Here is a 70,136-nt window from a genome sequence, read left to right as displayed (position 1 = left end):
GCACACGGCTCGGAGGACTCCTCTTGGCCCTTTATATATATCAGTCCGGAGAGCAGGACTCTGTGGTCCAGTGCATCCCTGTGCTTTCCAGCTAGGAGCACCTCCACGCCCGGACACTGACGGGGTAATTGCAATATTGTCATGACATGCAGAAGATCAAAGGCTGGGTGCAGGGGAGGTGGCAGTAGTGGTAAGAATGACATGCAGTTTGCATTTAGAAAGCACTTAAGAAGCAATTATCCAGTGCTGGGAACCCTGGCCAGAGAGTGTGGCTCATGTATTTTAATGTGTATTTCAAAGAGATGAAGATTGGTGCCCAGCGGGAGGCCCGGCAGTCGGCAGCAGCTGTGTGCAGCTTGCTCTGGGCCAGGCTGCGCTGCAGTGGCCTCACGCGAGGCTGCGGGCTGCCTGCACAGGGGCAGCCGTACAGGCACCTTGTCCTCATCCCCGGGCCCTTGCCGCTCTGCTGCATCCAGCCAGCTCTCCTCCCTGCAGTGCTGGTGGACCGATAAGGGGTGAGGAGGAGAAGGGAGTCTTGGTGTTGCCCTTGGACTTTACCGCTCCAGGGCAGCTCCTTGTTCCTGCAGAGGAAGGTAGGTGCTGTTTTGGATGGGACACCGGGCTCAGCTCTGGTTGCAGCAGCCCATGCAGCAGTGCCAGCTTTGCTGCTCTGTCACGGGGCTGAGGACCTCCCTGGCGTACTTGTGCCAGCTGACAACCATGTCGGTGATGGACTGGGCCTGTCTCAGCCTCTCCTGTTTGCAAATCCCAGCGCAGCTGCATATATCTCTGCAATGAAATTCAGTACCTCCTGTGCACCCCTCTGATTCAGTGCGCAGTCCTGCTGGGGGCTTCCCTGGACCAGCCAGACCCCCCCCGGGCCCCACCTGCCCAGCTGTGCTGCTGGGCTGTGGGAAGGCCGTGGTCCGGCCAGCTCCGTCCTGGGAGCAGTGGATATTGCTGATGAAAAGCCTCTTTAGGGAAAGAGGCCCCCTAGGACCGGCAGCCTAGTCCTTGTTTTCTAATTAGAAGCAGGCTTAGACAGACTAAACGGGTTAACCAGTAATGAATAATCAGTTGTAATTATCTTAATTGCTAGCTGGAGCAGCAAAGAGCACAAGGCATAACCTCCTAACCTGAGCTGGAGCCCTGACATCTTTGAGGGACCATCCCATGAAGACCTCCCAGCTCCTGGGCAGCCAGAAATGCCCTGGGGCAAACCCATTGGTGGGTGGATGCTGAACTGGACTTTCAACATCTGTGTGTGAGGAGGTGAAGGACAGCGAGAGGGTGCAGCGGCCTCGCGCCATGGATGGGGCTGAGAGCACCCTCGGTGCTCAGGCACCCCTGCGCAAGACACCTCATTGCCTGTGCAGGACCAGATGGAGCTTGTCTTGCAGTGAGGGCAGCTTGTCGGGACAGGGTTGGCAGCATCACCCCCCAGCCTGTGCTACGGCTTGATGGGCTGCTGACAGCCCTGGGTGGGCGTTCCCTGGCCATGGGGCTGGCAAGGGCAGCCTTGCAGTCCCAGCATGATTCTGGCGCACACCCCGAGAGGTCTGCCCCCCGCATCCACCAGCATCTGTCTGTCAGCCCATCCCTGGGGACTTCACTGCCCTGACCTGCTGCAGAGCCTTTGACAAGTCTCTGCAGTGGAGGTCTGACAGCCCGTTTCAGGGGAAGGGGGCAGGGGGGTGGGGGTGGGCACGACATCTCACTAAGGTGCGTGAAACACTTGTCCACATCTCATGTGGGACCCCAATCCCCCACCTTGCTGAGTCTGTGGAGATGTTGTGAGCTGAGCTCAGCACCCACAGCACAACTTGACAGACCCCGAGCAAACCCTCAATGAGGCCCAGCCTGCCTGATGTGCTGCTTTCTTCTACCATCATCACCTCCTCAGCTTTGCAGGGTCCTTGGGTTTCTGGAAACAGTTTGCTCTGAGCTGTGGGGGTGCTGCTTTGCTTCCACAGGGGCTCAGAAAAGATGGGGGGGTGTCTCCAAAGAGCCCCAGCAACCCGTGTCCTTGCTCTCCTCTGCCTGTTGGAGCAGGGAATACCTTTGTGGGAAGGTCAATGGATTTGTGCCAAAGTGGGACAGGCTGAAGATAATCCCAGAGCTACAGGGATATTCATACTAATTCCAAATCACAACTCTGACCTCAGCCTAAAGCTGTTTGCTTTCTGTTGCTGTTCCCACACACAGTAACACCTGCTGCAGTGCCTTCATGCTGCCCCAGGATGATAACGGCGGGGTTGCTGGCATCAGCTCTGCTGGAGGGAAGATGTGACCAGTGCATCCATCAGGCCAATGCAGGCTGTTCCTAGCCCAGTCCTTGACTTCACTCATGGATTTCTGAGCCTTTTCCTTGATGATGTGTACATCTTATCCACATTCACTAAATGATTTAGCCAAGAGAAGTGTTCCTGCTTAGGTTTAGGACCTTTCTCCTCAAGCGTGGCCATTCAGGATGTTGTTCCTGGGTGGGACACCCTGGTGCAATTCCCCCTGTGCCAGGCTGGAGACCAGGCTTTAGGAAATCTGCCACACTTGGATATGGGTTGTTCTCAGGTCCTCTATTCTGCTATATGTAAAGTACTTGCAAAGTCCTTGGGAGCATATAAGCATGTCAGATGATTTTCCAAGCCCATGGGTCAGACCTTACACAAAGGGCAAGACAAGGGCATTACATTTAATGTGCATGTGGAAGAACTTGAGAGATGGTAGCCTGGCCAGGACATCTGCCTGTCTGGATTTCAAGGCAAGGCAAGCTTTGGTGCATAAACCTGCAAGCAAAGGAGAGAACAGGGCCCAGGTCTCCATCTGCTGGCGAAGGCAGTCCTGTCCTCTTTGTTCTGTTTCCTCTTCAGTACACTTGGATCTTCAATCACCTTATTTAATAGCTTTTGGAGCAGCAGCATTTTCTTCTGGGTAGAGGAGAAAAATGGTCTGGAAATCCTCAGCCTTGGTCATGTTATGGATGTTCTGCTGTGAAAGGCTGAGCTTCCCAAATAAGCAGGGAGATGTAATTTTTACTTGGTCGGTTAGAGCCTGTTACACTTCACTTCAAAGCACCTCAGCCATATAGGCAACATCTTTAGTGGGATTTGGGGACCACAAAAGCAGCCTGGTTGGTGCAGTCCACCTTCCCAGTGCAAGGCACCTAATATAACACTGAGACTGACTGGAGTCTTCTAGAGCTTGGGAAAAGATGAGGAGCCAAAATTTCCACTGTCTCTAAGGCTGGGGCACACCTCTCAGGTATGATCCCAACTCCAGACACATCTTCTGAGTTTGGTCTCCATGCCTGACCTCTCAGGGACCTCACCGAGACAAAATCTGTCTCTCCAAGCCCTTCAGAAGGCTCATCTGCTGCAAGAGGCTCTGTATGCAGGGTCCACATCTGTATGTGCAAGCACTGACCAAGGGCTGCCCAGTCGTGTACCCTGGGATAAACATCTCCTGCCAATGTTTGGGGCACACTCTGGAGAGGCAGAAGGTGGGGTTTTGATCCTCTTGGGAAGAGGGAGGTGTGGTGCTTCTGTCCCATACCACAGGTGAGTTTGCTGGTTGCTCTGTAACAGGAGTGTTTCTCCTCTTGCCCTGGTCCTCAGCTGCTCGGGTTCAGACTGGTCCATGGGAGGATTCTAGAGCTCCTCTGGACCTGGACTCCCCTGGCACAGTGAAGGAGCTTTAGGCAGCTTTTCTCACAGTCACTGTAAGCAGTAGGTTGCAATAAAAAGCAAGGTGTCAAGGCCTTATTTTTGACACTGGCTGGTTTTGAAGCATTTGATTTCTCTGATAGCTTTCAGCTGACTGAGGCTGAGGAAGTTAATTACGGAAGTGAGGCACAGAAATCCAAGGCATGTGGGAACACCATGGCAAAAAATGGAACATATAAAAGACATGGTTTAATCAGAGAGGAGTGAAAGAGAAATCTCAGAAGAGCTAGTGACTGATCTGTGGCTGGTGAACAGGCAACTGCGAGAGAGACAGAGAGAGGTCTGGCTGCAGAGCTAACTCTAGGCTGTGCAATTAGAATCTTCCAGGCAGCAGAAGTCACCCTGTCCGGAGTGACAACTTTGAAGGGTGAGTAGCACGTAGCCTTCATAGACATTGTTGAAAACACTTGACACCACCAGACTGACCCATGGCAAAGAGGAGAGCAGATCTGAAAGCAGGAATGAATCCAGCACAGCACCTGGATGCTGCATGTACTGTGATAAGAGGTGAAAGCAAAGCGCCCTGCGTATTGGGGAGAGGCAGCAAATGCAGGAGTCTGCGAGCACCAGCAGATGCACAGGAAGGATAAAGAAGAAAGTGACCATGCTATTAGCTCAGAGGATTTCTTCAAAGGAGTGAAGGACACTGCTGCAGGAGGATGCAAACAGACTCTAAATCTCCAGGTCAAGGCAACTTGCTTTACTTTGACTACATAAATTTGAGAGCAAGCTAGGAAGTATCTCTACAAAAGGAGCCACCTCCTGAGAGAAGACACTTCTTTCTGCTACTCATAGACATCACCTGAGTGTGCCACTGACCAGATAAGAACTTATTTCTGCTAACATCATCACCCGGTCAAGTGTCCCAAGACTTGAGTACTGTAACTGGAGACCAAAGGAGTGGAAGATGTTAGGGGATGTCCTCCTGCATGGCCACATGAGAGGAACAAGAGGCATGGAGTCTATCACAAAGCTTTCAGTGGCTAGACTGGGATGGGAGGGTCTCAGGGCATGGCATAGTCAGGACAATTGCAACTAGCAGCAGAACTGCCTTCAAAGGGAGCCCATTGCCTAAATACTCTCTTAGGGCACCTTGAGACCTAAGCCACACTGTTATGAAAGAGAATTAATAGCTTGTTGAGAAGTATTTCTAAAGATAACTTGGAAAGATGATATGGTTCTAGGGGTGGTGCTTTGGCGGGCTGAGATGCTCAAGCAGGAGACTGTCTTGCCTTGCCAGCAATCCAAAGCCCCCCTGGATGGTCTCTTGCCAGTCCCTGGTGCCCCATGGGACCTCAGACAACACAACAGGGCCCATGAGGGGGCTGTTAGCAATGGGTGAGGAGTTTTGCTGCAATGTCCTCAGAATGGGGTACTGGAGAGGAGAACAATCCATGGGGAAGCTGGAATGATTAAATCAGCTTTGCTTGGGGCTCTTTTTACTTTGCCTTATTGAGAGACTGTTTTCAAAGACAAAATGGGAAAAACTATGTATATTTTAAAATTAGAGACAGCTTGTTGTCAGTTGAAGCAAGAAGATGACTGTTGGTGGCTGTCCTGCCAGTTCCTGGGAACTTGTCTCAGGCCCTGTTATATCTGGGCTTTGATGAAGCTCCTTTCTGAAGCTGCTTGACTTCAATTTAGCCCAAATTCCCTAAACCAGAAGACAAATAAACTTCATCCATGCTGGGGGCTAGATGAATCTCATGATGTTTGACAACATGGCATGAGGAAAAGTGATGCCAGCATCTGGCAACATGACCTCTTGTTCCTTCCTTGCCTGCTGATGTCATTGTCTTCATACCAATAGGCAGTAGCATAACACATTTTGGGCAAGCCTTTGGAGACTGCCCAGGGGCAAAGCTGAGATCTAAACCTGGAGCTGTGAGATGACGCAGCAACATCGTGGCTGGTTTAGCTGTAAAAAGTTTGTGGGTTAGCAGCCAGAGCCACCTGGTGATGCTGCATGCTGCCAGCCTTGGCTTCTCCAAAGCATAGCAACTATGTTAAACAGTTCCTTGCTCCTCTGTGCAGCTTGGACTTGCTCACACTGACCTTCAGGAGAAGCAAAGAGCCTCCTGCTGATCCTGAGCAAGCAAGGCTCTTGAAGAGAGATGTGGCTTCTCTGTCTCCAGACGCAGCGACCACATGGTCACTTGGTCCTTGCTGCAGTGATGCGTCAGCTCCCGGCCAAGGCCTGGGTTTTGACTACATCTGATTCCTGGATCTGAGTCCTTCTCTCCATGTGAAATACATAATGTGTCCTCCCTGACCCTTTGACACCTACCCTTGAAACATAGATTATATACCTGACAATTTCTAAGTGAGTCTATTAATTAGTTCCTGAGACAGTATTAATTAAATACACACTCTTTACAAAATTTCAATTTGTTTGTTCATCTTTGGCTGACCCTTGAACTAAAGAAGGGCTTTTCGCTGACCCCTCACACGCCACAGGGAGTTAAATCTCAGTGAAATAAGGTGGATGTTTGAATAAATTAGGCTGCAATTGTACAAGGTTACCCAAGGAAATCAAGCTATTTATAACTTTGTATAATAGCCGGGGCTGGGTGGGTAGCTCTACTTCTTCCTAAATAGTCCTACATCCAGCAACCCGCACGAAGGAACACGGCTCCTGGGCAGGAGGCAGGCTCCAGACTGCATACACAGAGATCTATGCTGGGTAATAAGTAGTCCCAACTGGTGGCATGGTCCCTCATACAGCTGGACTTCATCATCAGAAAGAGTAAATATTAAACTGAAACTGCAGCTGGGGATTATGGGATGTGCAACTGAAAGTGGAGGGGAGAAGATCTTGGCTTGGGACCATCCTTTGCATTGCCAGCTCCACCTTTGCACACTGGTGGCCTCTTCCCAAATTTCCTAAGGTGATAAATAATAAAGGCAGCGCTCAGCTCTGAGAAAGCAGAGCCCAGGGAAGTGGGACCCAGGTACTGCTGGCCGGGAGCCAATATGTTGGCATCTCGTGCCCGACCAGTGCCCCTCTCTGCAAAGGGGGAACCCTGGCTGAGCTCTGAAGTGGCTGCGTGTGTTCCCATTTGTTTCACTGTTGTTCCCCAGTCACTCTCCCCGTTTTGAATGGAGCTTTGTTTGGTTATTTTTGGAGTGTCAAAATTAATTTTGGAGAGCGTCTCATTGTAAGCCTTCAAAAGGATTAGGCCTGTGTCTGCCCAGCTCTATAATTAAGTCTCTTTGAGACTTCCACTTCCAGCAGAAACAAAGGTCTTGGAATAAAGCAGGCAGTTTAGGCAGCTATCAGTGTATTTTGTAAGCAGTGCAAAGGATGCCTGAGACAGGGCTGGAGGTCTTTTCTGCCCATTTTGTGCCTATGCCCACAGCACAGGTGTTTGGGTCCAAGCAGAGATCTTTTTCTTGGGATGGAAGAGGCTGGGGATGCTGGAGGATGCTAAGATTTGCTGTAATGTGCTTCCAAGAGAGGCTGCAGGACCTGGAGGTGACTGGTATGGGTTGTTCCTTGCTTTCCATCTCATTGACAGTGTCAAGAGACAGGTGTGACTTTTGCTCTGGGAGCCCCAAGAAGAAACAGCCATGGAAGTACCTTCTTTGGTCCTATGGAGGATTTGTATCCCATAGCACAACTAAAGGGGGTTTTGAGTGCCTTGGATAGCACTCGACTCATTGCTATAGAGAAGCCTGATGGTGCAGGCAGGGTAACGACGAAGCTAGTATCAGGGAGAAAAGCGGTGATGGGCTGTGCAAACAGAGGAGGCGGAGGTGGGCGGCAGGGGATGGGGACTGAGGTGGCATTGCCATCTGGCAGACACAGAGCAGTTCCTTTGTCTATGTGGGATAAAGCCCCAGCAACAGGAGGGAACAAGCCATTCACAAGAAAGGAAAGAGCAAGGACAGAGGAGAGTGAAGAAAAAGGTGTGGAATAAATTGGGAGGAAAGGAGCACAATCTGGGCCCAAGAAATGCAAGGAGTGCCTCAGAGCAGGATGATGCCAGGGTCCTGTGTGGTGGAGGGGTGGTGAACTGGGTTGCAGGCTCAGCTGCCCTGCAGGGACCCTGTGTTTTCCTGAAGTCTAAAGCATTTCAAACCACCTGCTTAGCCCACAAAGCCGTTCCCTCTGGCAATATCCGAGCTGCTGTGCTCTGGAGACTGGGATTAAATACACACAGTGCAGCCTGGGCTGGTGGCGGCCCCTGTTTTATTAGCTCCAGCTAATTTCTGTCTGTTTGTACCAGCCTTTCCCGAGAGAGCACGGGGGCTGTCCCTGTGTCCCTTTCTTTTCCAAATGCTTGTACACTGGATGGGGAGAGGGGACTTCAGCTGGCCAGCTGATTGCCTTCCTCCACTGTTGCTGACTCTTATAATACCATGGGCAGCCTTGTGTTGTTTCCAGATGCTTTCAAGCCCCAGCTCCTGGAAGCATTTGGCCTCTGTGACCATGCAGAATGAAGCTACGTGCATGCCAAGGTTAGAAACTGGAAGGCAAAGGAGAGATATGAAGAGCAGTGAGGTATATTTGTGGCTCTTGGGATATTTTAGCACCTGATTTATGGGTTTTGTTTACTGATGTGTCTTTGAAGTGCTTGGACTTGACAGTGTTACATCTCTGCTTCTTCAACTAGCAAAGCACCATTGCTTGGGCTGTCTACAGAGGAACCTAGAGCCTGTCTCAGTCTTGTCTGAGTGTCAGAGTTGTGAGTGTAGGCTGGAACTCCTGCAAGCATTCAGATGGCCACACCAGCCTTGAGACCCTCTGCAGAGCACCCCAAAGCTTCTGCTGTGGAATCTGTGGCCCCAGCTCTGCTGTGTGCTCATGCTGTGGCACTACGTGCTATGATGGCTTTTCCTCCAACTCTCCCCATAGCTATGTCCCCATTTGGGAAGCTGAGGGATGGTCCCTGAGGTCATTACAGCACTGGACGCAGAGCAGGGCAGAGACGTTCCCCAGACCTCCCTTCAGTCAGGACACAGAAGCTTTCTTCTCCATGCCTGGAGAAGCCTGGGGATGTCCAGGATTTACTGCCATCTCCATTTCAAAGGGGCAGCCCAGCTCTCCCCATCCCTCCCGATAAGGGCTGCGCTGTTGCCAGATTTGCAGGTGATGCTTCCAGCCTGGGCCTGGGGATACTGTGGTGATTTCACTTGGGCTAAACTTCTAACTGCTCATCCCCTCTTCTCAGGACCAGACTGCCCAATCAAGGCATGATTTTATATCTCTTTTGGGGCAGCATGGACATGGTGGGGCTTAGAGATGCTGGTACCAAAAAAAATGTCCCTGGGAGTCTATTGCTTTGCATCTCTATACAACCCTGGTCCCTAACAGCTTCATAGCAACTATGCGCCCACCTTAGGGAGCAGAGACTTAGTTCCACTTCAGCAAGACAGAAAATAGGCAAGAAGGCAAGCACAACCCCGGCGCTCTTGGATAAAAGAACATTAATGCTGTTAATATCCAGCAATCAGAATTTCTTAGAGAGAGAACAGTGCTGCATCCCCTTCCCTCCTGCTCATCCCCTGCTTGTTTAATGAAAATCAGAGACAGCCATTAAAGAGCTGCTTAGCATTTCAATACGTTTAATATCCTCACTGATAAGGGAACGATGGATATTACCAAAAGGCCTTTCTTAAACTCTCCCCTTCTGCAGCCAGTGCTCCTGGCTTGTGTTTGTCTCAATTCCAATTCCAAACCATCTTCTTCAATGAGGAAAATTATGATAAGATTATTTTTTTTAATATAAAGGATATTAATACACAGCATTTCTGATAATGACAAGGAGGAAAAGCATGCCAGGCCTCCCCAGCCTTGACCTGAATTAATTGGATGCTGATTGCTCAGCTGGCCAAGGGCCTCCCACAGTCATACCTCATCACAACTGATGCCAAGGGCTGACCCTTTTCGCTGATGTTAATAGAAGGAACCAGGTACCTGCCTGTGGTAACAAGGAGAGAAGCAGCATCCTCCACCTGGCCATGGTGAAGGGCTAGGCGAGATGTTTGGCCATGGCATCTTGTGAAAGATGCTGGCTCGAAGGCTGCTCTGTGGGGGAAGAGGTCAGGTGATGATGGGGATACTGGTGAGCCCCAGGGAGTGCTGGGGTAAGCAAGGAAGGCACCAATCCACCTGCTTCTTGGGGCAGGCACCTTGCTGAAAAGGGGGTCCAACACATTAGGAACAGAAAAACCCCAGGGCAGTGGAGAGGGAAAAGAACCTGGTGCAGACTGACCAGAAGGCAAGGAGGAGGTGAGATGTGGTCCCTGTGGTGCCTGCCCTTGCTGCTGAGCAATCTGTCCCAGCCCCGATACAGCACAAAGAATTACAGTGATACTGATGTAGCATGGGTATTGTTCCAGATGAATTGTTATATCGCTGTAGATAACTTGTTGGCATGTTTATACATTAGATGCCAGTTTAAAGGGCTGTCCACATGCATCATTACATGGGTTATGCTGAAGTTCACTCGGAATTACTGCTAACAGTTTAGCTTGGGCACCAAATGCAAGTTTTCTTCTGGTGGATGCCACAGCCATGTGAAAGTGCAGAGGGGGATGTGCCATCTGGATGGGTCCAGCACACCCCTCTTAACCTGCACCCCGTGGGGCTTTGCTGGGGAGGCCAAGTTGGAGGGCTCAGGGCTGGGGTGGTGAAGGCAGTAGGAACCTGACTTGTTTAATCCCAGTTTTAAAAGGTCCTTGTATTCGGGGCTGTTGCCTGTGCAAGAGATGGAGGGGGCATTGTGCATAGTCATTTGTGTGGGGAAAGCCCCCCCCAGTGCTCCTGTCCCCCGACCCGCAGGGGAACACTGCATTGCCAGGAGGATCTGTGCCATGTAGCCTGTGCTTGGGGACCCACTCAGTTCATCCTCCTCCTCCTCTCGCAGATACCTTGTGAGTGGGACAGGGATGCACACTGGGTTTGGGAGAGGACACCCACGCCCCATCGTCTCTTGGCACTTCTCCTCCTGGGAAAAGGATGTGCAGCAGGGGAGAGATGGATGGATAAGTGTCAGGGGGTTATGGAGACCTGCAACATGATTCTGCTCCCTGACCTGACCATCCCCTTCTCTGCAAGGGTTGGAGTGGGGGTCCTGGGTCTGCTGGTGGACTGTCATGGAGTGGCATGGGTCCTGGAGATGGTGCCATTCCCTTAATGTCTGCTACCCATGCTGCCTGCACCAGTCCTGGCCCAGGAGTGCCTGGCCCTGCAAATGGTACAGGAGAACAGAAGTGCCTGGATGTTGCTTTCCTGACCCAGGAGGAGCAGGGACACTGGAGGCAGGCAGGGCTGCCCTCCCCACTAGCCCAGGCACGGGTTCGCTCTTGCAGGGCTGCAGCAGGCAATCCCTGGGTGCAAAGCTGAGTGAAATGGGCAACAGTCAGGTCTGAGCTGCTGAATTAGCAAGGAGGCTGTGGCCTCCCTGGTAAAAAAAGGCACAATGACTTGTATTGTGCTAAAAGGACGTATAGCCAGACTTGACTTCCCTCAGTTGCTGATCCTCCCTGTCTGAGCTGCACTTTACTCTCTCCGCAGCATCTATAAATATCCTTCCCATCTCTGTGACAGCCAGGTGTGGGACCGTGTCTGAGGGACGTGGTGATGGCAAGAGACTTGCCGAGGATTGGAAGCAGCAGCATGCAGTGAGACGGGGGAGGCAGCTGGTGGTTGTGTGTCATGCCCCATCCAGCTCAGGCCGGGGAGTGGCGATTGGGAGCCTGGGGAGGGATATTGGTGGGGAGGAGGGCCGGGGATCCTGGAATGATGCCTTCCATGTGTCTGGTTCCTGCGCTGTTTGAGGTTCTTGGGATGCCTTGTGACCATGTCTGTGGCTGCAGGTGGATCCTGGTATGTAAAGGGTCTGCAGTTCCAGACAAGAGCATCCCAGGCTCTTTCTCAAGTGTTTGCATCCTTACCAGCTCACACACTTGTGACAGTGCCCAGCCTCCTCCAGGCACATGCACTAATTATGCACACGAGGCACATCCTGACCGCAAAATCAAGTGTCCAGTGAAACTGAGATGCCTGCCCCTACCCCCACACCCCTTTGGTGCTCTGCCTGCATGTGCTGCATTACCGTCCACAGTTCACACTGAGCCAGCATAGTCCTCCACTGAGGCTCAGCACCCTGATACATCCACCACTGCATGCAGGCACCCCAATACACATCACCCTCTCTTCCCAAAGCTGACAGTGTAACTGAGAGGCCTCCCATTCCCTGGGAGGGATTTGGGGCACACTCTTCTGGAGTCACTGTGTCCTGGTTCCTGCAAAGCCACTTTACACTCTGTAACAGTGCCCATGTAACTGCAGCTTCTCTGGGATCCTGGGTCATGACAAAGCCCAAAGCTATGGGGAGGTGCAGTATCTGGTAGCTCTGGGCACTTCTGCGAGACTTGGGGGCCTCACTTTCCTGGGACACATGGGGCTGGGATGGCACCAGGGGAATGCAGAGCCTGTGTGGGTGCCTGGGTTGTGTTGGAGGTCTGCAGAGTTAACCCCCTGCAGTAGAACATCACACTGGAAGTGGGCATCACGCAGTCCTGCAAGGCCAAAGCTGGCTCCTGCGTCCCCACAGCTTCAGTTCCAGAGCTTGTGACTGAGACGGTGGCAGTGTGGATGGTGTCCCTCTGGCACATCTGGCTCTGCTTGGGCACTGGGTGACAAAGAGTTGGATCCACTACAGAGCTGTGACAAGCCCTTTCAGCATGAGGAGACTGCTGGATTGCATTAGCAATGTGATAGTAGCTCTTCCTCCCACCAGCTGCAGGGGTGCAACCCTCATGGCATCAGCACTGCCCTGGGGCTTCACTGGGGCTTGGTCCTATCCAGGAAACCAACAATCCTGACCCCTTGGCCCCAAGGCCCACTGCAAAAAAACAGCACTTAACTGCACCCTTGCCTTGACAGCACTGCTCAGCCTCTGCCAGCTGCCTTGGGAACTGCTGGAGTCCTCCCTGAGCCGCAGATGTGTCTCTGCCTGAGCCGCTCTTCGAGCCCATCCTGTGATACCACTGATGACAGGATCTCTCCAGTGCTGTCTCCAGGTGGATGGCTTCCCAGGCAGGCAGAGCAAAAAACCTGGAGTGACCTGACTCCCTGGGCTGTTCCCAGGTCCTGGTGATGAGTGGTGTAGAAATGTCCCTGCAAACACAATCCTCGAGTGTTCTGAATGGGGAATTGTTGCCACCATGTGCTGTGAGACAGGCAGGGAGCCCCTCTCACCCCAGCATGCAGGAAGCTGCTGGCAGTGCCATGGAGTGTGCCAGCATGGGGTCCAGTATCTCCAGGGAACATGCTGGGATCTAGGGTGGAATGGAGGGTGTGACACTCTCTGCCCTGTCCCGAGCCCACTGAGCAAGTCTGGGGTAGGTTTTATCCAACGGATAGTCTGACAGTCAAGAGAGAGGTGCCCGTCCTCCCTCACGTGCCTTTTTCTGTGGGGAGTTGCTGAGGGTGGGGGAGGGCTGCAATCATACATAAGTCCCCTGGACATGAGTGCATGGAAGAGAGAAAAACCCCACCACACGTGGCATAGGTGGTAGTCAGCATCCGTGGTTACCATGGTCAGGTATTAGTGATGGTTCAGCATTTAGATGGGGAAACAGTCATGGCCACTGCAGGGGGTCTGTTAGACTGTTAGCTGCCAGCAGCTTCCTACATGCTGGGGTGAGAGGGGCTCCCTGCCCGTCTCACAGCACATGGTGGCAACAATTCCCCGTTCAGAACACTCGAGGATTGTGCTTGCGGGGACATTTCTGCACCACTTATCACCAGGGGGTCTGTTAGATGTTAGTGTTTAATGCTGAGCAAGGTACTCACCCAGCTTGGCAATTCTGGCAGCTCCAAGCAAGAGGGATGCAGAGGTTTCCTCAACAGGGTGTGGAGAGGATGCTCTGTGCTCCCAAGGCAGCCCAGAGCCCTGTCACAGGGCACCCTTGCCCAGCGCCTGGCCCTGCCCACCCTGGGACAACTGCTGCATCCTCCCAAACTCTGCTTTTGAAGGGGTTGGCCCTCTCTCAGGTGGCTGGAAACAGGCTGGATGTTGTCAGCCCTGGCCACACTGTCCCCTGCTCCCGCTGTCCCAGCTCAAGGGTGAGTGGAGAGTGTCTGTCCCAGGACAATGTGTCATGAAAAGCATCAAGGGGCGGGGGGGTTCTGCCTGTCTTCCCCATCCCCCGACAAGGAGCACGTGCAAGGGGTTTTAATCTCTGCGCACACCAGGACTAAATGGCAAGCCCGGCTCCGTCACGCCCGACCCCAACCAAGCGCAGAACTCCCCACCGGGCCGCGGCTCAGGCTGCAAGTTTGGCTCTCACAGCAACGGGGTGAGACCAGCGAAGAGGGATGGAGAACGCGAGAAGCAGTGGGGGCTGCCTGAGCATCACGAGGGAGGGAGGATGGATGGCAGCGGGGAGCGGAGTCCGCCGTCCGGATGGTCAGGCTGGGTACAGCGTGCGCGTGTAGCACGGGGAGGGGGGCTCGCTGCAGAGCCCACCCACCCCATTGGCTTGCGAGCGGTGACAGGCAGGCTGCTCCCTCCCTGCCGAGCGCTCGCCTCTGTGGATGCGAGCAATGTGCGCAAAGTGCCTTTGCATTAGCCGGCGTGTGCCGTAGCTCTGGGCGCTCACTCGCAGAGGTGCTGGGACAACTGAGGTGGCCCGGTCCCACTCCTGGTGGCCCCGCTGGACCATGGCATGGGCACAAGGGGTCCTGACATCCTCGCTCTCCATCCTCGTCGCTTTGGCTGCCTGCCTCTCTGCCACCACCAGCGAAGGTAGGAACTGGGGTGGCCCTGGCATGATGGGGCAGTGTTGGGGGGACCTGCAGGATCACTGCGGCTGTTTGGATGCCTCTGCATGGGCTTCCTCACTCTGCTGTGCTTAGCTTCCTCCTCCCAGGGGAGCTCAGCTTCAGGTTCCTGCCTGCCTGAGTTTGCTGATCCTGGAGCTTTTGCACCAGATGCTAAACTTCTGAGCTGGGCAGGAGGACTTGGTTTCTGCAGCAATGCCTGCTACCTCTGCCTGGTCATCCCTGCAAGGGCTCTGCTGCAGCGTGCAGAGGTGGCTGCAGAGGGGACAGGGACACAGGCACCAGCTCAGCCATGGCGATCCCCATCACCAGAGCTGGTGGCAGCCGTGCGTTCTGGCCAGGCAGCATGCGCTGTGATGGAGTGAGCATGTGGACACGGGAAGGTGTGCAGAGTATGCGGGGAGCTGGAAGGGCACTGAGGTGGGAAACTTGGTGTGGGGGAAAGGGCTGGAAACTTCTGAAGTGGAAAGCAGGGATACAGCCAGGGACCCCTCTCCTGACATCAGGCCTGCTCCCTCTGCCCAGCCACTCTACCCTGCTGCCAGCTGCACTCATTCCTGGCCCTTGTTGGCAGTGCAACCCTGCTCCAGCATCTCGGGCCCCCCTCAGCTTCGGCAGCGCCGCTCCCACTGCCTGCCACCCACCCGCTCGCCTGCCTCCGTCTGCACTGGCAGCAGTGGCACGGCTGCTTCCCAGGTCTGCTTATCTTCATCACCCGGAGATCTGCCATTCCCGCTCCCGAGCATGTCCTTGGCACCGGCAGCAGCATCCTTCCTCCCTTCTGCTATGCCTGAGAGCCGCGGCCAGCACGGCACAGCCCTCTGCAGTGAGCCCTGGTGCTGGTGCCCCTACCTGGTGTCGGCAGCGGCATTCCTCCCTTCTCCTGCCCTCACATCCCTGCCCTCCTTCCGGCATGTGGAGGCCCACGGGCTGGCACCACAATACCTCATGCACTTTGTGGCAGCCTGCTGGGCTAGGTCCTTGCTCCTAATGCCATCTTCCAACACCCCCTGAATCTGCCCTCCCACCCAGCCTGTCTTCTTCACCTGTATTACCCATTTCCAGCTATTTGCTAGTCCTAACCCTGTTTTCTGCCAGCTGTCTGCTTCCTGGCACTCCTCCTGCTCCTTTCCCCACTGTCTTTCCTTGCAAGATGATGATTGGGCTCTCACTACTGGGGACAGGCTGTGTGGGTGCAGGATGGGACCCCAGTACCCCAACACCCCCATGGTGCAGGATGCTGCCCGCCGTGCCCCGGACTCAGCGCTGCAGCCCTGCAAAGCCTCCAAACAGCCCTGCCTGAACTCAGCTAACCCTGGGCATGGACAAGTGAGCCTGAGGCCTCTTTTCTTTCCTCTGCGGAGGAGATTGCTGGCTGCTGGGATGGATTTTATGGTGTCTGTATGGAGAGCCAGGCCCTGGACTGCTGTCTGCTTGTCCCTGGCTGTGAAATACCTGGGTTTCCTGTGATACTTTTTTGGAAAGGGAAGCTAGTCTCAGTAACAGCCTTGGTTAGGGGGGACATGTGGGGCTGGAGATGAGCTGGGCTTTGGGGAAGACCAAGCGGGCTGGATCTGGGTTAGGCCAGGCGGAAGGTGCTGGGTTGCATCAGGACAAAGTATGGGACACTGAAGACAGTGGGGCTTCATCTGCTGCCCCCAAGGATTCTGATGCCTCTGCGGGTATTGGGGCACTGCTCTGTGGTGGCATGGGGCAGCTCAGTGCTAGACGGGTGCCGTGATACGGGGAGTGGGGCTGGGGATGTGGCTGCAGGTGCCTGCCAGCACGCGGCATCTCAGGGTGCTGGGATGGGCTGATGGCAGGGTCTGTGCCGACGTGGTTGCGGTGCTGGTCATTGAGCTCCCGGTCATGGTGTTGGGACTAGAAATGTTGAGACATGTTGGAAAGTGCAGCAGAGCCCTGGTGTCTCCTGCACTCTGGTTATGCTGGGTTTTGCTACCCCATTTCTAGAGCGCGTGGCATGTGCGGATACGGTGTGAGGGTGTAGCTGTGGTGCACAAAGGTGCCCCACTGCTGCTGACTGTGACCTCTGCCTGCTGCCGCTGTCACAGTCTGCTTCTTGCCATGCATCCCTGGCCATGCTACCCAGCAAAACCAATGCTTGTTTGAGAGCTGCAGGGTAGAAAATTACAGCCACAAAGCAAATTTAAGGCCGGTGTGTGCTGCATTCTGCGTGCGCACATTGCAAGGCAATTGGTATATAAAGACATGCCTAAAGAAATGGCTTCAGTCTGATTTTCTTCCCCTTCCAAGATCTCCCAGTGCCTTTCACTTTCCTGAACGATATGGTCCAAGAAGTTTTGAGTTTAGATATTTTATTCCTTTCAGTCTTGCATGAAGTGGGTGCCCTGGAAATGGGAGGAAAAGGGATTTGCCGTTCTGTGGGAAATCCCCATATTTCAGCGCGGCAGCCATTGCAAAATACATTGAAAGTCAAAACTCATATTTTTTCTAGATGGGTGAAAATTTGCAGGATGTGGAAGATTTTTCATTTGGAGCACTGAAAAAAAAATGTCTGAAATTGTTAAATTGTTTTAGATCAGGGAAGTAGGAAAGTTACTTTCAATAATATGAAAATAGTGTGATGGGCTAAAATGTTTACACTATTGCACACTGAGTTGCACGGGCAAAAATATTAAAGCGGATATTTTATATGACACCACAAATTGAAGTTTAATAATAAAACATGAAATATCTTTGTTGGATCGAAAGAAAATCAGACAAGCAGAAATTACCACATTTGGATCTTGGGCAGGGGGTGACAAAATTATATTTTTCTGCCAGAAAATGGCACTTCAAATACTGCTGCTGGGGTCTTCTCCCTCCCAGATGGTGCCTCCAGCTCAGCTCTGTCTGCCATCCATGAAGCGGGTGACCTTCTTCCCCATCACAGCATGGACCTCATGGCCCACGAGCGATCTTGGGTGGTACCTCAGCGAGGAACATGGTGCAGCAGGGAAGGGGGACCTGGGGGCATCTCCCCCAGCATTTCAGGGCACATAGGGATGGCCGAGGCAAACAGTGGGTGACAGGGATAGGGCGATGTACAGGGAGCGTACTGGGGAGGATGCAGAGCTGATGACAATGACACAGGCACGCTCACCTTTTTCCCACACCATGGGGTCGATGATAGAGATATTTTGTTCCTCCCCGCAACAAGGATGGGGTGCGGAAGAGCACCAGAGTCCTTGGGAAAATCCAACAGCTCGCTGCGCTGCCGAAACGGGGGCCAGAGGAAGGGTTTGTGGCAATCTCCCCTGCTAATCTCTCGATTGTAATCTCATTAATTGCCCCTCTGCTCAAACAGAAAAAGAGGTAAAAACTAATCTGTGCATTTATTCAACGCTACTTTTCTACACCTTCTACAGCATTGCCGAAGTCAGGGCTGCGGGAGAAGCAAAGCGCTGAAAGGGAGAGGAAATAGCTTTTTCAGCTGTAAAAAGACTGTGAGGATGTTGTGTTCCTCCATAAGAATAGAAAACAAGAGCTTTTAGGTATACAGACTTTTGGCGATAGGGGGATGGAGAAGCATTAGTTTAAAAGAAGGAGTTGATTTGGGCTATATTTGCCAGGGGGAAAAAAAAAAATGGGGATGTGTAATTCTTTGATTGCTCCCAAAATGCTGATATAAAGCTAATACTTTCATGATTTTAGGTAGGCTTATGGGGATATGTTTTTGATCTCATCTTCATTTCCATTCTTCTTGTATTAATAGCTTGTAAAACTTCTGGAAAATCAACCCCCAAATTTGCAGAATAATAACACAACAGTGCACAAAATGCACCTACTCTATGAGCTTTTTTTCATTTTCCTTGAATTCTTGTTTCCTGAAATCGTGAGGGGTTTATTTACAGGGAAAATGAATTGGCACCCATTTTGATGACAGTGAAAATAGATCTGATGAATCTAAATTTAAGTACAACTGAAAATCTGATAAATTACTACAGGGATAAAGGAATTCCCTATGTTTTAGACTGCTGAAAATTATTAGAAAAAATACTTTACCTAAAGTAAAAAAAAGGAAAAAAACAACGAACCCCAGCCCCAAAAGATGCTCAGCAAGAGAGGGAGGGATTGCGGCTCATCCCATGGATCCGGCTGGGATCGGCGCGCAGGTCCCGGCAGCCAAGGCTCCCGGGTGCACGGGTTCCATCAAGACATCCTGACACCTCTGCTCTTTGTTTCGGCCGGGTCCTGTGTTTCACATGTCCCTGCTCGCCTTGCTGGCAGCCCTTGGTGCTGTCTTTATCTCCAGGGGCAAATCCATTCATATGATAACTCTATTCATACCCTGACAGTTTTTGATAGTTCATTCTCCTAACCCCAGCGTGTTTGCATGACCAACACTCAAAATTATTCCTCTGCCACAGAGAAAAGCTTAACCCTTTCGGCCCCAGTAGTTCAAAAGTGACTGGTGAGATCGTGCAGTTGCGCTTCCTTCAAAAAGAAACAAAAAACCCCGATGTCCTGCCTGTGTAGATGTGCAATAGTTAGGATCATAAATAACCACATAAAGGATGTAACTTCTTTATGGATCAGGTCCAGACACACTGAAATAGTCTAATGAACTGTGTTTGGCCCAGGGATACCAGCCGGAAAGGTATTCAACGTTTATCTGAAGACATCGGCAAAGGCAGACTCATCCCTGCCTTTAATAATTTGTTCCAAGGGCTCATCAGCCTCAGCCTTAAAGACATCTCCTTTCCCTAATACAAATTTGCCTGGCCTCACCTACTAGTCATTTGTTCCTGTTAGGCTTTTCTTGCTAGATTAAAGAGCCCATATTTTTCTGTTGTGAAAGTACGCTGATTGCAACCAGGTACCTCGCGCCGGTCATGGGCTCAAGCAGATTTGCCTTTGTAAGTTCCCTTCTCTCATCATTTTTTTCCTCCAGTCCTGGTATCATGGTTTTTCCTGTGGTATCTTCTGCTCTATCTCCAGTTTCTCATATTTAAAATGCCTTAACCATGTGAGTGGCAACAGCACTGGCTGCCACTGGATAAACCAGCTCCATCCCAGCATCACGGGTGTGCACAAGTCACCACATCCTTCCTTGGATGAAATTCATTTTGTGTTATGTACCTCCCATAGAATTTTTAAGGACTCTTGTGGTATTTCATTACCAGTGGCATGAGATATTCAGCCTGTCCCCTGAAACATTTTTAGTATTGGTATTTTTGTCCATGAGAATGTTCCATTTTAGAAATCTATTTTTAAAAGAGCAAAGTAATTGCCTTTAAAATAAATTAACTTGCTTTAAAAATGTCACTGGGGTACAAACAGCTAAGCATGGTTTAGGGTGGCCAACTGGTGTGAGAGCAAAGAGACATCCTCGAGAAATTAGGGAAAAAGCATCCAGCAGCCTGAAAAACTGCCACCCAAAGCCCCTTCAGATAATCCAGATAAGCTAGCACATTTGCAAAAATTTCCCTAGTGAATCCTCCAGGAAGGATAAAACTCAGGACTGCTGGGATGCAGGAGGCAGTGGGAAGGGCAGGGTGTCTTTTTCAGGGTGCTGCAGGGTTTGTCCTGCTGACAGACTCATGGGCTCTGCTACAGACACAGATGTCCAGCACCAGGTCCATCTCAGTGCTGTGAAAATGCTGTGCATGGGAAATGTCTGGAAGTGACACAGGGGAGGCATGATTTTGGTTAAGAAACCTGTAAAATCCTGAACAGGCAGGACATAACCAAGTGGGCATGCAGTTTACAGGTGGAAACGTTGAGATGCTCTGGGATAAAGACCTGGCATGACAGTAGGGGCTTGCCTGGCATGAGCTTTGATTCCCCAAAAAACACAGCAGAAATCAGAAACCTCAGTAGCCAAAGCTGAAAACGCATTTATTTGTGTCTATTTTGCTATCCCAAACAAATGTGAGAAAAGAGAAGAGGGAAGCAGGGCTGGTGTGAGGACACTGGCACAAACCCCTCCAAGGAGGGTTCCCATTTTTTCAAGTCTGTACCACACAGGTTTTGCTTGCCACAAAATACGGTCTGTTTTGTGTTAGAAAACTCTACGGCATAATTTTAAAAGATTGTCACGATATTGCATTATCGTGGTGGCATGAGATATTCAGCCTGTCCCTGAACCGGGGACTGCAGCTTGGTGGGAAGGGCCATACCTGTTCTTTGAGCTTCTGGGTTGGGGCGCTGGTCAGGGATGCAGGAAGCTGTCCTTGGTGTGGGGGTTGAACGGATTAGGTCTTGCAGGGCTTTAGCGAAAGAAAGTGCCAAGGGGTGGCTCTGCAAGGCGCGGGCTCCTCTCTGCTGATGACTGTCTTGCCGTCCCTTACGCTGCGGACATTGTGATGGAAAGGACTTGCATGACTTCCAGATGGCCAAATCCAGACCTGGGGACCCCAGGGCTGCAGAGCCATCCTCCAGGGCTACAGGGACCCTTCAACTGGCGCTCCCCAGTGCCTGCCCCCTCCGCAGCCTTGCCTTAGTCCTGTCCCTTCCCCTGTTTGCATTGGATATTTCCATGGAATTTCTTGCCTCCCTGACCTTTCTCACTCCCCCCATCTGCAAAGCCTTCCCACCTCCTCCTCTGGCTTCTGCCCTGAATTACAACAAGCCAGCCACCCCCTGAGCCTGAAATAGCTCCTTTCCCACTGGCATGAGCTCCTGGACCGGGAACAGGGATACATGCTCACCCCTCCCTCTGAGCCCCCATTCTTGCCCTATATAGCCCATCCTTGAGCCCTGGGACAGCCAGTGTTTTTTTAATATTTCCAGTCAGTTATTTACGTTCAGCTCTGGCCACACACAGTTTGCACTGAAACCTGTGTGTGACACAATGCGGGGATGCACAGTGGTGCTGTAACACCCTGTCTGGCGGTGGGTAGTGTGTGTGCTTTAATTTGGGCAGCCTAAGCCAGCATGCCCCATTTGCCCTGGCTGGTCCCAACGCACACAAGCATCAAGAGTCTCAAACCAAATAGCATTTTACATAAGCATTTTACATCTATATTTTCTCACCTATATTTCTGAGAGGGAACATTTTTTTGTTGTTTGGCTTCTGATGTGTGTGTGGGGTTTTTTGTGGTTTTTTGTTTTTGTTTTTGTTTTTTTTTTCTGGGGGAAAAAAAATTCTACCCTTTAATTTCAAGGATTTTAGCCTTGGAAATACTTTATTCAGGGTGTTTTGTTTTGTTTTGTTTCATTTTTTACATTATTTCATGACACCTCAGTCCTACCACAGGTTATGCTCTTGTGTTGCACATTATCTTACATGATATCATGCAGGGTCTGGAAGGATCAGGTTGATCATTTTATTTTTAAAACCTGAACTGCAGCTTTTTGTTAGCACTGATTGAACAAACAAGCTTTCTTCCTACATCAAAGTATCTTCTGCTCCTGGTATACTGAAAAGGGGTGACCCTCTGGGCAGTCCTTATGGGCATTACCACTCCTGATGCATTACAAAACGATATAAAATTAAATACAGAAAGTTCACAGCAACAATCCAGAGGTCTGAGAAGAAATCCTGAAATGGGAATTAGGGCACATCCGAAAAGCAGCACTGCTTTTTCACGGCAATTGTTTGAAAATATTTCTTTTTAATTTTTTTTTTTTTTCAGCTTCATTCTGGCATTTCCAGAAATGTGGAAAACTCATGTTCCTGCCGGATTTGGTGACATCTTTTATATCTGCTTACAATGCTTTCCTAAATTTCCTCTGTGGGCAGCCAAGGCCAGCGGGTGCCGATGCGAGCACCATCCCCGCTGTGTCCTTAGTACGTGCAGCCTCATGGAGAAGCAGCTGCTTGACAAAGCCTGCCTGGATCCGCCTGCTCGCGCGGCAGAGCACTGGTGTGCAGCACCCCACGGCCGTGGAACGGACCTGGAGCCATGGGGCACATCCCCTGCGCACAGCTCCCGAATGGGAAGAGCTGATCTACCCTCCAGGCTTGCTGCCTTTACCTCGAAGCCCCAGTATCTGGCCTTGAGTGTTGGGGAATAAATTACTATTTTTCTTTCTTTAAAGATAAACTTTGTCCTGGGAGGGGGAAGCTGAAAGCAAAGCTTTCTGTCCTGTCCACCCGCGATGCTCGAAGGCCAGTGAGACACAGCTTTGTTGCTCAGATTTGCCTCCTGAGTTGGAAAGGTCATGCCTGGCTATTCAGCACACCCCTCCATTAAATGGTGGGACACAAATAGCTGACCTGCCCCAGCCCCACCTGTCCCTTCAAAGTCCTGCCTGAGCTTATGGGAAATGAATGTCGCTAGCCCTTGTTCCCCTCCTCTCAGGGACCTTCTCCCTGCCTCTTTCCCATACCCCAACTCTCTCTTCCTGCTGCAAATAACCCTCCCTGTGTTGTTCCCCCACCAAGTGGGGCTGTGGGACCGGTGTGGGGTGTGCAGACCCACATGTGGCTGTGGGGGATGAGCCTGCCAGTCTTTGGGTAGCAGGGAGCAGGAGCACCTAACTGCTGATAAGAGTTTCATTATCAATGCAAAAGGCGTTGTCGCATGGGGGGGAGCCTTGCTGTGAATTGTGGAAGGCTTTTGAAGTTGTGTTGGAGAGGAACTGAAGCCCAAGGGAACAGGGCTGCTCCCACTGACCCTTCCTCCCCACGCCTGCGCTACAAAGCCCCTGCCTGGGAGGGAGACAGTGGAGTAGTTAGAATGAGGACTGTAGTGGGTTAACAATTAGTGAGGAAGCTCAGAGCCCTGTTCGGTCCCCCACTGCTCTTCTAGTGTCTCAGTGCATCCCCCAGCGTGTCAACCCCAGGCTTGTCCTACCACCCCACCATGCACCCCTGCGCAGGCTGAGGGTCCACAGGATCCCTTGGGCTTGGCAGCCGTGGCTCCCACGGCACTATTCCTGAGCCCAGGATGCTTGGATGTGGGACCCCAAGGTGCCACACTTGGAATACACCCCTGCAGGAGCCATGGCCACCAGTGTCAGTGCTGGGAAGGGTTTCTGAGCGTTCACTCTTTATAGATATAGATATAGATATAGATATGTGGCAAGAGATACATGGATGCAGGCAAAACACATCTTCTGGATGCTAGTCCCTGCTTTGGCTTCCTCACTCATCCCAAGTGGTTTACAATTTGGTAGATATGGGTATGGATACAGATATGGATATAGATATAGGTATAGATAGAGCTATAGATAGATATAGAGACAGAGAGATATAGATATAGATATAGAGACAGATATAGATATAGATATATAGATATATAGATATATATAGATAGACATAAAAATAAAGACATCAGTATAAATAAATTATATATCATATACATACATTTGACTCCTGCATAATCTGAATCTATGAGATTGCAATGTGCGCTGCTCACGCAACATGACACAATGCGACTTTATAAAGGAGCAAACAGGTCTGCCTTGCATCAGACTCTGTCTCAAGACCCCAGTTGAGCTGGGGAAGCAACCTGCTTGTTCCTAGGTGCTTCCATTTGAACGGGCAATCAGGCTTGACAGCTTTTCCACCAGTGCGAGAATTTCCCCTGACACCTCCTGGTGTTTTGGCTCAATACGCCGAGTCAAGGCACAGAATAGGGAAAATACAAAATGGTGCTCAGGAAAACAAAATGGAGCTCACAGTTTGAGATTGATACGTGCAGACAGTCCATAACATCAAACAGAATTGCCCAGCTGTAGGACAGAGGTCTCCCAAACTGGCATGTTTTCTGAGACACATTTCAGCTGAAAGGGGTCCTTTGTGGCAGTCTTGCTCGCACTGCGGCATCGAGGGAGGGCTCTTTCTGAGCATCACCCCTGGAGAAGTGACGCATCTGGGAGATCACCTTCAAGGGGCTGGACAGGGCACTTGTCGCAGGCAATGGGCGGGTTCCCTTCAGCTCTGTGTGTAGCCTTTCCCTGAAACGGACAGTTGGGTTTCAGAAAAGTATTGGTCTCGCCATATCCAAGCACAGCATGTAGTAGTGCTGCTAGATGGATGCTCATAGCCACAGACATGTGTGCTATACCATAAGTTAATGCAAGAACTCTTGGACACGCAATGTCTTTGTATTTGTGCAATGCCCACTGCAGTGGGATTAATGCGTAGGACTCCTATGCACTTGGTTGAAACGCTTGCTAAGGATTAAAAGAAATAACTTTTCTCTCTTCTTGCAAAGAGGCATGAGCAATCTGATCCACAGGTGTGTTGCAGGGAGTGCAAGCTTGTGTCGTTATTTGTGCACTGGCACACCAGCAAGGAGACGGCTCTTTCATCTGTATAAGGTTGGGTGACAGCCATACTGTCCGCTTGTTGGGATGGGGTGTAGCATGCTGCTCCAGGTCCCACACACCTCTGTGCAGACAAGCCTGGGGTATGTCCCACCATACCTGCTCCAATCTCAGCATCGTTCCCCATGGCACGGTGCTCTAGGTGGACCCCAGTCTGTGCAGGCTCCTCGTGCTGCCTGGAAAGCAGTGAGAGGCAGCCGTGTCCATCACTGAGCATCTCAGCGTGGGAAAGAGGATGCAGAGACCACGGTAGGGGGGAGAGAGGGTCTGCGAAAGTGGTCCCCTCCCCGCAGCCTGCCTGCTGAGGGTCACCGGGACTGTGCTCCTGCACTGTGAGCAGGGAAACTCCCAAGCCCAGGCTCCTGCTGGGCGAATTACCCAGGGAAAATAGGCAGAAAATCTTCAGATTAACAATAACAAATAAAAATGGATTTGAGATCTCCGAGGTAATTACTCCGTGCTGAGGGCAAGGGGCCTCTTTAGCAGTGGGAGCAGCGCCGTGTCGGGACTAGAGGGGCTCGGCCTGCTGTTGGGCCAATGGAGTCACACAAGAAACCCTGGAAATTCTTTCAAATTGTTCTGCTAACATTAATAAATGCCTCAAAAGCTCCTAATCTGCTCTGTCAGGAGCATGACGTTGGGTATTTCACAGCCAGCTCACGTCTCTGCTCCTCTCTCCCCTCCGTCTCCTTCCCTGCCTGGTAATAGTAAATGAAAGTGGCACCCGTTCCTCCGGCTGCTGGGACCAGCATCACACTGAGCCCAGCCTCTGCTGGGGCTGCAGTCGCTGTCCTGATGTGCCCATCCCCACCGTGACAAGCCGGTGTCTTGCACCAAGACCACTATCCCTCCAGAGCCCCGGGATCAGCCAAGACCTGGTGCTGCAGCGGGGGTGCTGCACCAAGTTGCATTGAGGTCCAGTTGGATGCAGCTCAAGGGTGAGGAAAAGCAACCAGCGTGGACACGGCGTCCAGTCTGGGCTTGACCTTACTGGGTGGTTGCAGGGCAAAGAGTGCTGGGGAAAGCTGAAGGCACTGGCAGTCCCTGAGGGAGTCTGGTGCTGATGAGGGGTGACGAGTCACGGGCTTGCTGATGTAGGTGTCCACTGCATTCACTCCCAAGGGTCAGGGCACCTTGCTGGCACCCCCTCCCTTTGGATCTGTGCTCTGGAGCTGGGGCTTGGGCTCCTTCCCCAGATGCCGAGCAACTCAGGTGGTTATCAGACAGCAGCAAGGCTTTCCTCTGCCTGATGCTGCGGGATCTGGGTGTGGGGCTCACAGGCAGCAGATTACACTCAAGGGAATGTCACCCTGAGCATGCAGCAATGCCATGGCATCCCGCTTTCCCCTCTCCTGTTGACACTGCACAGGTTTCCATGGGAAGCTCCTGCACATGTTAAAAGGCATCCTCGCCTCTCCCCCTGCAGAAGCTGCTCCCCTCTCCTTGCAGATTTGCCTGTGTCTCCTCGTTAAGCTGGGCTCCCGGCAGTGGCAGAGCTTTTGAAGTGCCGTCTTTGATGGGCCTCCTCACGCAACCTGTTCCCCACGGTTTGGCCTCTCCAGTGGGGCGTCAGCCAGGACCACGGGAGGTCACTTTGTGCTCGAGCTGGGCACTGCAGTGCATAATTACAGTGGCTGCTGGAGTGCAGACTTCAAACCAGTGATGCTGGGAGGGCTGTGAGCCTAAAAGGGTCCAGCAGAGCCTCCAGAGGAGAGGTGTTCAAACAAGGAACGATGCTCCAGTTGCATCAGTGTTCACTCAGGGACTGATGGACAACCAAATGCTAGGAGTTTTGTTCCCCAGCTCCCCTTTGTTTTGCATCCCCTCTGACCTGCTGTCTGCAGCCCCTTGTCCTCCAAAACATCATGTTGCTCCCAGTCCTATGTCCAGGACTGATACAGCCCCACCCCAACTCTACCCCAAACAAACAGCTCTGGGGAGCATCATTTGTTGCCATCCCCTTGCTCCATATCTGCCTCAGCTGCAGGGCAGGTCCCTGGCAGCAGCCCCATGGATTGATGGGTGTGGGGAAGAAGTGGGGTGTGAGGAGGGGTCATTTGTGGTGACTTGGTTCCTTGCCCTTTGGGGACGGGGAAAAAGCTTTCTAATGCAGTGTTTTGCTCCTGTGTTTTCCAGTGAACTTGCTAGACACGTCAACAATCCCGGGGGACTGGGGCTGGATGACTTATCCCTCACATGGGGTAAGTATGAAGCAGCTGTTGATACATGGGGGGCCCCAGTGGGATGGGTCACCAGGTGTTCCTGTGGGCAGCGTGGATGGACATCTCAGCCCCGGGCTGGTGCCTAGGTCAGTACTGATGAGGCAAAGAGACCAGGTCTGTTGGGAAAAGGAGAGCCTGAAAGACTAGCAGTGGGATGTGGCGGGTTTGAAAATGCCATTTAAATCTCCATGTTCCCTGGTACAGACCAGGTTGTCACTGGATCCTGAGCTTTGTAGGGACTCAAAAGCTGGGTTACCCCATGGGCACTCACGCTGAGAAGCATCTCATTCCTTGCTGCACTGGGGGACCATCAGGAGGAACAACCCAAAATGACAGGGAAGCTCTCAACCACCTGTAATCAGAGGAGTTTGCTGAGGGAATTGGGCAAGAGGGGCAGGGGAGCATCCCCTGCAGATGGTTTCTTACGGGGAATGGGGATGTAAATGCACAGCCCTGCAGCGTGCCTGGGAGGGATGTAGGGGTGGTGACCCTCATGTGAGCCTGCCATCTCTACTGGTTGGATCCTCTCCCCACATTCCCTTCACTTACATTTCCATGTCCAGGTTTTCCTGCTGCAGCAGCTTTCTGGAAATTGTGAGTTTCAGATGGCAGCGGTGACCTGGCCATAAGGATTTTGCTCATTCATTTAGTGAACAGAAACAAAACCATAAATACACACAGGACCAACTGCAAGGCACAGTGGGGCTTGCTGCATGCACAAAACGTGCAAAATTGGGGTGCTTACCTGGATTTTGCTGCTGTGTTGATTTTTCATGTCCACTCTTTTTCATCCCCTCTCTGAACTAAACGGTCCTAATCTTTTCAATTCTGCCTCCTACAGAAATCTTCCCAGGCCTCTAATCCTTTTCATTGATCTGTTGCTTGAGACTTTCAGTCCCCGTGCTGTCTGAGCAGGAGTGATCAGAACTGTGAATTCATAATAATAACAATGATCAGATTTGTATCAGACATTATCATATATGTAAATATATTAAAACATTAACTCAGCTCTAATTTTAGCAGTGAGCTGTTGCAATGATAACTATCCTGGAAATGTAATAGATTCAGAGGTACAAGGTCAGAGGGGACCACAGAGCTAATGTGATGTGATCTCCTGCATAAATACAGGCCTTCAGACCTGTCAGTTCACTTGCATCTCAGAAAAGCCCAGCTTTTAGAAAAAAAACATCCTTGACTGCAAAATTGCCAGTGGTGGTAAATCCTCCTGTAGTGATGCTGTTAACAGGTCCCTGTTAAAAAAACATCATTATGTGTGTTTGCCAGGCTTCAGTTTCCAGCCACCAGACCTTCTTCTGCCTCCCCTGGGCGAGGGAGAAGCTGTCCTCTTCACGGTCATGCACAGGCTGCCCTCAGTTGTGTGGATCCCAGTCCTGTCACCCTGCTGCTGCCACCTTATCCCAGCTGTGCTGCCAAATCCTGGCATCCTGGAGGGGCTCGATGCACATTCAGGGGGTCGGGGACCAGGGCTTCCTCTGCTCCCCTGGCAGGATGTTTCTGGGATGTTTCTGGGAGTGAGGGCTGTTTTCCTTTGTCCCCTTCCACTGCTCTGCCCTTCACTGCATGCTAAGCATTCCTCCCCATAGCCAGACCCTTCACTGCTCACAGACTGCCCAAGACCCTCCTTCTTCTGGAACCTCCACCATGAGTCCAGCTCTTCCGACACCTGCGTGACCACATCCCCAGGTGCTTTGCTAGCTGTCAGACGTACAGATGGGATGCATCACATCACTTAGGTGACTTGGATGAAGATGAATCGACCTGAGCTGACTGTCTTAGGGACACACAGGCATGACTGGGCAGGGCCTTGCACTCCCAAAGCAGACAAGGGATTGAGTTTACAGGTGCCTCTTTCTCACCATACCTCCATTCTCACCAACTTCCATGTCCGGTTAAGGTGCAGAATCCTGTATCGTACATGTGCAAATCCAGGACTGAATCCTGGATCCTGGCCCATTAGGGCTGTCAGGTGTAATGCATTATGTGACCATAGGGTGCTGAGGCTGGCTCGCAGGGCAGTCACCGCTGTGCTTCTCCCTTGCACTACTGGAGATGCCCAGCAGCCCTTCTCCAGCAGCCCAGCAACTCTTGAACCGTAATACATGTCTCCACCTTATTAGTGATGTTTATTAAGAATAGTTAATACTGGATGCCACATAAGAAAAAGGAAAACAAAAAGACTTGTATAACACCTAACACCAAAGCCACCTCTTGGACATGCTGCTGTGTCCTTCTACAAGACCAAGGTAAGTCATTTACCCTGTGCTTTTGCCCAACTTGCGGCCTTGTTATCAAGAGGATGGCCATGAGCTGTGTGAAAACTGTCTTGAACACCTCCAAGGAGGGTGTTGGGGTTTCGATGTGATGTTCTCGCACAACTTTGCGTATCTTTTTCCATCTGGTTGTTTTAATGGCTCTTCTGAATATTTGTTTGGACTGTGGCTATTCCTCCATGGGCCACTGCATCACATCGTCCTGAAAGAGCATATCATTCCTTCTGGTCCTTCAGCTCCAGGTGCTTTCTGAATAGTAAAGTTGCAGAAATAGAACGGGGGTGGGATAGGGTGCTGGTGTCTCAGAGAAGCTGCTGTAGGATACTTGCTCTCAGTGCTGATGTGGCCCTGAGCAGGTGCCTCCCGAGCAGAACTACAACTGGGTCTAGATTCAGGTGAGAGAGATGCCAGGTGACTCACAGGCTTGGTAGCTGTGATGGGACTTTAGCAGCCCTGGGCTGGGTAGAGCCGAGTTGCAGGTGTAGCATGGAAGTGGTGTACTGGGAAGAGAGATTTTATTTTAGGTCCCTTGTTTTTGCTGCCATTTCCTTAATTCAGATACTCCTGCTGGAAAAACAGTTGCAGTGCCTCCCGGCCCTGCACTATCCTCCCTTGCTGTCTGCTGGCTGTCCTGCCTGAGCCAGGGCTGGAGCATGTGCTGGGCGCTGGAGGGTGCAGCATTTCCCCACAGTGTTTCTGCTCTTTCCATGGACAGACAAATCTGTCACATCATCCTCCCACCAAGGGACAACGGTGCTGATGCTGCCTCCCCATTTGAAGTCACACCTGGTTTTGATTTATCCACATTCCCATTCCCCTGCCCTGTGTGAGCCCAGGGCCACCGCGTGGGTGACGGTGGGGAGGTGGGTAGCTTCGGCTGGGTCTTTGCATGACACTAAACAGCACAGAGCCCCAGTCCCCAGCCTGAGGGGACTTGTGTCCACCAACTCAGTCTCTAGTGTCCTACAGCTTGCTTTCCTAGCACCCGCACTCATGTCCCATCTCTCTGGGGTTCCTGGGAGTGCTAGTGGAAAGGCAACAGTCTCAGATGTTTCATGCACCAGGGAAAGTTCAGACTAGATATTAGGAAGCATTTCTTTACAGAAGGGGTTGTTGGGTGTTGGAATGAGCTGCCCAGGGAGGGGGTCAAGTCCCCATCCCTGGAGGTATTCAAGAGTAGGGTCGATTTAGAGCTTAAGGATACGCTGTAGGTGGGAACTGTGCTAGGGGAACGGTTGGACTAGATGATCTCCAGGGTCCTTTCCAACCTAGATGATTCTGTGATCTCCTGGACTGGGAGATCCAAGAGCTGCCCATACAGTCCAAAGCATCAGCAGACCCAAACTGGAAGAGTACCACTTGCAAGGTCCTGATGTTTTCATCACACCTGTGGACAAGGTGAACTTGCCTCACAGGAAGGTTTTTTTTCCTCTCTGGGTTTGCTGTGACCAGCAAGAGCAGAGGATCAGGGGGTTGGGAGAAATGGGCACAGTGGGGGTCAGCAGCACTGTCAGCCCTGGGGAGTGTCAAGCCATCAGGGAAGCATTCGTGGCTTGTTTTGACATTTCCTCTTGCCAGACAATTAACTGAGGGGTAATTGGCTGTAATTGCGGCTCAGGGGTTTAATTGCATCCCCCCCTCACCTCCACCCTGGAGACACGTGCAGGAAGCGGAAGGGTCACTGGGAGCATCCCTGTCCCGCAGGCTGCGTCTTCTCTCAATTATAACTTCAAAGGGCTCCCAGGAGTTTTGCAGCTCTCTCTAGCCCCAGAACAACTCCCTTTGCATCGAAAATTAAACTCTTATCAGTGCCGTCAAAGAAGCTGCCCCTTCCCCTTCCATGCCTCTGGTTTCCCAGTGCTCCCCAGCAAAATGCCCCACTGCCCCAGTGCCCTGCTCTCCTCTCTCCTTGTGGGGCACGTGATCTGCTGGATCAGAGGGAGCCTGATTGGCCCCTTTGCAAATTGCTTTTCTACTGACTAATTAAAACGCTGATGAGATAAGTCAACATATTATTAATAATTATTGTATCGTCTACTTTGATTTACAAAGTCAAACAGGAAATTATTTTGTTCAGACACAGGGTATCTAAGGAGCTTTGAATGATGCCTTGTAAAGGTAATTATAACGGGAGCACCTTGAGTGCCAGAGAAACGCCCCCCATGCTGCCCACAACCCTCCTGTCTGCCCCCCGCCAGTACCTCCATGGTCTGGCCACACAGCATCCCCCTCCCTGCATGGACATGGAAGCCCAGAGACCTGGTGGACATCTGCCCAATGCCTGGCATGCTTCATGTTGCCTTTGCTGGCGGGAGCACTAGGAAAGTCCTTCAGAAGTGGTTTGCACCTCTGAAACTCTGCCCCTCTGCTCCTGGTACAGGAACATATCCCGAGGCCCCTGGGCACAATTAGCCAAGAGTGCTCTTCCCTCAGTCTGCAGTAGCTCAGAGAGACCTGGCAGAAAGGCATCAAATTTGCTTAAACCACCAGCTGAGAGCACAGAGGACACATTTCTGCCCATAGCATGGTCCTTCAGCAGTGTTTGGACATCAAGTATGGAGATTTCATGCTGGGGCACGGTGCTGCTGTAAACACCCTGGGACTGAACCATTTGCAGAGCAAAGCCTACGCAGCAGGGGACTTTTTTTGCCTGGCTCTGGTCCTACAGCCAACACCAGTGAGCCCATCCTGCAGAAACCCTGTCCCCAGTCCGAGCTGTGCTGTGTGCTTGCTATTTCAATTCCCTTCAGGGTCATGTCTTTCTCTTTGGAGCACGTCTCATCTCCCCAGGCCATGTCTTCTGCCCTCCATCACTTTGATGTCCTTGTGCAATTTCTTGTGTTTCTCTTCCAGTCCTGAGCCTCTGCCTTGACCCAGGAACACCTTAAAGTTACAGGGCAAACTGCGGTGAAACTCATTTTATTTGGGAAAAAAAAAAAAAAAAAAAAAAAAAAAAAAAAAAAAAAAAAAAAAAAAAAATAGGAACAGAACATTGAAAAGTAAAGATTTAGACTAGTAATTGAGATAAAAACTCATCTTCCAGTGCTTGTTCAGTAAATGCTGGGTTATTGCTAATTCCTCAGATGATGGTCACTACCAGGAGTTAATCACCTGCAGTGAAGCTCAGGGTAGTTAACTGCCTGACAAATCCCTCCTTAGCCACAGCAGTGACTGATTTCATGGGGATTATCTCCATTAATGCCTCCCATCTAATGATTTATAGCTGCAATAACGTCCTTCTCTTTTTTTTTTCTCTCAGTGACAGTGGTGCAAGGGACCTGGCAGCTCCTGGGGAGGTGCCATAGCTCAGCGCTTGCTCTCAGGAGAAGGAAAGTTCTGGATACCTCAGTGGCACAAAAAGCTTTGCTATGCCAGGCAGACCTGGCATCCCTCCTGAAAGCCGTCCCAGGGTTGGGGACACCTTGTCACTTGGCTCCCTCCATAGGCACCACAAGGGTGGTGGGAGACTGAGCTGCTGCTCCAGGGGCACGGAGTGTCTCCTTGTGTGTTCGCCCCCTCTGCTCCTCCTCTTCTACCTCCCCACTCTGCTGTGCCACACAGGCCCTGGGAGACTTCTAAGACCTTGCTCAGCCACCCAGATATCTGGTGTTTGCATCTTTCGCCTTTCATAATCTAGCAGATTTTTTTATAACTGGTGTTGACTTTAATTTAAACTATTAGGCAAGCCCCTGAATACTGATGCAATCATGTCCCCCCCACGCAACGGGTGTGCTCACCACGTTAATTATGATGTCCTCATTTCCGTCTCGCTAGGGGATCTTATCGCAATGACGGGGGCCGGATTGAGCTTTGTTTAATAAAAGCCACTTCAAACTGTCAGCTGAGAGCAAGCGATGACAGGAGGCTGGGTGCGTGCACAGTGCCTGTGCTCTTGAACCAATGGTACTCAGCATCAGAGACTCCTCTTCCTGGCCATATGAGCCTGTAATTAAAGTGAAACAGAAAAACCCTTCAAGTCATGGGGATTCCTGAAGCAGATGCCTCCAACCCTAATGCCTGACAGGTCCTGGGACCTGGCAGGGCTAGTGGGATCTGTGTTGCCTTGTGGCAGGATGGGAAGATGCATCTGTGGCATCTGAGCCACCAGTTCAGGTGGCCTGCCTTCCCTCCATGCATTTCCATCAATAGCAAAGGACTTGCCCTGCAGGCCAGTGGTACAGGTGTGGCGGGTTTGGGTTAGTCTCAGACTGGGATCCCAAGGTGCTGCGTACAACTCTGGGAAAGAGCTGACAGTCCAGCCACTGTGCTAAAACCACCAGGTTTGAAAGAGCGATGCTGCAAATGCCAAACTTCCAAGTTCCTCTCGGTGGTTGATGCCGACCATTGCCGGTGCTTGGAGATGGGTATTTGGCACTTGCTCTCTGCCAGCAGTGAGGATGCTGCCCGGTCTGGCAGTGCCACAGGGGTGTGGGGACACCTCAGTCATAATCACCATCTCCTCTGACAAATTCAAGAGAGAAGTGAGTATCTGGAGACCCAAAGCAATCACATGAGCTGGAGGCCAAGGCACTTTGTGCTCAAAATACCTCATGTTTCACTTGCTGGACACTCCTGGAGAGCCCCAAGCCCCATAGAAGGTGCAGAGGAGAGCTGGCTGTGCACTGAGGGGAACGTCCCTGCTGGGGGAACGTCCCTGCTCACCACCCTCAGCTCTGCCCTCGCCCCGCGTGTCTCCTCCTGTGTGCAGCTCTGCCTCGCTTCCCCCCAGGGAACTCAGCAGGGAAAAGACAGGAAACAGATGTTGCGTTAATTTGTGCTCGATTAATTTTGACAACGATTTCCACACCCTCCGCAGTGCTGCAGTGCGTGCGCACATTGATGCAAGATCAGGGAGCTGGCTGGCTCCCTCCGGCCCAGGTGCAGGGTGTGCAGGAAGCTGAGCCGCGGCTGCTGCAGCACACACACTAGGGCACCCCTGTACCCCTTGGCCAAGTGGCAGGAGCGTATCCTGGGCGTCACAGCACTTTCTACAGGATCATCTCTGTGGTTAGGGAAGCTGAGGGGTGCTGCTGCTCACCCCTCCAGCAAAGCACACAGGTAGCCTGGCCCCTTTCCATGTTGTCTACCTGAGTGCTGGGGTACAGAGCAGGTTTTCAGTTACCCTAGGACCTGGGATGACCTGGGCATTTCTGGAATTCAGAAGACAATTTTTTTGAAAGAACCAGAAATATTTTTCTCTTCTGGCAGTGGGTTGACTTTCACACCCTTTGCCATATTCCCCTTTGAATGATTTTTTGTTAAGCTTTGCACTTGGAGCTACTGCCTTTTCCAGGCTGTTTTAAGCTTTTTAGGAGTGAGAAGCAAGAGTTTTCTCCTAAATGCAAGATGCTGGGGGAGTTCTGAAGATGTACATCACTGAAATGACTGCTCTGACCACTGTAGCACTAACAGAAGTTACAGCAACACCTTCCCCAGAGCTGCAGGTTGAGGAGGTTAAATGAGGAAGGACTTTCACACCTGAGAGGGGAGAAGGGAGTTGTCTTACAGGTATCACTGATAACCTCTTTCCAATATCTCTTATGCTCTGGAGGTGATGCCCTCCCCTAGCCATGCCCTGTCCCAGCAGATCTGCATCCTCATCAACTCCCACAGTCACTGGGGTGAAGTTTTCAGGCTCCTCTCTATGCTGCTGTTGGGTTTGTATCTACAATGAAACACGGGTCACCACTTGCATAGGAAAACACCATTTTTGCCCTGTCAGAGCAAACCCAGAGATTTATTTTAATGTGCTTTTAATTCTGCTTAAAAGATTTGTTTTCCTGCTCTGTGCACCACTGCTGGAGCCTTGATTGGGTCCCTCAGCCTCCCAGACAGCACACAGACTGCCAAGGTGGGGAGCTGCTCCCCCCTGCTCGTCTCGAGCAGTGCAGGCAGAGCTGATAGGCCGAGTGCTGAGGCTGTGGGGGCAGTGGTTTGTCAGGCAGGACAGAGTGCTGCAGGAATGCCAGTACCTTTCCCAGCTTCTGTGGGGCTGCTGGAGAGGTGTCACAGCTGGGGCTGCCCCTCACAGCACCTGGGCACAGTGGTGGGACTCAGTCATCTTCAAACCTGTTGCTGAGACCAGGGAAGAGTCAGAAGGTCTGAAGTCCTCTTCTGCTCCTCTTCCTCATCCTCATTCTCCTCTAAGAAGAATTCAGATGTCCCAGACCCCTCCATTGAGGATGTGATGGGGGTGCCCAGGCATGTGGGCTGAGGAGGTGGGAGGCGGTGGGAAGCCCCCAGAGAAGGAAACGCCTGTGGGTCCTGGTGAGGGGTTGGTGGGGTTGGAGAAGGTGGAGACAGAGGCATGTGAGGCAAAAATGAGCCCCCAGAAGTGTCCTGTGGCCCTCAACATCTAGGTTCAATTTGTCCCTCAACTACTAAGTTCATTTGTATCCAAAACCTCACTACTTCTCACCTCAAGTTAGTCAAAACAACTTAGCATCTCTCCCTCTGATGACACAAATGTCACTGTCCCCTCCTAACTCACCCAGTGACTCCCCAGACTGCACCTTCATCACAGTCCTGCTCACAGCAACCTGCTTGTGTCCAGCATCCTCTCCCCAAGCTCACCCTGCTGCTACGCTGAGTTTTAATCCCACAGCTGTCAAGCCATAATGCCCTGGGTTCCCAGAGCCAGCCCCCAGCCCTCTCAGCCGGGCTCACTGTGGGCTCACACAGAGGAACCACACTGACCTTATCTCTCCTGGGAAAAAGAGGGCTCTGAGCCTCCATGGACCCCCATCTCTTGCTGGAAGCCCTGTGTTCACTGCATGCTTTCCCTTCACCCCATGGTAGGCACCCCAAAAATAATTGTCCGTCTGGAAGGTGGCCTGTTAAGTTTGTGCATGGAGATTGCATGAAACAGAAGAGACCCAGGTGAGCACCATGCAAGTGCTTTTGCTGTGAATGGCAGGTTGAGCATCAAGAAAAGGGACTTGCAGAGATGGTCTGGAGGTTTTGGAGCCCTCCCAAACACACTGCCATCGGTTCAGACTCATACAAGGATTCCCATCTGTGAACAGAGATGCACTTCACCCAGCTCTGCATCAGTGTGGATGTAAGAATTACTGACCACATTAGAGCTGGGCAAAGTCTGCCCATCTTCATTTTCCTTTGGCCTGTAGCAGCAGTGATGTCTCGTCCAGATGCAGCTGCAGGAGCTGAGGGAGTTCATCCCGGGGTGGGTGATGGCACAGACTCCTGCATGCCCTGTGCTTGCCAGTGTTTGGGGACACCTGGTATGACCTGGTCTCTCTCTGTCCTGCAGTGGGATTCTATCAATGAAATGGATGAATTTTTCAGCCCCATCCACACCTATCAAGTCTGTAATGTCATGACCCCCAACCAGAACAACTGGCTACGGACCAACTGGGTTCAACGGGATGGTGCACGGAGGGTCTATGCAGAGATTAAATTCACTCTGCGGGACTGTAACAGCATGCCGGGCGTGCTGGGCACCTGCAAGGAGACTTTCAACCTCTACTACCTGGAGTCTGACCGGGACCTGGGCACCAGCACCAGAGAGAGCCAGTTTATGAAGATCGACACCATCGCAGCTGATGAGAGCTTCACCAATGTGGACCTGGGGGTGAGGCGCCTGAAGCTGAACACAGAGGTGCGGGGCGTGGGGCCACTGAGCAAGAGGGGTTTCTACTTGGCCTTCCAGGACATAGGCGCTTGCATTGCCATTGTTTCGGTGCGGGTGTACTACAAGAAGTGCCCGGCAATGGTGAGGAACTTGGCGTCCTTCTCTGAGGCTGTGACTGGGGCAGATTCATCCTCCTTGGTGGAAGTGCGGGGAGAGTGTGTGGGCCATTCGGAGGAGAGGGACACCCCCAAAATGTACTGCAGTGCTGAGGGAGAATGGTTGGTGCCCATCGGGAAGTGCGTGTGCAGTGCTGGCTACGAAGAGCAGCGGGATTCCTGCATGGGTGAGTCCCTGCTTCTTGCTAGCGGTGCCTGCAAGGGAAGGGATGGCTGCAAGGGGCTCTTGTCTCTTTGGGGAAGGGCTGAGAGCAGAAGTCTGCTCACAAAAACTTGGACAGACAGCTTCTGTGGAGGCCAAGGGCTGCCCAAGCCTTTGCTGACTAGTTTCATGCTTCCAAGCTGTGTGGCTGGTAAGACCAGCAAACTCCTTGGGAGCTCCTGTGAGCCTGACCATGACAGGCTCTGGTGCACAGGGCATAGCTTTGGGATGGCGACTGGCTTTGCAGTGGGACATGGGCTGCCCTGGCTCCATCTTTCTCTACCATGGACATCATGGCCCAGAGATCCCAGCCCGGTGCCCCTAGCAGTCCTGCTTGGTGCTGAGATCTGCGATGGTGCGCTCCAGGAAAGCACAGAAAGCCTTTCCAAAACGCCCCACCTTCCGCTTCCCTTTGGCAGGGGGTTTGAAAGCAAGGAACGCAGAAAGAAAAGTACTGAGCTTTTATGAAACAAGGTTATTGCGTCCATCCATCACCTCTCCCTGGGGCTGCTGCAGAGCCCTGCCATCCGGGGGTGCAGAGAGCCTTCCCGGGGGCCCTCTCTGCCGCTGGGCAGACTTCAAGCTGCCTACTGTACAAACTGTGATAAGGAAGCAGGGTGACCAGCAGCAGCCGTGCACCAGGCATGGGGATGTGTGTGTACAGAGCACGGTGCTCAGGGCTCCCCATGAGAGCACTCCACACAGATTTGTTTGCTCTCAGTTTCTTTACGGGATATGTTTAGGGTAGCAGCACAAATAAAAGTGTGGGGTCTTTGTTTGAGTTTCATGGAAAGGTCAAGTGGAGCATTTGTCTTAGGGAGACTTGACACAAGGTTAGGACGTCTGAATGGATCCAGGTGCCACTGGGACCTGCGCTGGCCCCAGTGGGTCCCCAGATACGCAGAGTGGGGAGGACGGGCAGAATAAATACTTCTATCTGAAACTCCTCCTGTCTGCGACCATTGATTTGAAAGTCATTCTGGGACAGATCTGATAATTCAGAAAGGGTTGTCTTCTCCCCCGTTAAAGAGTGGGTTCGAAATGCGCATGGGGCCAGGCACATGCTACCACGGGAGGGGGCACTGGCAGGGGCTGCCTGGATGCCTGGGTCTGAGCCCCATGACTGAAAGCTGTGAGTTGGAGGTTTCATTCCGAAGTGCCAAACACCCCTTCCCTGTATTCCCCTCTTGTGGTCCCCTACAGCAGACTCTGCCCCAGGAGATCACCACCCTAAAGCCTGGAGGTGGAGGGAAGCCACAGATCCATGTGCTCAGTCTGCCTCTTTTTCTGGTGTTTCCTTGGACATGTTTGTCTCTCTCCTGGGAGCAAAGCTGTGGTATAGCTCCTTCTCTGCCCTTCTGCCCTTTTTTTGGTGGGATTGCCCCTACCCATAGGCACGGCACAGGAGGAAGTATGGTCCAACCTGCCTCCCCAGATGAGGGGGACACAGGCAGAAACTGGCCCTTCTCCATGCAGATGGACTCAGACCTGTGCTGCTCAACTAGCAATGCTCCCAGGTGAAGCTCTCCAGGGCTTGTGACATCAGAAACAGGACAGAAATGTCATGGGACTTTCTCTGACCTCAGTGTTGCCTCGCCCTCCTGCCTTCCCAGTCCCATTTATCCAGCTCCTTGAGCAGGGAGTTTGATGACCCATCATCAAGTGAGCAGGGGCAGCACCTCCTTCCTAGCATCTCCTTTGGTGGGTGGGTGTGGAGCAGGACTACATATATTTACACACAAAAACAAACAGATGCAAATCTCTGATCTAAGCTTCTTGTGCTTGATTGGGGCAGAGTTCATTTTTCACAGTGAAAAGTGCCTTTCTGGAATGATTTATAACCCCAGTGGATCTGTCAGAGTTGGAAATTAGCCGTTTTAATTGTCAGGCGGACAAAAGCAGGATTCCAGTGGCTGTCGCCCCAGCAATTTTTCATTCTCTGTCACAGAGATGAGATGATATAAATCACTCCTTGTGGCCCTAATAATCTTTCTATAAATATCAGGAAAATTCATTTTTTGCTTGGGGGGAAAAAAATTAGAGAGAAGATACTTTGCCTCTATGACAGTGTTTAAAATGTGATTCCAAATTAATTTCCTTCCGCCTTTCACAGCCAGATGCCTTATTTGTCAAAGCTAAAGATGTTTGAACAGTGGAGGTTTCTCCCCCTCCTCTTTACCATTCATTTTTCTAAGGACCTGCCAGAGTGATGGAAGACAGCTCAGGAAACCAGATCATGGTCAGAGCTGTTCCCAGACCTTCAGAGGAGAAGGAAGGCTGTGCCACAGGGATGGGAAGGACGGGGTGAGATGGGACATGGTGGGGGATGTGTAAGAACCTAGGGACCTTCTTCACCTCTTGTCCCCTTTACTGTCAGTCATCACCTTGGATGCCCTTTGTTTGGGCAGGTGGGTGATGTCACTGCACTTACCCTGGCAGGATCCACATGTTCCATCTTCTTGTGTTGTCCTGGTGTTTGCTGTAAAGATGTGAGGGACAGTTTCTATGGGATCGGGGAGGAGCATCGGGGGTCAGGATGCTAGCCTGGCATCAGATGTGTCACAGCCCTGCGTCACAGAAGATGTTTGTCCCCTGTATCTGTGCCTCATGCATCTGCCTGATTTATCTTCAGAGGCACAGGGCCCCCTCTTCCAGCTGTGGCTGGGCACGGGTGCTGCCGTGCCTTATTGGGCAGAAACTGGGTCTGAGCATGAATTGCCACAGCTGCTAATGGGGTCCTGGGGTCTGCCAGCATCTAAAATTCCTAGTTTCTAGTCCCACAGCACCTTTTGCCACCCAAAGATGAAACCCCTTGGGTTCTCTCTCCTCAGGCAGCACAGCCCTGCTGCCCTCACTTTTTCCCTCTGTTTTCAAAGCTCTGAAAGACTTCACTTCCCTTACCCTGTCATCCACAGCCAGCCTCGGATGGGCTGCTCTTTTCTCCTTGAAATGCATCAGTCCACAGCAAGAAGTGCTAGTATCTCTTACACACAGCAAATAGCAACCACTCTGCCTAAATTGCAAAATAAGCAATAGCACAAGTGAAAAAGATCTGTCCTGGCAATTTATCAGATAAGAAGACAATCAAGCATAATTCATCTTACTTATATGCAGCTGCCATACAGGACAAATAAAGAACCATTTCAATATGGTCAGTGCAATTAGAGAAATGAGAAAAGGGAGCACTTTAACCCTGGTTCTGCTTCTGAGGGAAGAAACCCATAAGCCACCTCCTCAAATAGCCATGAGTCTGGGAGCCAGGACATGTGTACCATGTCCCGTGGATGGATGGATGGATGGATGGATGGATGGATGGATGGATGGATGGATGGATGGATGGATGGGGACGGGGACAGGGATGCTCAGGCAGGCGAGGACAGTGACTCTCCACCCACACCCCTCCTACCAGCCCCAGCCAGACCTTCTCTGGGGAGGGCTGCCTGGCTCCTGAGCCAGCAAGGTTTTGAGTTTGTGGCGCCTGCATCAGGGTCAGCCTTTTGGGGCAGATCTGAGTTATTCCTTGGGCTCCATCCATGAGCAAACTGGAAAGTTGGGCTAAAATGTCTTTAGCTGATTGCGAGTTGTACATGCACGGAGAGTCAGTTTGGAGCATCAGTAGCAGTGGCACAGCTATGGATCATGGTGCTGCTCTCTGGGAGCTGACACAAACCCAGCCAACCAGCCACCAACCATGGAGACCTCCAGGAATGCAGAATCTCCCAGGAAGCGTTTTCTTTAACAAACAAATGAAAAGAGTAAAACAGAAGGGACAGGCCATCTTGCCTGTTGTCAGAGCGGGTGGATGAGCTTTTGGCAGAAATGCCATTCCCAGAGGACATCTTTGAAGTATATCCTTGGGTTACAGGAGTGGCTCAGACAGTTTTGTCTAATGTTTGAGACCAGGCATCTTAGCCTCTGGGTGTCCTGATTGCTCTGGCTGCTTTCCCTCTGCTGTGCTCAGGGGCTTCAGCTGGGCTGTTGCCTTTGGCTGGAAAACAGTGATGAGGGAGTAACAGTTAAGCTATTGCTGCTCTATCAGCCCATTTGCACATGAGGATGGGTGTTTGTAGCCTGCCAGGGCTGAGTGAGAACAGCAGACAAACAGGGGTCTGATGTGTGTGGCTGAACAAGGATCTGGCCCTGTGATAGACTTCACCCAGCTCTGCTTAAGCTGAAAAAATGGCCTGTGTCCTCTGGACCAGGAGAAGAGGGGGAGGCTGTCACTGCTGGGACCCTTTCCCCTCCAGCTCCCAAACTGAAGGACAGGTGGGAGTAGGATTGCTGGCTCCTCATGGACAAAACCCTCTGCTGCTGGGCTCTCTCGTGCCTCCTGTGGCACATGGCTGGTGGAAATAGATCTGGAGAGTCTGGTTAGCAATCTGGAAGCCAGTTAATTTTTTCCAGTTGGTGGGATTCATGCTGATGAACCAATCAGCAAATTTAATGTACCTTAAACCTTCCTCATGGGCAACTTTAATCGAGCAATTAAAGCACCACAGCATTGCTAATTAAGAGGAGAAAACACCCAGCTTGGTAATTATGTGCTTGTGAATACAGTTTTGCATCCACAGATCTTTATGAAGAAAGTCAGTGGAGACTGACTTCCTACCTGGTGGGGCAAGGGGGAAGCAGAGCTATATGGTGTGAAAAGAGGGGAGACCCCATCCAGCTGCACCTCATCACCCATGGACTGTGCTGGTGGGCACAATCCTGGCCCCACAGGACCAGGGTAAGCCCTAGAAGCACCAGGGGACAAAATGACACAGGTGAAGCCATTGGCAGGGGAAGGCAGGTCAGAGACAGGGACTCCAGCTGGGCTGGGCTGAGCAGTGACCTGCAGCCACAGCAGCAAACCTTTGCAGCTGTGTGAACAGATGTGGTCCAGATGCTGCTGTTGGGAGGGGAGGAAAGGTGGAGGCATGCGACCTGCTCTCCTTGGGCTTGGGTGTGAGCGGACAGAGCCCTTTGTCCAGTGCCCTGCAGCTGAGGATGCTGCTCACCTCTGGATACCTACCCAGGGAGACCACAGCCTTGCAGAAAGGGTGGAGAAGCATGCAGGCAAGTGTGCTAGTGGGTTAGGAGAGCCCACCAGAGCCTTGATCCATTTGCTTCTCTTCTCAAATTCCTTATCCCTTCCTCACTCAGAGATATTCTGAGAAGCCTCAGGTTTCTCTCTCCTTTTTCTGCTAACAGTGATTCTTTTCCCATCTGTATATCACACAGTAACCATGAGCTCCTTGCGTTGTGTCTTCATGTGAAACAGCCGATACAAGCTGCTCTTGTTAATGGGACACTGGTCTTATTGGGCTGACTCCAAGCAAAACCCCTTTTTCCTGGCTTTGAGCTACACGGAGCCCCCAGAAATGTGCCTGGGGGTCACATGTGCCTCTGTCAACCTCTGGGATTTCAGGGCACCCATTACCAGACTGGGGCCCAGCTCCCTTAGGTCCTGTCTGCCAGGCACATGTACAATATATAAAGGCTACAGATAAATATGCATCAAAATACCCTGTCACTGCAACTCCAGACAAACACGTTGAAATATGTTTCATGTTTCTTTGCAAACCCATGTGGATTTCAGGGAGACTTCCCATGCAAGTCCCAGCATGCACATCCCATCTCCAAGCCACAGGCTTGGTGTCTGTGCTGCACCTCAGTGATGCCTGCTCAGTCTCCTACGTGTGCTGGCAGAGTACCAGGCTGTCGTACCCAGAGCTAGACAGCACCACTGCCCTGGATGCCCACTGCAGAGGGTTTCTGCTGTGAGTGTACCAAAATAAACCTTTCAAGGACAGGAGCAGTGATAGTTTCAAAGATGTGCTATGGGAGTTATGCAAACATCCCTTCCATGATGCCAGGCAAGAAAACAAAAGAAACTTAGTGACTTAGAAGATTTTCATTGTTGGTTTGCAAGCCAGTCCGCTGCTTTGTAAAATACAGGCAAAACTCACTGGTAAGATTATATTGCTTTCTGTTTATCCCACGCAAAGCCCTGCATCCTCAAAAAAAAAAAAAAGAAAAGAAAGCTACATCATAAGCTAGGACTGTTCAGGATCCAGGTATCACACTTCAGATGGGTACAGGCTGCAAAGAAAATGTCAGAGATAAAAATTACTTGCAAAGTTTGGGCTGGACATTAGGAAAAACTTCTGCTGGAGGATTCTCCAGCCCTGGGATGGGATCCTTGAATTTACATTTGCCTTGTACCAGGACTTCCAGCTTATAGTCCCAGACCTGGCTGCTAATTAGCCTGTTTGTGTGTGCATGGCTGATTTAGCTCAGCGAGCATGCTGGAGAGGGCAAGGTGCAAGGCAAGGTGATCTCAGTATCTCCAGCACCTTCATTCCCTCCTCTAACACTCAAGCAAGCGGCCAATTGCAGTTTACTAGGAAAACAAAACAGAGCAGGCCCCCCAACACCTAAAACTATTTTTTTTTTTTTTTATGGCTAAGAACAAACAAAAAGGACAGAGATGACTGCACCTTTCCCCATCAAAATAACAATATTGGTTTTTGTCCCTTGCTGACTATTTTATTGTTTACCACTCTTCCTGTATTTAGCTGCTGACATAGATGAAGGGTGAGAATGATGCTAGGTTGGAGTTTCAAGGTATTGATGGGGATGAAACAGATTTCATTTGTGCTTGGTAGGTCTCTGTAGTCCATGTAAGAAGTGCTGAAGAGCAGCTGAACTGTGGACAGATCTGGCAGCACTAAGAGACCTTCACCAGTTTTGGAATGTGTTTTTTTGGGTTCAAAATCTTCCACAGAATTTGTCCAGGTTCAGGTTATGAACACAGGTTGTTGCTCTGGATTCCCAGTGTGCAGGTGCCTGGAAAGCCATTGTTGGGGAGTTTAGGAACAGGCAGACTGCAGGAAAGACCTGGTGTCTTGCACCAGTACTTACACTGGAGATGCAATGGGAGGCTGGGGAGTTAAAATTCACTACCAGCATATTGGGAGGTCTGGTGTGCTCGTCTTGCATGGCGAAGATGCTCCTCATCCCACAGAGCAGTTGGATCATGCCAAAAATTTGTTCTGTACTTGGCATGGGACCTAGATCCCACCCATGTCACTGCTACTTGTGTGACAACTTCTTCCCTTCCTGAAAATAATATGCTGCTGCTGCCACTTCCTCATGGAGGAGAAAGGGATCCAAAAGCTGTTGGTGCTCAGCTGTGCGGGGGTGAGGGCTGTGCCGGCCCCTGTGATGCTCTGCTCTTGCTTCTGCTGGAGTGACGGGCACCCTTATTTTAAAGCTCAGCCCCTGTATATATCCACAGACATGCGCATGCGGTGAGAGGGCTCATGTACCCTCCAAAGCTGCACACTGGTTCCTGCATTAATTCTTGATGGTTTCTATGTCCTTTTTCATTTGTGTATTTTTGCTCCCTGAAGCCTTGCAGCAGGGACCCAGGGTTACCTCGAGCACTGTCATCTGCAGGGGTGGCTCCCATTCAGGCCTGTTTCTTCTTGAACACAGTGTTTTCTGGGTTTGTTTTTGGTCTGGTGAAAACTGAGTTTTTTTCAGATCCTTGGATAGTTCTGTCTAAAACCCTTCAATGACTGAGTTTAGGCAACAGCTTTTTTTTAATTCTAGCATTAGGTCAACTGTTTCCATCAAACTCTTGCAAGCTGTAGCATTTCCCCAGATAAGTTTTATAAAATGTCTTCACTCTGAGTGTGTGCCATGATGTCTGCACATCATGAGTCTGCACAGCATCACCTCAACTCTGCTCCCACGGAAGGATGTCTGTACCAGGCAGCAGGGCAGCACTTACAGCAAACTGGTGTTTGGATGTTTCCTGCTTTTATTTTTAGTTTTAAAGATGTAGGGAAGAAGAGCAGGACAGAATTAGAGGTGCTTTCAACAGTACTGAATTCAAGGCAAGAGGTAAGACCTGCTGATTTTTCTGTAGCAGCACCATGGAGATGTTCAGTTTGGGATGCAGCCAGTCTGGACCGCCATGGTTCCAGTTTTCCCAGCAATACAAGTGGAATTACTCCACTTGGAAGAGCAGAGCCCTCCTTACACAACGTGTCCTGGTGGCCATGAAATCTGGGCGTTGAGCAAGAAGCCATGCAGGGTGCCTTTTGCTGCATGTGCCATTTGCTTGCAGCCTGATGAGTAGGGGTTTGGTAGCTTTGCAAAATCTTCATGGGTGAAAACTTCCCCTGTTGCACTCTCTGCAAGATTCAGGGTGTGAAGGAGTGTGAGACAGGTTGAATTGAGGGAAGAAGGGCCAAGCAGTGGGGAGGTGATGTGAGGAGGAGTCTGGGGTGATATGAGACAAGTTCAGATGTGTAGAGTGCTGTGACAGGTTGTAAGGTAATACTGAGGGTGGGAAGGGTTGTGAGCTGTGCAAAGGAGCTGGAGGTGGGAATTGGGCTGTGTGAAGGGCTACAAGGTGGTTCTCAGGGCCGAGAGGTAAGACAGTGATCAGGAGTGTGAAACAGCACGGGGACAAGCAGCACACAAAGGATGCACAGAGCATCAGCAGGGCTGTGGGATGATGCATGATCTAGGGACCAAAAGCTTGCCTGAGAGCACCAGCCCAGCCAACCCCCAGATCCCTCTCCAGACCACTGACCTACCTGGGGACAGAGCCTGGGCTGACCTGGGATTGCAGGGAAAGGGGAGCACAGCCTTGCAAACACACAAGGTTTGGGGCAATGAAGCAGATGCCTCTTTTTAAGACATGACTGTAAATGACATGCTTCTGTTTCAGTGTCTGTGCCATGTGGGAGCTGAGATTGAAGGCATCATACTGAAACTGGATTGATAGGAGCTGGGATTTTCTGTGCTAGCTTCTCCTGCAGCTTGGAGGGCTCTGAGACTGGTGCCTGCCTCTGGCTGTCACAGTGGCTATGACACCCTTTTTTTCCATCTCTCTCTCTCTTCCCAGCACTGCCCAAGGGAGGTACATGGCCGCTCTTCTGGTGCTTGCTGATGCCCATCTTTGTTGCAGGGTCAGGGAAGGAGGCAATTGGCACTGGTGCTGTGAAGCTGCCCCATGACACCCTCTCAGCTGTGCCCTGGCCCAGCCCAAACCTCCTGGGCTGAGGATGGAGCCAAGAGGGAGTGACACGGGGTTGATGCTCACATTTGCAGTCCCACTGAAGTAGCTCTTGGTGGTCCCACCAGAGCCACCCGCATAACACTAGTCCCAGATGGCAACTTCAGACGGAGAAAAGCAGCTCGTTCCCGGCTAGTGTATCCTCGACAGGTTCATCTATCATCTCCTGAGCTCTGCCAGCTTATTAGCAGATGTTGTCCTGTCCCCAGAGGATGGAGAAGGAGGGAAACAAATGGACCGAACTACAGATGGCTGGCAGAGCCCTCCTCACGCTCACTGTTTCTGAGACAAGCCTGCTGCTCTGAGGCCCCTTGAGCAGGCGATGCACTAGAGAGTGGGGCTGGTGGGCTGGGAAAACCAGGCAAGATGTTCTGTGAGGGGCAGAGAATCCATGGAAGCCTCATGGGATTGACCCCAAGAGGCTGGAGTGATAACTGAGGACCCACCTATGTGACAGAGGGCTGGAGATGTGCTCTGCCAAGCACAGGTTTAAAGTTGGTTCTTGTAGGCTCTGCTTGTGACACTGGGACCAGTCAGGTGTCTGGGATGCAAGCACAGCGTAGATGTGCAAATTTTGAGCTGGGCTGCAGGCAAAGCTCTACTGTTGTCCCATGTGCTCTGAAAAATCACACTGTGAGGTGAAACGGCAAGGACAGGCAGCCTTGTCTGGGTTTTGCAGGGGAAAGGCACTGGGGATAGAAGGAGGACACCAGTAGCAGGATTTTTGGTGGTCCACAAAGAAGCAGGACCTGAGATCCTCAAACACATAGTGAGGGGATCAACTGCATAGAATAATAATAAAAAAAAAAACATCTCCACCTCTGCAGGGCTCCTGGGAGGGCAATCCTGGCAGGTGCCAGTAGCTGGTTGCAGTGAAGACATCAGGACAATGGTTCTGCACCTCCCGTCTGGGTGGCTTCAGATTTTGGTGGTTTCAGTGTGTGCTACAGTCATGGCTGTGGAGATCTGTAGATTTTAGATGTGGTGTGCTTGAATTTTTCCTGCTGGACACTTCCCTGATGGTTTGATCTTACCAGAGTTAATCCAGGAGGTCCTGGTCTTCCACATCACTGGCTTGGCATGAAAGCAAAGATCCAGAGCAGGATTTGCCTGTCATCCTGTACTGTAGGGATTCCATATCTTGTGCAGGTTCCAAGCGCGTGCCCTGTCTCCCATGCCTGTGAAAGGCTTTGCATGCGTGTCCTGCTTCCATCTCAAGCAAGCACGGAGACACACGGAGATGCATGACCCCACCCAGAGCAGTGTCTGCCCCAGCCCCAGCTGCTCTCCAGGACTCCTCAAGTGCTTGTTCTGTCCAGGTGCCAGGAGGTGGCTCTCAATGGCTCTGCCCTGGTGCAGAAATTCATCTGTAATTTGTCATTTAGGATAATTTTCCCCCTGAGTGCATCTAAACCAATTGTGAATCATTGCCCTAGGTAATTAACGGGGTTTTTTTACAGTATAAATGCTAAGTGATTACAATTGCTCGGTGCGGCTTGTGTTCCCATCCTTCCTGCTGGTGTCTGTCCATACCTGATACAGCAGTGATTTGTCCGACCTTAATTAAATATTGGTGAGGAGAACAACTCCACTGGTTCTTGATCAAGAGTCCCTAGTTGCTGGTTCCTGCATGGGTAGAGATGATGGTGATTTTCAGGTACGAGGTGGGTTTCACACAACAAGTTGAAGGCATCAAATCCTGGCCTGCCTACTGGCTGGCATGGACTGTGGGGCTGTCTGGTTGCTTGGTTCCCATCTGGTAGGCTGTGCTCCTGCTGTGTCTTAATCCTTTTCCACACAGAGGAACTGGGAACTTTTCTTAGAGATTTGTTTGTTTTCTTTGTTTTTTTTTGTTTTTTTCCACAGCTGACTACCCCCCAAATTTGTCCCCACCTGAGAACAGGGTGTAACAGCACTTGCTTCAGTCTTACACCCAAACCCAAGATGTTGCAGACTGGAGAGTGTTGCAGCATCAGGTAAAGCACATTTGGTAAAGGCAGAGAGTCCCTGGCTCTCTTGGTCTGTGGCATAACAGGGACCAGTCAGCACCAGAGCTTAGCAAATGTCCCAGACTCTCCTTGGTGTGGTTGGCTGGGGACAGCAAACCTCCTTTCCCAGCTCCCCTGTTTTCTCTCCTCTTCTGATGCTCTTGAGGAGGTGAAAGGTGTCACGAGAGATGGGGAGCAAACCCAGCCCCGAGTTACTGCAGTTTCCTTGTGAGTCGCATCTGCCTTCCCTTGCATCCCCACTTTTGGGCATTTCTGGTCCTTGTGCTGATGCTGTTCTGGGGCTGGAGGAGCAGGGATTTGGGAACAAAGTCCGGAATTTCTGGCCATTGCTTTTTCCAGCCTGCTAAACCAAGCTGTGATACCAACATCTCTGGCATGTGCAGCACGTGTACATCCTGCTGGTGTTATTTCTCCCCTGTCTCTATAAAGTAGCGTTCAGTGCAAAACTGCCACAGATGCTGGTGACAGAGTCTGAAGAGGGAGAAGAAAGCCACAGGGAAGTGTGTGGCTGGAGCACAGACTTCAGCTGCCATTGCTGAAAGTAGCTCAGTTATAAAGAGGCCATGGTATTACTGTGCAGCGTGTGGTATGTGAAATACGTTGTTAGCAATGAGTACAGGGAGATCTGTTGTGAGAAAGGAGTATTGTTGATAAAAAAGAAAATCATCACCTAGAAGGAGAACAAATAGCCAGCATGGAGGGCCCCAGACCACCAGGGATGCTGGATGGCAAACAACCCTTCTACATGCTTGGAAGGAAAAATTGAGGCTGTGTATAGAGGTGACCACTGGACATAAAGATGGGAAAATGAAGGTATTACTGCCTTAGTAGGGTAAAACAGAAATGAGTCAGAGCCAGGTTTATTGCTTGAATCTCTGGAACTGGTCCTAGAAGTACTTGATGATATGGGGATCGAGACAGAGACTTTTTTCTTCCTGGGAGTTGAAATCTACAAGAGAGGACAAATCCTTCTATTCCCAGACAGACACCTGACACGCCACACGTCACTCTTGAGCTAATCGATTTTTCTAACAAGGGACAAGTTGTTTGTTTGTGTGACAAATGATTCACTCGAGGGGCTGCTGGGAGAGGTGGGAGTAGGACAGAGCAGACTGATGCCAGCCCCAACATGGGATGAGCATGTGCTCCTGCTGCACAACCCCCAGCACCAGGAGGAGGCAAAGCAACTGGAGGTGGGTTGTTGTTGTCAGAAAAAAACCCACCTCAGGCTGGCTCATTTGGCCCTGCTGTCCCTCTGCAGAGAGCAGACCGCATGTGTGCACTGCCAGTCTGCTGCAACGTGAATCAAGAGAGGGGGTTTGCCCTTTGTTTTGTGAAAGGAAACGTTGATTTGTATAGCAGTACACCGGGGGCTTGCAGAGGAACATGCACCATGTCCCAGGTGTGGAGCTTTTAATTCTTGAAAGCACCCACATGGGTGCTCTTGGCCACCTGAGCACACCCGGCATGACTAGTGTGGCAATCACTGTGAAGTAATGAAAAAATTAAAAAAAAAACCATAAATGGTGGTTCTTAGAATAGTTAACAAGGCAATTTCCAGTGCTGCCTGGTTTGATCTTTGCAGTGCTCCCTGCCCTGAGGTCAAGCAGTGGCCCAGAGGAGTGGCTGCAGTGGGGAGAGCTCTGGGCATCAGCAATGGGTGCAAGGAGAGCACCTCGAGCTTTGCAGGCAGCTCACGAAAAGCAGAGGCACCCAAGTCTGTTTATGAAACAGTGGGGAACAGGTACAGTACAGCCTTGGGCGAGAGACAAAAGGAGTTTTCATAGAGACTGGTTCCAACCGGCCAACTGGAGGGGGACTCACTCAGGCATGGGGGAAAAGGATTGGTTCCCCATGCACTGGGATGGGAATAAGAGGGGTAAGAGTGGGGTCCAGATTTGCACTGGTGGGATTCGCCAAGCTGTGGGCTGCAGCTCATCCCGGCACACCCTCTGACCTCTGCCCTCCTCTGCAGCCTGCCAGATGGGATTTTACAAGTCAGCCCCCGGGGACCAGCTATGTGCAAAGTGCCCCTTGCACAGCCATTCGGAGAGCCGGGCAGCCCGCATGTGCCGCTGCGACAGCAGCTTCTACAGGGCGGTGCAGGACCCCCCCTCGGCCGCCTGTACGCGTGAGTACCCTGACTGTCCAGGAGCCCATCCACGTTGCAGCGGGCAGGCGGCACATCCTCAGACACGGCAGATGCTCCTGCCTGAGCCCAGCACGCACCCTTGCCTCTGTGCATGCTGCCCAAGGCACTGGAGCAGCCTTTCAACCTCGGGTCTCCCTTTGGCTCGTGAGCTGAGATCCCCTCAGCTACACCCTCACTGTCCTCTGCCTCATCCTCATCCTGCTGCTCTCCCAACATGCTAAACACACTCTGGCCAGAGTCTGCTGCCCTCCTGGGGCTCTCTCCTGTGATGGAGCAGGGTGAGACTACGGCTCTGCAGGCAAACTCACCTGCTCATGCACCACTCAGAGTGCCAGTCACTTGCTGGCTGCTTTCTTTTGCCATAGGGCATAGGGCAGTGCAAGTGTTGCTGTGTTCTCCTTCGCTGTGGGGGGACAGTGGCACTAGTGTTTGTGGTTTCAGCTCCGGTCTCTGCAATAGGCTGCTTTGAGGGGCACAGTGCTATTGAAGGGGAGAAGAACATCCCAGGAGGACTCCTCCTCTCTGTACTTGGTCCGGGAGGGCAGAAAGGTGTGAGGCTGCCAGCTGAAGCCAGAGTGTTTCCCTAGGGGATATCCACCCAAGACTGTTAATCGCCCCAGGGAATGTGAATTTACCCTTCCCTTTAGATGAGTGGGTCCTGTTCTCCACTGTCCATCCAATCGACACCCAGAAGCTTCATGTATCCCCATTGCTTCCTGCTTCTCCCAGAAGAATCATCAACTCTTGCCTGTCTGGCGTTTGACATCCTGATCCAGAGCATCTTACCCCCACGGCATTTCACCCTGACACCTGTCTGTGTCTTTGCTCTTTTCTGTTTGGAGCATTCCCCTCTCTGGGCAGCTCTGTATTCCCTGTAGCATCATTTGTATGCACAGGTACATGCTGCCCAAGGTGCATCTCTCCGTTGGTCCCATGTCCCAACACACTTCAGCTGCCCCTGCTCTGCTTGAACCTCTGCTTCTTTTCCAGGCCCCCCCTCTGCTCCTGTGAACCTGATCTCCAGTGTAAATGGCACCTCGGTGACACTGGAGTGGGGCCCACCCTTGGACAAGGGGGGCCGTGCTGACATCGTGTACAACGTGGTCTGCAGGCGCTGTGCAGGGGACGCTGGCCAGTGCGAGGCGTGCGGCAGTGGGATCCGCTTCGTGCCCCAGCAGATGAGCCTGGTGCAGGGAGCACTGACGGTGACCAACCTCCTGGCCCACACCAACTACTCCTTTTGGGTAGAGGCTGTCAACGGTGTCTCCGACCTCAGCCTGGAGTCCAGAAGAGCTGCAGTTGCCAACATCACGACAAACCAGGCAGGTAGGAGGAGCAGACACCCCCCCACCAGGCTTTGCCTGTGTGGGTGATGCTGATGTTGCTCCAACATTGCTCCAGCCAGTATCTGCAGGAGCCAGAACCTGCCCTAGCAGCCAAGGGCTGGTTTGGTGATGGGCATGGGACCCCTGGAGATGTGACCTCTATCCTCTCTGCTGCCGGAGGTGGGTTAGGAAGCCAGGGTGGGCTGGACACAAGCTGCTGCCCAAAGTAACGCTTACCCTTCTCTGGTTCATAGTATCCTTTTTCATCCTCCTTTCCCTCCACTTCAGCCTGCAGCTGCTGGTGGAGACTCCTTTTCTGCAGGAGACAAGGGGCACAGAGAGCACTTGTTTATTGACAGGAACACTAAGTAGGGCATGAATCTTTCAGGCTGTTCCTCCAGCCTTCTGTCCCTTCCCAAACAGCCAAGCAGCAGTTCATGCCCTGCTCTTAGCTCACACCAATTCCAGGCCCTGGCAGGTGACAGCAACGTTTGCTGGGAAAAGTCTCTCTCATGCATGTCTCATCCCTTGCTGTGAAATACTCTTTACCCAGGAAATACTTTGAACAATGTTGTAGCCCAGATGAGCCACGACCTTGCTCCAGGGTCACCTGGGCATCCCCTCAGAGCAGAGCCTGGCTAAGCCCCTTTCCAGGGAGCACACTGTAGGCACGGAAGACAGGGCAGGAACTGGCCCTTGTTAATCCTCCCAGTTGGAAAGAAGCCCAAAGGAACTTCCTGCGAGGCTGAGCCCCTTCTGCTCTCATGGCAGCAGTGCCAGCAGGAGAAACCTGGGGAGCCTTGCTGGGTTAGCTCAAGGCTGGCATGAGAATAAGGCCCTTTTGTTACTAATACCTGCCCATAGCCCTTCTTCAGCACTCCGTTGGACCCATGTGAAAATGGCTCAGTTCTGCTGGCTCACTCCTGCATGATCCCTCCAAGTGCTGATGAGCAGCATCAGCCAGATGCCTTGGAGAGGGGTGCTCTCAGGAAGTGCTGAATATTCCCATTTCACATCCTCTGATGGAAAGTGGATGCTGAATAGGTGCTGTGAAACCAGCGGGGCTGGGAATTTTGTAGTGATTGAAGTTCAGCTGCTGTGACTGCACAGTGCTCTGGATGCCGCACACCACAGAGCATCGCTGCCTGCCAGGAGGGGCTGAGGCGCACCTGCTTCACTGCTTGTGTTGGCCATGCTGGGTACTGGTCTCTCTTTTCCCCCCAGCCCTGGGCACCTGAGCAGGGCAGGTGTGAGTGCAGCAGAGATGCCCTGGGGCTGTTTGGAGAGATGGCGTTGCACATGCCCAAGGGGTTTAGCTGGTTCCCACCATCACACCCTGTCCCATCTCCCTGGGATCCTGTGTCCCAACAGTGACTTCTGCTTCTCAGAAGAGCCAGTTCAAAGATAAACTGAGCTATAACTGCTGCCTCTCTGTCCCTGGTGCCCTACTGCTGCTGCAGCCCCTGCATCCTCTTTTGGTCTCTGTGCTGCTCCAGCAACCCCTCTGCACTGCAACCATGGCAGACAGCAGCTCCATCTTCCCTCCACATCCAACTTTTCGTTCAGCAGTTAGGGTTGTAAGGGGTGGCTGACCCCTTCCCATGAGTCGGACCCAATGGCTGCACCACCCCACTCTCCTGGGTCCTTTGAGAGGATGATTTTCCCAGAGGGAAAAGAGGCCAGTGAGTTGGCTCCTCTGGCTGTGGCAGCTCCAATTCAGACACAGAGGGTAAAAGAACTGAATTACAGGTTCCCAATCCAGGCCCAGGCTGATGACAAGTATCTCAGGGCAGGAGAGCACGCCCAGGGCACGTTTATACTGCTGCTTAGTCCCTGATCACCCCTCTGGGCATTTATCACTTCCCCTTCCCCTTTTCCCCTTCCCCAGGTGGGGCTGGAGGGTTCAGGGTCCTGCTAGAGATCTCCACAACCTCCAGCCCAACAGCCTCTTCTCCTTTCTGGCTCCAGATCACAGCAAAGCACCAGTGTTCCCTTCTGCCTGTGCTGGGACAGTGCCCTCATCTTTCATCTCCTCAGTGCATGTTCACTCCATGGGAAAGAGATGGAGGCAACTGAAGTGAACAAAAGCCTGTTTGTGAGCCCCTTTGCTGCACTCATCTCCACATGGCTTTAATTAAAACAGAAACATGGTTTAAACCAGGGGTCCTGCACGGGGCTCCAGTTCCACCCTTCCCTGCGGCTGTGTCCTGCTGCCCCCACCCATGCAGGACTCCCGCCAGCAGGCACCTAACACCCTGCTGTCTGCACCCCCAGCACCGTCCCAGGTGGTTGTGGTCCGCCAGGAGAGCACAGGCCAGAACAGCGTCACCTTGCTGTGGCAAGAGCCAGACCAGCCCAATGGCATCATCCTGGAGTACGAGATCAAGTACTACGAGAAGGTAACACCGAGCTCGCTGCCGCAAGCCTGTCCCAGCGCGGCAGATTTAGACAGGGGTGTGGCTTGGTTTAAATCCTGCTGGTGCAATTGCTGCTATCAGCCAGCCTCGCACAAAAGATTATTTTGGAAGACTTTGTGGCTGTTGTGCTGATACAGCAAGGTTTTTGGTGGTGTTTTTCCCCAGGACAAGGAAATGCAGAGCTATTCGACTCTGAAATCCAAGGGCACCACTGCCACCATCTCTGGGCTCAAGCCTGCAACCCGCTACATTTTCCAGGTTCGGGCTCGTACCTCTGCTGGCTGTGGGAGGTTCAGTCAGACCGTGGAGGTGGAAACGGGGAAGCCAGGTGAGTGTGTGCAGTTGTGGGATGTGGGAAGTGTGGGGCAGGGAGCGTGTGGGATGATGATGATGCCGTCCCTGGCCATTGTTCCTCTTGCACGCCGGGAGGGAGGCCGGAGGCACACCTCCTGGGCTTTCAGCCTGCAGGGTTTGCTTGAGGTTGCCCTCATGAGATGTGCTTATACATTAGAAAGAAAAGTGTGGAAGGACATAGCAGTTAGGGCAGGGAAGACCTGGTGAGGTCCTGAGGCTCCATACTCCTCTCTGCACTGGTTTACATGGCTTTCCCAGGTCTGTGCTTGGTTTCCCCATGTGTAAATGGTCCCTATACACTGGGAGAGCCACAGAGCTGGGGCTGGGTGGTGTGTGGTGCTTTATCTTTGAAGATCATGACCCCAGTGGGGTAGGTAATTTTCTGAGCTCAGCAGAGCACTCCTCACTGCAGCTCACCTCCTTCCTACCCTGCGTCTTCCAGTCTCTCTCCGGTATGACACAATGACAATTGTCTGGATCTGCCTGACACTCATTACTGGCCTCGTTGCGTTGCTGGTGGTCCTAATCTGCAAGAAGAGGTAAGTGTTTTCTGGATGTCAGTTTGATTTGTCACCAAGTGGGGCAAGAGGGATGGGAGAACTTGAATGCAACATTTCTTCTCTCAGTTTGTCCAGAGCATCCATAGGTCCAGGGTTAATAAGCAATAATGAGACTTCAGGGGTCACCCTGCCTTCACTTTCAGCTGAGGCAGAGCCAGTCTTCAAGCCCTTCCCATCACCAGCAGTCTGAATCCTAGTAGCAGTAGCAATAGAAATAGCAATAGTGATAAGTAACAGCCATAGCAATACCAGTACCCCTACTGCTGGCAGTACGAGGGCTGACTGAATGGAACAGAGGGTGGGTCAGGAGTAGAGAGGGCTATTCTCCATCAGAAGGGTCCAAGGGGGACTGTCTGCTATATCTCAGCATGGCTGAGCCAGGCATGTGGAGCACACATGCTGCTGCCCAGAGGAGACAAAAGGGCTGCAGCTGTTAGCACTGCCAAGTCTTGGAGAGCACCTGGAAATTACCTTGCTCCAGGCCAAAGTGTCAGTCTAGCAAGATGCAGGGATGCAGCTGGTGGAGGGCCAAGTGTTAGCTCTGGCTCCTCCTGAGCTGCCTACAGCCCTGGTATGCACTGCCTTCCACCTTGCCTTTGGGCTGCCTGTGGGAAAAAGGGACAGGAGCACCTCTTCTGACCCTTGTGTCCCTGTGACAGGCACTGCGGATACAGCAAGGCTTTCCAGGACTCCGACGAGGAGAAGATGCATTATCAGAATGGGCAAGGTAGGACCCTCCCTGCTGCTGCCCCTGGGGTGTGAAGGACCTCAGCCCTGCGGATGGGCAGTGACCTGGTCCATTACCCCCTGGCACTCCTGTGGTTTTCAACGGGAAGAGTTTTGACCACTTCCTGCTTCTGGGAATGTGTCTAAGAGAGCTGAGTGGGGACTCTGATCCCAGGGACATCCTGATAATGGGGTTGAAGGATTGCACAGCATGAGATAGGACTGTGACAGGTTCATTCCAGACAGCAGCAGGCCAAAAGAGTGCAAAAATCATCACAGGCTGGGGATGAGGGGTGGCAAGGTGATGGAAGGGGGACAATCATGTGGAGGACACCTGGGCAGCCAGGTCCTGGACTGCTCTGGCGACACTGCTGTGACAAAGCGTATATTAGATTTCCTTGAGGCTGCAACCTCTGTGGCTCCTTAGTGTGTTAACCCAAGAAGTCTCACCCCTGCCCATACTCTGCCCGGCTGCTGGGTGCTCCTACTTCTCAGCAGGGCTACCTGAAAGAGCTAATCTACTCTCTCCCTTTTGAAACCTGGCAGTGAAATTCCCAGAGTCTAAGTTCTATGTGGACCCACACACATATGAGGACCCCTGCCAAGCCGTGCATGAGTTCACCCGTGAAATTGAGGCCTCACGGATCAAGATTGAGAAGGTCATTGGGTCTGGTAAGTCCCCAGGCCAGGCTGCCTCTTTGCATCACATCTGCTCAGGGAAAATCAGACGGAGGCTGTGCTGTCCCGGTGGCCTGCTGGGACCACAGCAGGCTGTGCAGCACTGGCATGCTTCTCAGCCAGGGCTTCAGCTGCTCCTTATCCTTTTAAGATCAAAATCATGGATTAAATGGGGTTTTTTTGGTGCATGAAATAAACTCTTTGGAGGCAGCCTGGTGCAGAGGGTTGCTGTTCAGCTGTCGTGGCACCGGCAGCTCAGGCTGACGCAGCAGATGGCTCAGCCTGTCCCGCGTGAGTGCTCCAATGCGACCACCCTGCTTTCAAACCTCAGAGCAAGCGTCTGGGGTGACAGGATACAAATGAAATTGCAAGCAAGATGGTAAATTTTCAGAACAAAAGGGATTTTTGCATAGAACAGGGGTTTGCAGGGAAGCATGGGGCAGAGACAGAGCTGGAACTTCACCAGCAGTGCCCCAAGGGCTTACCCCAGAGTAGCATTAGGAAGCCTGGCTGAGAGACATCCCCACTGCCCCAAGAGACTCCCAAATTTGTTCATTAAAAGCAGTAAGGCAAGTGCCACTGTTAGTCACTACTCTTGGACCATCACCTTCAGTAAAAGACATCAAAGAGAGGTGGTTTCTGGTATTTCTGCCCAGGTCCCAGAGGTAGCATTGGAAAGAAGAAATGGGCAATCCTTTCTGTACTCAGAGGCAGCCAAGCACAAAGAGCCCAGGAGTCCTGAGGGGCTGGGGCATGCTCTGAGCATACCGGCAGACTGGGTGATCCATGGTGCTGGTGGGTTGGTGCAAGAAGCTGAGGAGCTCCCCGTGCCCTCACCTTCCCTTGCCTTGCAGGGGAGTCTGGAGAGGTGTGCTATGGCCGCCTGAAGCTGCCCGGGAAGAGGGAGATTCCTGTGGCCATCAAGGCACTGAAAGCAGGCTACACGGAGAAGCAGAGACGGGACTTCCTGAGTGAAGCCAGCATCATGGCGCAGTTTGATCACCCCAATGTCATCCACTTGGAGGGGGTGGTGACCAGGAGTATGTGGCTGGTGGGGAAGGGACCCTATGGTGGGGCAAAGCTGCGATGGACCTCCCTGTGGGCACTCTGGGAGATGGGAGTCAGGGACCACATTGGGTGCATTCCATCCTTCGGCTGCCCCAGTTGCTCACTTGTCAGATGTCCATTTACTCGGTGTCCCCCCCATCCCAGCCCTTGCCTTCTCTTAAAGGACAAACTTTCCATGTGGCAGTTCCTCACCTTGCTCTGCAGTGCACCCCAGGTCAAGGTTGTTGGTTTAGGAGATGTCCTATCCATTAGCATTTATTTTAAAGGCTGCCTGTAATGAATAATAATTTGAAGACTTCCTTCAAAAAGGCACATTCTGATGCAAAGTGTTATGCTAATGACATGCAAATTTCAGCAGGATAACAAAGCTGACCTAGCCACATCAATAGCACCTGGAGGGAGGGGTAAGTGTCAGGGTTATTGCCACATCGCCACCGTAGTGCCTGTCCTGTGTGGTGCAGGGATGAGACCGTTCCATGGGGCTGCAGGAGATCCACAGGCCTGGATTCATGTCTCTCCCAGCAGAAACCTGGCACTGGGCTTCCTGGATGGTGATTTTTCTGCTAACTTGACCTCCCTTGTTTTCCGCAGGCAAATTGGTAATGATTGTTACTGAATACATGGAAAATGGCTCGCTAGACACCTTCCTCAGGGTAAGGAGCTCTTTTGTGTTTTTATTCATTGCACATCCCTCTGGGCTGAGTGACTGTAGAAGAGGTTGGTTCCTGCTCCTCAGCCTCATGGCCACTGCCACTGCAGGCCCTGTGGAAGAGCAGTGTGCTCTGCGCTCTCACTCTCCAGCAGGCACGGGCTCCAGGGCATCACAGCCGGCTGCTGGAGCAGCACTGCAAAGGCAGGGACATTTGTCTGACCAGTGTGTCAGAGGCCCTGGGAGGGAAGGAGGTTGGCTGGCAAGACAAGAGAGAGGCACTGGGGTTAGAGGAGGTACTAAAACAAAGACGAGAGGTACTAGGGGGTTAATTTAATGAGAGCAGAATCAGTAGGATGCTGGTGAAACCCACAAATGAACTCTGGGCTATTTCCTTTCCAGAAACACGATGGGCAGTTCACCATCATCCAGCTGGTGGGCATGTTGCGTGGCATTGGAGCGGGCATGAGGTACCTGTCTGACCTGGGCTACGTGCACCGGGACCTGGCTGCCCGCAACATCCTGGTGAACAGCAACCTGGTCTGCAAAGTGTCTGATTTTGGTCTCTCACGCATCCTGGAGGATGACCCCGATGCTGCCTACACCACCACGGTGCGTGGCTCCTAGCATTGCAGTCTTGTTGCTCCTTATTGATGGTGTTTGCCCCGGGCCACTGACAGGTGGAAAAGTTAGAGACTCTCAAGTCAAGATAGGCAGGGAAGGAATGGAGATATCACCTCACTGCTGAGATCTGGACCAAGAGCATGAACCCAAAGAGCTTCTGAGCCCTAATGCATTGTTCTTCAAATAGGGACATCCCAGAACTGAATTGTGCAGCAAATAAAGAGAAGCAGGGTGGGAGAACAGGAAGCTGGTCAAACTTCCCCAGCCAGTAGCTCCTGTGGGCAGGCATGACCCCCTGCACAGGGACACTCACATGTTCCCGTTGGAGTTCTTCCCTAGACTGTGTAGCTCCATCCACTCCTTCAGTTGTCCTAGAGCCACCGGTGGGTGTCATGGTACGCTCTTCAGCAGTGTGGCTACACACTAGTTTTTCCATGTGACTCTGCCTCAATCAGGAGTGTGGAAAGAGTGGGAATTGGTTTTACAACCTACGTGGTTTTATTTTAATGTCAGACACTTCTGTCTGTAAAGCCATTTTAAGACTTTTCTGGATAACCTGACAGCTCTGGAGCTTGATGTATTCCTCCACTGGAGCTTATTAGAGGCAAAATGAAGCATATTGAGTGCATGTGCTCTTTTTGCTCTTCTCTGGCCATGAAAGGAATTAGTGTGCTCCCCAGGCACACCTCTGGCTTGGAAAATGTGGTAGATAGACAGTTCCTGATGGAGACCAGTTTAGAGCTGCAGCTGAGGAGTCTGAGCATCGTTTTTCAGAAGGACCAAGAGTAGAGAAGCAGAAAGAGCTTCAGGTTACTTTGGGGTAGCTGATTGCAATGCAGGTCATGGCACAAAGGGGTTGCAGCTCTGAGGTATGAGTGCACAGTGTGCCAGCCTGGAGAACATGGCCTTCGTGCCCTTGGCAAGTGGAGAAGTAAACCAGAATGTGTCCTCTCTGTGTCTTTGCATTCAGCTGCTCCCTTTGATATCTCAAGAAAGAACTTGATATTCCAGATTCTTTAATTTTGGAGAAGGTTCCTGCTGCTTGGTTCAAATAGAGTGTCTTCTGCATCTTGGCTTTGAGACTCTCAGAGGAAGGGTAGGAAGAGGCCCAAGATCAGCTAGGTCTTCCTGACAACAGAGCAGCTCATTGCCTTGTTTTACATCTCCACAGCTTACAAGCACACACATAGCCTGGATTTTCTCCCACCAAGACAGTCTCTGAGCTTTCCCCCAGTGCTTTTAACCTTTGTGAACAAGTTTCCAGAGACAGTATGTCAGTGACCACACTGGGTCAGGAAGGTAACCTGAGTGATCAGAGCTCATATTGACCTACCTGCTGACCCTTTCTAATCCTGCCCACTTTCTAGAGATGCTGTCTCGTGTCCCCAGTATGAATGCAAGCAGGGAGGTCACTAGAGGATAGAGCAGCCACCCAGAATGTCACAACCAGAGGATGTGAGGCCTTTTGGCGCAGTGAAACCCACCAGAGCCAGTTGCTCTGCAGGAAGACCAGGTGCATAGTCTGGGTAAAGCTGAATCACAAGGATGCAGTGCCAGGATCAGGAATGAGGATCTCAGGATCTCTGGTGAGGTTTCAGTCAGGGTATCCTGAAAATGAGGATGCTTTCTTGTTCAGAAACTTGTGATAAGATGGTATAGTGTGTTCCTCCTCTGTTGTCCTCGACCAGCTGTTGCTTTTACAGCTTTCTCTTTGCTCTACTGGAAATACCTTGAAGTCATCCTTCAGGATGACTCTAGACTTATCCTGTGCAGATTGCCTCCTCAGTCCTTCCCAGAAGATGCCATCCCAGCATACTGCTTGTCTAATCTGCTGTCCCAGCTGTAGAGAGGTAGGGATGCCTGAGCCTTGCATGCTCTGAGCCTCCACTGTTGCTCACTTTTTCAGGGGGGGAAGATCCCCATTCGCTGGACGGCTCCAGAGGCCATTGCATACCGCAAGTTCTCCTCAGCCAGCGATGTGTGGAGCTATGGCATCGTCATGTGGGAGGTGCTGGCCTATGGCGAGCGACCATACTGGAACATGACCAACCGGGACGTGAGTGGACACAGGGCAACGTGGTGGCAAGCCTGCCTCTCCTCCTGCCCTCACTGAAGCCAGCCTAGCATGGGGGGCTGGGGGAAAGGGACCCAAAGAGCAGCCCTTGCCTCTCCTCACATCCTCCCGGGGCTGTGCACAGTGTGCTTTTTCCCCTCTGTGGGGACATCAGTGTGTCGCTCATCATCACACTGCGCAGCCTTTCCCTGTGCAGCACCACAGCTCCTGGCTGTGCCTGGCTGGGTGCTCTGTGGCTCTCCCCATCCCCATCTGCTGCTCTGTACAAGCCTTTCTGCATGCTGCAGAGCTTCAGCATGTGTTGTGCCAGCTTTCCCATTCCCTGGAAGGGTTCAGGGGTTTCCTAGGATTACTGCAGCCCCCCTGCTTTAGCCTGACAGTCCCTCCTGCATCCAGGCTTGCACCACCCAGCAGTAGGCTTTGGGCTTGTCAGAGTTATGTGAAGCCCCTCTTACCTCCAGAGTAGCATAAAAACTGTGGGAAAATGTAGGTTATATTCCTGACTACAGCCTGGTAGCAAAATTTCAAACAGGAGGCAATAAAGTGAATATTGAATATTTTGACTCTGCAGAACCACAGGATTCTTTTTTTTTTTTTTTTTTTTTTTTTCTTATTAGTGTTTTTATTATTTTAGAAAGTGGTTTTATTGACAACAAAGCATGGATGCAGTGGCTTACACCACCTTCTCTGCACAGTTCCTTCGAGCAGGTTTTCCTCCAGTGTCGCTAAATGGTGGCAAGCCCTAGTTGTAGAACAACTGAGTGTGAGTGCACTCTCGTGGCTTGTCTGCTGGAGGGAAGCTGAAATATTTTAAGCCTGTTGGAACACTTAATAAATCTGCTGTCATAGCAGTGATTTCTTGTATGTGTGTGGTATCCAGCCTGCTTCCAGCTCTCCACAGAGACTGCACACAGCTTGCTGGCGATTCACTTGTCGTTTAGCATGAATCTTGTGTACGCTCCCCCTGCTTCCCCATCTGATGGCCCCAGCAGCTCATGCACCAGGGATCTTCCCCTGGGGTGCTGGGAGTTGGGTGGGGGTGCAGCTCCACTCGGGTGTGTGGCTTCCTTCCAGGTCATTAACTCAGTGGAGGAAGGGTACCGCCTGCCTGCCCCCATGGGCTGCCCCACAGCCCTGCACCAGCTCATGCTGGATTGCTGGCAGAAGGACCGCAGCGAGAGGCCACGCTTCTCCCAGATTGTAGGCATCCTGGACAAGCTGATCCGCAACCCTGACAACTTGAAGTGCACAGCCACCGTGAACCGGTAAGGGCTCCCTGAGCCGACGTGATAAGCAGGGCTTGGCAGCTGATGCTGGGCAGAGCATGTGGGTTGCAGCGCATAAGGAATACTTCTGTCCAGGCTCAGCAGCACCCTGTGACCATGGACATGCATAGGGCCCATGGGCACAGGCTGTAGTGGGCAGTGCAAAGTATCCTGCACTTCACTGCCTTGCTCCCACTGGGGCATCCCCACACCAGGGTCTGGTCAAGTATGTGCAGCAGTGCCCACGCAGCAGCGTGTCAACCTCCTGCCCTCTCCATCCTGCCCTCACCTGCAGGGTCACAGGCTCTTTGAGGTGGACCTCACAGCCTGGACACCTAGGACCATCACCTCCCGGCCTAACCCCTTCTTTCCTGATCCCAGGTTCACCCAAACACCCTTCAACAGGGGTCTCCTCGACATGGCCAGCTGTCTGACAGTGGAGGACTGGCTGGACTCCATACGGCTGGGGCACTACCGGGACAACTTTGCCATGGCAGGGTACTCCTCCCTGGGCATGGTGATGCGCATGAACATCGAGTGAGTACCAGAGAAAAAACACCACAGGTTGGGTCACCCTGCACCATCCCATTAGCCCCAAACGGTGATCATCTTGCCGTGGCTTGATCAACCTAGTTGGTCCCTGACGCCACAGACATGCCCCTAAGGAAACAGTGTGAAACCTGGTACAGTGTCCGAGGCTGTGCTGACCTTTGAGAAGATGTGGGAATTGTACTGACAGGTTGTGAGTACCAAGTCACCTCCGGTGCTCTGTGGTGTCTCTCCAATGTCATCATAGGTTCACACATAATTGGGGTTGTAAGGTGCTTCGGGAGGTCATATAATCCCACTTGCTGATCAGAGCAGGGTCAGATATGAAGTTGATGTTGCCTTGCACTTCTTACCTTTGTTTCCCCTGCAAAAGGCATGTCTGGACCAGAGTGTGTCTGTGCTATTCCACTGGGGAGCAAACTGAACTGGGGGGCATCTCAGAGCTTCTTCAGTGCCCAGTGTGCTGGACTGGCTCCCTGCTCAGTGCAGCTAGGCAGGGAGGCACCAGCCAGGGCCTCAGTGTGAGTGGAAGGTGCCCAAGTGACCAAGGCTGGGTTAAATGAGATCTGGGAAAGATGTGTCCCATCACCAGTCCTCCTCCTTCTGCTGTAAGGAGCTAGTTCTGCCACCTGTCTAGGGAGTCTCTGGGGTGGCTGATGGTCCAAGGGGTACCAGAAAAAATGTCAACTACTCCTGCTCCTACCCTGGGCTTATATTCCCCATCCCTTGATGTTAGCATTAGTGCCAGGTCTGGCAACAACCTCTCTTCTCTCTGAGGAGACTTGTTCCTTGTCAAAAGTCATGGAGCTGCCAGACAGTAGTTTCTGTGACTCAGGAAGGATGTGACAGTGTGTGCCTTGGTCGAGGTGCAGCAGGTAGAGAAGGAGACAGTGAAGGGGAGGATGGAGAGACGCAGGCAGAGGGCTGTCATGTGCATTGATCAGGGGCTCTACTTGGGGCCTTTGCTGCGGGATTGAGCTGATACTGATACTTGTTTCTCATGCACATCAGGGAAGCTTTTGAGTGGGGAAGGCTCATCATCCATCTGTCTTTCTGACTGGGTTATCTGAGGGCATCTTGCTAAAACTGAATCCAATTTCAGAGCATTGATCTTGTCACCTACTAGCCTGTCAGGAGTGATCCCTCTCCTGTTCCTGCTTCCCTTAGGGCTGTCACAGGGCCCTGCCAGGAGGATGTGTCCAAGGGAGTGGCAGCCTCTCTGTCCCTGAGAGCAGTATCCCTGTGCTGATGGGCAAGCAGAGAGGAGCCAGGCTGTTCCATGGGGTGCACACATAGGGAGGAGCAGTGCCTCTCTCTGGTATGACACAGGTCCAGCCCATGGGGTGTCTGAGAGTGTCTTTGTTCTCCAGGGACGTTCGGAGTCTGGGCATCACCATGATGGGCCACCAGAAGAAGATCTTGAGCAGCATCCAGGCCATGAGATCCCAGCTGCTGAATACCAATGGCCCCAGAAGGCATCTCTGATCACCAGCTTTGCAGACCCACATCGGGCATTCCTTAACACTTACCCTGGCAAAGGGGCAGCAGGGTGGTGAGCAGGAAAAGGGGCACCAGACCAGGACCTGGAGCCCCACCAGCATCTCTTTGATTTCAGTCTCTGGAAATGTGGCTTTCCAGATACCTTGATGGTCCTGCTGCCTCCTTCCCCCATCTGAAGGGGGGAGCAGCCTTTCAAGCAGGCTAGGGACACATCATGCCTCTCACATCCTCTACTGTGGGACTGGGGGTCCACACACAGCTATGCAGGACAGGTGGTAACCCCTTCACACAGCAGGATGGCGCCAGCTGCACCTGCAGATGGAGGGGTACCCGTCACGATAGCAATACCATGAGCAGTGGGACCGGGCTTGCCATGGCACTCAGCTCTTTTGGACCTAACAGCTGGGGAGTTTGTTGAGTCTCTGAACTGAGGAGGGCTCCACAGGCAGCAGAGACAACCCTGCTCCCAGTAACTCCCCGTTCCAGTGTACTCCAGCCTGGACTTCCTGAACTGCACCAGCCTGCAGGTGACTTCATGGTCCACCTCTACAAAGCCCAGGAGGGCAGGGGACAAAGTACAAAGTGGCAGTGCTGGGAACAACTGACTCTGCATGCAGAGGAGAATTCCCAAGCATGGAGGAGAGTTGGTCAGGGTCTGCTGGAGCCTCAAGAAGCCTCAGGGTGCTGCAAGAGGCTCTCCACCTCTTGAATTCACCAGCCCTGTTCCTCTTCGGATCCAGCACAGGCATCCAGGGTAGCCCAGGCACGTTTTCTAGGGCCACAAGCTCAGGTTTTTTCCCCAGCAGAACAACCATCCCGGCCTCCCCCAAAGCCCTATCAGAGCAGAGAGGAGTGGGAGAATTTGCTCCCATCTCACATGATGGAGGGACAGAGATACTTCCACCAAACTCTTCTTTGTTCTTGTATGGCTCTAGAGAAACCCAAGAGCTGTCCCATTACCATGCCATCTGCCTATGCCCAGGGCTGCCATGTCATCTGCAGAGGAAGGGACCTGAGCAACATTTCCAGATGCAATCGCAGTTCTATGGCTGGGGACAGGGCTCTGGGCAAAAGAGGATCTTCAGCACTATCCAGCTGGTGAGTCCGGTGACTGGGAGGTTGGCCTTTCCTCTACAGCTCTCTTCTCCTCCACAGGAGCATCTCTTGGCAAGCTTGCCTGGTGCAGAGCAGTGGCATCCAAAGACTTGTGGAGCTGGTCTGAGAGGCTCAGCTGTATGCAGAGATGCAGATGTGCTGGGGAGGTGGGAGGGGGCAGTCTGTGGGCTGGGAAGCTTTCTCTTGGGTGTAAATAGAATTTTCTATGGGTTTAGGAACTGTTTTACTGAAAACATGCTAAGTACACAAAAAAGGTCTCAAAGCACAGAAGCCTCAGTTGTGGGGCTGAATTCACTGCAAAAAAAATCTGCTGGGAGCATGGCTGGGGAGGGGGGCTTCTGGAGAAGGAGAAGTGCTGGAGGGGAGCCACGCTGACTGCCAGGGACCAGCCTGGCCCACAGCATCCCGTCCTTAGCACTGTCACAGTAAATCCAGTGTCACTTAAGTGCAGGTACTGGTAGGATCTGGCCTGGTGTCTGTTCCTCCCAGTGCTGTTTGGGCACAAGGTGGGGTGGGGGGAGGGTTAAAGCCATTTCTCAGCTGCAATAATCCTGGCTAAACTGGCCTTTCTGGGTCTGGCATAGCTTTCCATCCAGGGTGCTTATGGCCTGATGGATTCTCTGACTGTGGTGGGCACTTTACTTCTTCCTATGGAAGCTCTATGTAATGGGGGACAGATGCAATGTGTTGTTTAATTTGTATTGCACCCTGCGTCCTGCACTCAGACCTGTCACACACCCACCCAGCAGTCAGCAGCATGTCAGTCCAAGCCCTGCAGCACAGGATGGTGGCTGCTGGCCATGTCCTCTCTTCCCAAAATTTGGGACTCTCCAGAGGGTGAGTCTGTCATGGACAAACTGGGGAAAGCAGAGATCAGGCCAGTGCCAAAGACCTGCGTCCTTGGGGTTTGCTGGGCAACCCTGGTAATATTGGCTGCAGGATCTGAGGTTGGGAGCTGCCAGATGGCCCCTTTCCAGGTGGTTCATGGGTCAGATCCTGCAGCGTGGGGACTTTGGACTGCTTCTGGCTGCAGGGATGGTGGGACAGGGTTTTCCTTTTATGTTCAGAGTGTGCACCTCCTCCTGGACAATAAAACTCCTTCTTCCCATGGGCCATCTCCTTGTCTGTTATTGTTGCTGTGCTGCACAGAGCTGCTTCACCACTTAGAGAGACCATGGGGGCCTCCATGGCTGCTTCAGAGGCACAGAAGGGCCAACATTGGGATGCCTGGCTAGCCACCACCTTCCTCCACTCCAGAAACCCTCCCACATGTGAAGAATGCTTCCCTGGGGAGCATGAGCATCTGTGGGATGGGCCCACAGGTGCAGGAACGGGCCAAGAGGCTGATCACTTGTAGGCTTCCTGTGGTGGGGTTGCTGTGCTGTGGGGTAGGAGAAGCCTCCCCAAAACCATCAAGTCATTGTTACATAGGAGCATCTCACGCAGGAGATCATGCAAGCACAGGGTACCTTGTGTGCAGGGGCTCCTCTGAACCTCTTGCAGGTTTTCCTAGACCCAGGCTTACCCTATCCTGGAAATTCAGGAATTTTTTAGAAAAGTAAAAAAAGTAGCCAGTAGAACCTAAACCTGCATCCTCTGAAATCTGAGCTGAAGTATCTTGTAGGAGGGTTTGCAAAGCCCTTCCTGTAGGCCTTTAGCTGTGGTTCCAGCTGCCCTTCAGTGAAGGTCTGGCCAGCGTATGATTTGCAGGGACAAAAGACAACACCAACATTTGCAGGAAAGAAGCATATTTTTCTTGCCATATAAAGCTGAAAGAGCACACAGCACAGGGTGAGATTGGCTCTATCTGTGTCACTGCTTGCTCACAAGTCCCCAGTATTGGTAGCTCTTCAGGGATGGAGGTGACCGTCCCCAGGCTGTGCAGCCCTGCTCACATTGCCACTGCGGGGGAAGGCCAGCCCGGCTCACCCGTGGTGCTGAGCAGCCCTCTCCCCCCAGAGGCCCCATCCCTCCTTCCACTCCTTGTCTACATGCTATCGAGTTATCCTGCCAGTCCCGGAGCCTCCTTCCTCCCAGTCCCCCTTTCAACATTCTCTGTGGTGCCCCCCTGCCCAAAGCATTGGCCCCCAGGCTGGGCAAGCTGCTCCTGGGCAGTATCCCCAGTGCTGAGGGTTGTGCCCACAAGCCCTGCGTTCCGCGTTTCCCCTTATGTACCCCATTTCGGTCTCTGCATTTCCCATCACTGACACCCACATCGTGACTGCAGGACTGTCCTGTCCCAGACACTACTCCTTTCCCCATCACCTCCGAAACATATCCTTAGGCATCACATGTTTCACCTTTGTAGTTTGCTGGAGCCTTTATCTGCTTGAGACTTCAAAAAATATGGTTGGAAGGAACCTCTGGAGGTCACCTCATCCCTCTCCTCCACATGCATGCCCAATGCACACAGCTGGGCAGGTTCTGCTCAGACCTCCACCCCATCACGCAGACAGGCACAGCAGCCACGTCACACCTCACCCACAAGTATACTGCTGGCACTGGGCACAGTGGGACAGCCTGGGAATGCTGGGACACGACAGTGTTCACTGAGAACCCATATTTCACTAATTTATTTCAGTTGTGAATGAAGCCAGTATCCACACTGTGCAGAATGTACAAAGTTCTCTTACATTTCTCAGTCCCAAAGGAAACACTTGGTCCATGGAAGGATGGACCGTGCTGGTGGCCTGGCTCCTTCCCCTGGGTACAGGCAGAGGCAGAAGCACTCATCTGGGCTGCTGGGCATTGCTCTGAGTGGCCAGTTTCAGAGCTGCTACTACAGCACCACCATATGAAAGACTGCAAGGACCCTCCCAGAGCATCACCCTGGTCACAAACCTCAGGAAGATGAGGCATGGTTGTGTTGTTATTTTTAACATGTCATTTCTTCCCCTTCTAGAAGAAGTTGTGATGAGATTGCAGTACCATCAAGGGGCAGTCATTCGGGGCTACTCTCCAGGACACAGCAGCATTTCCAGACCTCATGCACTGCTCCATGTTCCCAAAGCTGAGCCCCACCACAGGCAGTGGGTGTCCAGTCTGGCCAGGCTGGGGACAGGGCTGCCACCCAGGGATCCTGATGGCTGGGAGAGGAAACACCTCAGTACCAAATGCCTTGTGGAGGGGACTGAGGAACCTGTCCAGGGAAAGGACGTGCTTGAGAGGCAAACTCTTCCATCTGCAGAGAGGTGATGGAAACTCTGGCTTAGGTATGACAGAAAATAAACCCCTTCATGTATCAAAATAGCCCTCGGGATTTTCACACCTTCTCAAATGTCCTCCAAGATACTTTTATTCTAACTTGCACCATCGAGAGCTGTTCCTTCCCTAGTAAAACAGCTTTTCTTTTCTAGTCACACCCAATATTACCCCAAACTACCAATAATTCATCTCCAAAGCATTTCATTCACTGCTGTCCAGGCCAAATTTGCCCGTGTCCTTAGCAAGTGAGGCTCTGTGAGCTTTGTGTGCCTGGAGGTGGCAGTCTGGACTTGCAGAGCACCTGCAGAGCCCTGCATGGAGCCACCCGTCTTATCTCTGCACCCACGCTCAGTTTGTGCCAACTTTATGCAGGTTTGCAGGGGTCAGATGCGCTCCGTGAATGGTGTTAACAGATGGTGAACTCTGCTTCGTATTTACTGATATGACTCCTGTCTGATCACATACCAGCTTAGTCTGCCAAGGAAGGCTGTATTCCCAAACCACCTTCGCTCTCTGCTTTTAGCACAGTCATTTAGCATCATGTCCAAGCAAATTACTCAGGATAATCTGATGTAAGATAGAAATATCACCCACAGCTGCTGTTTTAACTCTTCCAAGGGTTATGGGTTAAGTTCTACATGGGCTTTGAAGTATCCCATAGGTCACATATTGGAAACCACCGTCAAGGAGTGAGACAGCAGCACAGTTGATCCCAGGATGAACAGAGGCTGACAGAAGTGCCTGTTCTGCAATCAGGTCAGGGTCTCCCCACCTCAAGTGAGCTGGGCGTGGGGAGAGATGAGTCAGGACCGCGGCAACCCTGACTGGGTTCTGCAGCAGGGTCAGGCTTCAGAGCTCAAACACGGGTCTCTTGGATTAGGAGGTCTCCCTCGCCTGCTGCACTGAGTGGGAAAAGAAGGAAATGAAAGGCATGTCATCACCTGCCTTGTGAAGTTGCCTTCATACACTCCACTGGGTGTAAAAGGGAGCCTGGACTGCTCAGCCTGACTTAACCTCGAGTTCCATGACACGTATCCCATCCCTGCAGCCAGGGCAGTCCTACTGGTCCATGGGATGCATCTCATTCAGAAGGGAGTGCCAGGGGATCCCCAGACACACGCAGCCCAGCTCCTCAGGGACCTGTGACCCTGTCAGACCACCCGTGTGGCCTGGGATGTGCAATTTCACTGTGCAGCATATGAGCAGGATCTTCCGCTGTCTGCACTCTCGGCAGTTTATGGGTCCCTCATCCAGCAACCCAGGCACAATTACACCTGCTCTTCTGAGCAGGCTGTCAAATACCCACAATATCCAGACAAACAACAGAGCCTTTCAAATTTCCTGGATGAAAACTCCTGGCAGTTCAAATCCCAGTGCACAGTTGCCCCATCTTCTGCTTATGCTGGCCCATCCAGAAGGGAATTGCAGACCACCTGCAAGTGCCAGAAAGATTTCTGCATGCAAAGCTGGCAACACTTCCCCTACACACTGTGCTGCTTATTCTTGGAAGTAAATAAAGCAAGGATTTTTTTTTACTGAGTAAAAA

At 52.0% G+C, this 70,136-nt stretch overlaps 1 protein-coding gene across 3 annotated transcripts; it reads left to right on the top strand.

The window, feature by feature from the left end:
• The first annotated feature begins 14,282 nt into the window (after positions 1-14,282).
• On the top strand, positions 14,283-66,486 carry EPHA8 (EPH receptor A8). 3 transcript variants are annotated; one of them, XM_026862676.1, is made up of 17 exons: positions 14,283-14,485; positions 26,899-26,963; positions 36,546-37,209; positions 50,305-50,460; positions 51,472-51,807; positions 54,081-54,205; positions 54,389-54,551; positions 55,020-55,116; positions 55,797-55,864; positions 56,410-56,535; positions 57,396-57,581; positions 58,201-58,262; positions 58,661-58,870; positions 60,789-60,938; positions 62,031-62,221; positions 62,603-62,758; positions 64,141-66,486. In XM_026862676.1, the coding sequence occupies exons 1-17, from the start codon at positions 14,401-14,403 to the stop codon at positions 64,253-64,255; spliced, it is 2,955 nt and encodes a 984-aa protein (XP_026718477.1). In that variant the 5' UTR covers positions 14,283-14,400; the 3' UTR covers positions 64,256-66,486. The 3 variants fall into 3 exon arrangements, with proteins under 3 accessions (XP_026718477.1, XP_026718476.1, XP_026718478.1); XM_026862675.1 differs by having other exon boundaries at positions 54,990-55,116; XM_026862677.1 differs by lacking the exon at positions 50,305-50,460 and having other exon boundaries at positions 54,990-55,116.
• The last annotated feature ends 3,650 nt before the right edge of the window (positions 66,487-70,136 follow it).

The sequence above is a fragment of the Athene cunicularia genome (assembly GCF_003259725.1).
Source record: "Athene cunicularia isolate RWA chromosome 21 unlocalized genomic scaffold, athCun1 chr21_part1, whole genome shotgun sequence".
Classification (NCBI taxonomy): Eukaryota; Metazoa; Chordata; class Aves; order Strigiformes; family Strigidae; genus Athene; species Athene cunicularia.
This window is presented reverse-complemented; position numbering and strand designations above follow the sequence as displayed.

What these genes read in the sequence shown, in the direction of transcription:
- EPHA8 (XM_026862675.1), top strand. Translation starts at nt 14,401, where the DNA reads ATGGCATGGGCACAAGGGGTCCTGACATCCTCGCTCTCCATCCTCGTC. An exon ending in CCCCTCGGCCGCCTGTACGC is followed by an intron (nt 50,461 to 51,471) that starts GTGAGTACCCTG and finishes CTTCTTTTCCAG; the next exon opens with GCCCCCCCTCTGCTCCTGTG. An exon ending in ATGCTGCCTACACCACCACG is followed by an intron (nt 58,871 to 60,788) that starts GTGCGTGGCTCC and finishes TCACTTTTTCAG; the next exon opens with GGGGGGAAGATCCCCATTCG.